Source organism: Nicotiana sylvestris, chromosome 1, assembly GCF_000393655.2.
Source record: "Nicotiana sylvestris chromosome 1, ASM39365v2, whole genome shotgun sequence".
In the NCBI taxonomy this organism is placed as follows: domain Eukaryota; kingdom Viridiplantae; phylum Streptophyta; class Magnoliopsida; order Solanales; family Solanaceae; genus Nicotiana; species Nicotiana sylvestris.
The window spans coordinates 143,740,126-143,812,214 of NC_091057.1; the positions used below are offsets into that span (position 1 = coordinate 143,740,126).

The 72,089-nt window shown below is 38.2% G+C and overlaps 3 protein-coding genes across 4 annotated transcripts; 1 reads left to right on the forward strand and 2 right to left on the reverse strand.

Moving 5' to 3' along the window:
• Positions 1-6,343: 6,343 nt before the first annotated feature.
• Positions 6,344-27,895, forward strand: LOC104231447 (uncharacterized). Its single transcript, XM_009784446.2, has 15 exons — positions 6,344-6,635; positions 6,934-7,164; positions 11,730-12,041; positions 12,513-12,620; positions 14,780-14,969; positions 15,613-15,875; positions 16,743-16,872; positions 18,265-18,335; positions 20,380-20,637; positions 20,727-20,803; positions 23,255-23,346; positions 24,025-24,107; positions 24,474-24,545; positions 26,926-27,051; positions 27,324-27,895. The coding sequence occupies exons 1-15, from the start codon at positions 6,486-6,488 to the stop codon at positions 27,360-27,362; spliced, it is 2,202 nt and encodes a 733-aa protein (XP_009782748.1). The 5' UTR covers positions 6,344-6,485; the 3' UTR covers positions 27,363-27,895.
• A 2,883-nt stretch (positions 27,896-30,778) lies between these two features.
• On the reverse strand, positions 30,779-31,919 carry LOC104231448 (uncharacterized). The gene is made up of 2 exons (XM_009784447.2): positions 31,453-31,919; positions 30,779-30,983 (listed from the first exon to the last, which is right to left on the reverse strand). Exons 1-2 carry the CDS (start codon positions 31,917-31,919, stop codon positions 30,902-30,904), a joined length of 549 nt encoding a protein of 182 aa, XP_009782749.1. The 3' UTR covers positions 30,779-30,901.
• An 898-nt stretch (positions 31,920-32,817) lies between these two features.
• On the reverse strand, positions 32,818-48,318 carry LOC104231449 (protein HASTY 1). 2 transcript variants are annotated; one of them, XM_009784448.2, is made up of 22 exons: positions 47,981-48,318; positions 45,578-45,679; positions 44,431-44,574; positions 44,229-44,309; positions 44,057-44,126; positions 43,542-43,612; positions 43,304-43,467; positions 42,939-43,010; positions 42,620-42,851; positions 39,430-39,492; positions 39,056-39,334; positions 37,973-38,086; positions 37,753-37,879; positions 37,496-37,665; positions 37,300-37,401; positions 36,538-36,641; positions 36,165-36,453; positions 35,835-36,079; positions 34,545-35,048; positions 34,145-34,439; positions 33,188-33,371; positions 32,818-33,074 (listed from the first exon to the last, which is right to left on the reverse strand). In XM_009784448.2, the coding sequence occupies exons 1-22, from the start codon at positions 48,086-48,088 to the stop codon at positions 32,995-32,997; spliced, it is 3,600 nt and encodes a 1,199-aa protein (XP_009782750.1). In that variant the 5' UTR covers positions 48,089-48,318; the 3' UTR covers positions 32,818-32,994. The 2 variants fall into 2 exon arrangements, with proteins under 2 accessions (XP_009782750.1, XP_009782751.1); XM_009784449.2 differs by lacking the exon at positions 47,981-48,318 and having other exon boundaries at positions 44,229-44,305.
• Between the last annotated feature and the right edge of the window lie 23,771 nt (positions 48,319-72,089).

Here is a 72,089-nt window from a genome sequence, read left to right on the forward strand (position 1 = left end):
AGTTGGGTTGTTTTTGAGTTGCTGACTGTATTTTTTTGTATCTCGCCTATAGTAGGCTTGGGGGAACAGTAAAATCAGGGGAAATACTGCTTGTTTTAATTTAGAATCGAGTTATCGTTTGAGATACGTGATATACTAGCATCATCTAAGTTGTACATGTATTTCTTTGTTATATGGTTGGCATGCTAGTTGTTGTAAGCTTGTTGTTGAGTTGCAATGACGACTTGAGGTATGTTAAAGCTATCCATTCTTTCCTTTTGACGTGATCCATGTGATACAACAAAATGAGCAAGCATGCAACTTTCATAAATGATTCTATTCTTAGAAGTACTAGGGTTGCCTATGTTTTTGATTCCCCATATGTCCTACTATCATCGTCTCTTCATGGGTCTCATGACTTTCCGAGAGATCTTATTGACTTAATTCATTATGCATTGCATTCATTTATACATGTATATTATCCCATGACCAGATGACGTTATATACGCATATAATATATGTATATGGGGTATGGGTAAAGGTTATGGTATTATAAACGCACCACCACCTGATCAACTGGTACACGATGATGATTTCACCCATAGAGGCCGAGATGATATGATGGGATGCCCTCAAAGGCTTGATGATGTTATGTACGCATATACCTATGCATGATATGACATTTATACGCATATTCATGACACTCTAAACGTTTCATGATTCACAGAGCTATTCAGACTTATAGGTTGAGTTCTTTACTCTATGTTTCTTTCATATCTTTTATATACTGCTTTTATGCCTTACATACTCGGTACTTTATATATACTAACATCCCTCTTGCCTGGGGATGCTGCGTTTCATGCCCGCATGTCCCGATAGATAGGTTGACAGTCCTCCTAGTAGGCTATTAGCTCAACTGAAGGTGTTGGTGCACTCCACTTGCTCTGGAGTTGCCTATTTGGTCAGTATGCTTTGGATATGTATAGATTGGTATGGCGGGGCCCTGTCCCGATCTTTATGACGTTTATATATTTTTAGAGGCTTGTAGACAGATGTCATGTATATGGATACTTGTATGACCTTGTCGGCCTATGTTTTGAGTTTACGAATGATCATGTCGGTCTTATAGGCCAGTATGTCACATGTATAAGTTTCTATATTATGTTGGGTCGTCATATGTCTAGTATTCCCTTATGTTTCATTCCAGAGATTTCATAAGGGCCCTTTTGGCCCATTTATCACGATGGTACAATAAGAAAGATATGTTACGTTTGTACTCAATTGAGTAAGGTATCGGGTGCCCATCGTGGCCCTTCAATTTGGGTCGTGACATTACTATAATTCTTTAATATTGTTTTTCTAATATTTATTCCGTAATATTTTGAGATTAAATGAAATTTTATTTATTAAATTCTTCATATTTGAATTAAGTTCTTATATTTATGATTCTCATTTTTATTGCACATTGATTTTGTATTCATTTGACATTCAAAATTATTAGTTGCATATTAATATATTTTAAATACTATTCTTCAATACTATATAAGTTTTCAAGAGTTATGTGTTCTTGCTCAAGCTGAAAAGGAAACATGATTATTTGTAGAAGTGAAATTATAACATTATAAAATTGGAACAAATTCTAAGTTGAATTATTGACTAATAATTGAGAATTTTTGTGAGACTATTTTTTCTTGATTGAGTTAATTATACACTATCAAAGTTCATGATCATCCTCAGGAACTTACACTTTTATTTATAACTCAAGCATAATTTTTAAATAAATTGGTACTCACCGATACGAGGTACACATGCACATCGTGCGTACCTTGAGACACTAAAAGCACAAAGGTCCTTAGCGAAATGTCATTCGTCTTTTTTACCCTCTAGAAATAGATTTTACAAGGGATTAAATTGTAATTTAAATTAACTTCCTAATATTTAAAATTTTCAAATCAACTTCAATTAATACTTAGCCTAATTTAAGACTGCAATGTATAATAAATCCCTCAACTTAGATTTTCTCTCTTCGCTAGGCAATATAACAAACCCTTTAAAGCTGCAAATCTCAAGCGAAGCTAAACAACAACAACAACAACAACCCAGTATAATATCACTTAGTGGGGTTTGGGGAGGGTAGTGTGTACGCAGACTTTACCCCTACCCTGAGGTAGAGAGACTATTTCCAAATAGATCCTCGTCATCCTTCCCTCCAAAAACTTCTCACCTTGCTCTTGGAGAGACTCGAACTCACAACCTCTTGGTTGGAAGTGGAGGTTGCTTACCATCTGTCATGATCCGGATTCCCCACTCTCGGGAGTCGTGATGGCGCCTACTCGTAGAAGCTAGGTAAGCCATGAACTTAGAAATCATTAACTACTTTATTTTAAAACTTCTTACCAATTAGATTAACAAGGAACTAAACAGCTAAATAATAGCGGAATATGAAATTTAGCGGAAATCTTAAATAAATATAAAACCAGAATGTTTCGAAAGTCAATACACGCCTCTACCCAGAACCTGGTGTCACAACATCCACGGACTACTAAGAGTACTAAATACAACCGTTTGAAAGAAATATAACACTGTTTGTCTCGAATACTTGAGATAACAGAATATAAATAAGATAGAGGAGACGTCGGGCCTGCGGATGCCTGCAAGACTATCTCGGTGTCTCGGTGGACTGAAGGCTGGCTCCCCTACTGCTGCTGATCAAGTGCCGCTCCAGTATCTGCACAGAGTGCAGAATGTAGTATCAGCACAACCGACCTCATGTGTTGGTAAGTGTCTGGCCTAACCCCGACGAGGTAGTGACGAGGCTAGGACTAGACTCCAGATAAACCTGTGCAGTTATAAAATATACAGCGGAAATATAAACAGGTAATAACAGTTTAAAGGGGAGGGGGAACATGCTTCGGGGAAACATATCAATTCTATCAGAAACTTAATAAAGTATGAAAGAACACTCGATGTCTACAATCAATACAATGACAATTCTATTGCAGCGCGCAACCCGACCCCTTATCGTTTAACATTGTTGCGGCGTGCAACCTGATCCACATATATAACTATTGCGGCGTGCAACCCGATCCAATATAATATCTGTTGCGGCGTGCAACCCGATCCAATATAATATATGTTGCGGCGTGCAACCCGATCCAATATAATATCTGTTGCGACGTGCAATCCGATCCACATATATAACTGTTGCGACGTGCAACCCGATCCAATATAATATCTAAAAATATTGCGGCGCGCAACCCGTTCCAAATATACAGTCATCAATAGTCATAGTTAACTGTCCTGGCAAGGGATCAACAATAGACTACACTATCCCGGCAAGGGAACAATAGACTACACTATCCCGACAAGGGAACTCAACAGTACAAGTATATACGTCCCGGCAAGGGAGAAACAACCATAACCAAACTTGTTCCAACATCTAACTATCTCAACTATAACTCGACTAGTTTCAACATCTAACTACCTCAGCTATAACTAAACTTGTTACAACACCTAACACGAAGAATCATCAACCTAAGAGTCCGTAGTATCAATTAAGAACACAATGAAAGGGAATCTCAACTCAACAATGGCCCGGTAAGGGGGCAATACAATGATCTCTTCTCTTTCTCGCTTTTACTTCACAATTTACTTCACAACTCGAGCCAATGCTCTAGAGTTTCGATTATCACTTATACTTTCACAATTTGTTATACAACTGGAGTCAACGCTCCTCAATGTTCATAGGTCACAACTCTTTCCACAACTTTACACAACAAATAGAAATCTTCACCAAGGCATGAATAATATAACGAGATTATGAAAATCATAAGATAAGACTCACGGTCATGCTTGACACCAACGCATAGATACTCGTCACCATGCCTATACATCGTACTCAACAAGAAACAAATAGCAAATAGGACACAACTCCTAATCCCTCAAGCTAAGGTTAGACCAAACACTTACCTCGATGCCTCGAACACAACTCAAGCTTCAATTATAGCTTTACCCCTTGATTCCACTGCCAATTCGCTCGTATCTGGACATAAATTACTTAATTACATCAATAAACGCTAAATGAATCAACCCCAATGCATGAAAATGAGTTTTTCCAAGTTTTATCCAAAAGTCAAAAATCGCCCCCGGGCCCACATGGTCAAAACCCGAGGTTCGAACCAAAACCCGATTACACATTCCCCTACGAACCCAAATATATGATTTGTTTTAAAATCGGACCTCAAATCGAGGTCCAAATCCCCGATTTTTGGAAAACTTAGGTTCTACCCAAACCACCCAATTTCCCCTATGAAAATCATTGATTTGAAGTTGAAATCATGTTAAAAGATGTTAATGATTGAAGAAAACTAGTTAAAAACGACTTACAGTTGATTTGGAGAAGGAAGGTTGTTTGAAAAATCGTCTCTTATGTTTTTGGTGTTTTGAAAAATGAAAAATGACTGAAAATCCCGTCTATTTATACCCCTCTCAGACCCCCTGTGCGGACCGCACAAAGCCGATCGCGGCCGCACAGCCTTCACCGCGCACCGCACAAGGTCGACCGCAGACTGCACTGGTGGGGTTCAGAGACTTGCAACTTTTGGTTTTAAGCATAAAACATCCCGGAACCTACCCGAAATAACTCCAAACCAAGCACACGTACTAACTCAACAACATAATACGAACTTATCCGTGCGATCAAATCGCCAAAATAACCTCAATAACAATGAATCAAACCTCAAAATCAAGAACTTTTTCTCAAACTTCATCAAGTATCAAATTTAGCAATTTAGGTCCGAATCACGTCAAACGACGTCCGTTTTCAACCAAACTTTACAGAAATGACTTAAACCATATATAAAACCTGTACAGGGCGCCAGAACCAAAATACGGGCCCGATACCATCATGTTCTAAGCAAATTTTATTTCAATTTTTCTTAAACAGTTTCAGAAAACAATTTCTTTTAAAAAATTTATTTCTCGGGCTTGGGACCTCGGAATTCGATTCCGGGCATACGCTCAAGTCCCATATTATCCTACGAATCCTCCGGGACCGTCAAATCACGGGTCCGGGTCCGTTTCCCCAAAACGTTGACCGAAGTCAAATTAACTCATTTTATAATCAAATTTTATCATTTTTCATAGAATTTCATATTTAAACTTTCCGGCTAAGCACTCGGACTGTGCACGCAAATCGAGGTGACTTTAAATGAGATTTTTCAAGGCCCCAGAATACGAAATTTAATTTAAAGCAAGTGATGACCTTTTGGATCATCACACCATCAGAGCAACCCCTCAAGCGAAGCTAAAGAGCCACAAAAAAACTAACACCACAAAACCTTGCCATCATCAACGCGAAGTAATACTACAAAAGTTTACTTGTTTAATTATTATTATTATTATTATTATTATTATTATTATTATTATTATCATTATCATTATCATTATTTAAATATCATTGATGATTCTTTTAGGAGGATGCTCCAAAAGTAGACACAAAGTAACAATATACAAAGCAACCGGGTTGCTCATTCAAAATATTATTGATATGAAATACTCTCACAATTGATATGTAGCTTTATTTTCTGTGCGGGTACTCAAAATTTAGAAAATTATAAAAATATACTTATTTGCTAATTTTATCCAAAACAATGAGCCAAGAATATTCAAAACATGCATGATCGTACAATGAATAATCAAATTATATTCTTACTGCATGCAAATTAAAAAAATATATTTGTTAGGAGTTAGAATATACTATGAAACAAATCATAAAATACATGGCTACATGACTGCTTGCGCCAAAATGTTCTCAAGTCCAATCGACAAAAGAAATATTCTTTTTTAATGACAAAAGACATAAATTTACTGTGACCGAACTAAAAAATTAAAAATTAAATAAATTATTTTACATGAAAGAATTGTTTTAACTTCTTATATAGGTCCACGTGACGATCATTATCCTCATTATCTAAGACCGCAAGCTATCAAAATTATTCGGCTTCAAAATCGAATCGAGACAGTGAAAATAAAGAGATGTAATACAAATACATCTTTCGAATAATTAATAATGCTATTTTTAAAGGTTTTTTCTCATTTATATATGATTAGTTTTCTGGTTTCTGTTATTGTCACAGATCTATTGTCTCTGAGTCGAGGGTCTCCCAAAAATAGCCTCTCTATTCCTCCGGATAGGGGCAAAGTATGCATACACTCTATACCCACGAGTGTAATTTCACTAAATTGATATTTTTTTAAAATTTCGTGTCTAATCAACGAAAAAATTTAAGAGTACTCCTAGTAACATACTATTGATAGCCCGGTTCCAAATAGCCTACTCCCGGTTAACCCGACATTGATTTTGAGCATCGAACCCAAAACAGCTCAAACTTCTACGCAACTGAAGAGAGGTATTACTTTTTTAGAACCGAAAGGCGAGGGTTTCACAAGCGAAAAATATTCTCAAACCCCCTTGTAGACCCATACTCACACACACACGCACTGCAATGGTGGCAAAGAAAGGAGGAAGCAAAGGAGGAGGAATGGGGGGAGCAGATGATGCTGAAGAGGAATTGGCTCGTACCCCGTTGCAGGCTATTGTTTTGGCCGATAGTTTCACCACTAAGTTCCGACCCATCACTCTTGAACGTCCCAAAGTAAGCTTCAATACGCTTACCCGCTTTTCCTTTTGTCGTTTTTATTACTATCTTAATCGGGTTAATGATAAATAGGAGTACATGTTAGACGTATTTGTCTTGTTTGTTTGTCCTATTTTATTGAGCAAGAGCTTACTTTAGGATTTTCAATCTTCAAGGAATGAAATTTCATTCCATGGAATTGTGACAGTCCTAATTGTATGAACAACATTAATTGTTAAAGCAAATTCCAAGTATATGTTTTGGCACATGTATTGTTACTAGTATTTACTACAGTTCAATGGTTTTTGCGTTACAGGTACTGCTACCATTGGTGAATGCCCCTATGATAGATTATACCTTGGCATGGCTTGAATCAGCTGGTGTGGAAGAAGTTTTTGTTTTCTGTTCTGCTCATTCTAAGCAAGTGATTGATTATTTGGATAACTCCAATTGGTTTGCCCAACCAAACTTTTCAGTCACAACGATTGAATCACACAATGCTATTAGTGCTGGAGATGCTTTGCGCTCCATCTATGAGCAACATGTGGTATGTAATGACATTTGCATATCCAGTTGCCATCCTCCCCTCAAATTAAAAACTCTGTTAATTGATTTTAACAGTTTATCGTACTTCTTGAACAGAAAACAGTACATTTTATCTTATGGTTCTCAAGTTATTTTCTTATACAGTCCATGATCTTTCTAGATCTTTCTAGGATCAAATGGAAATTAGGGATTTTGTTCCAAAAAAAAGAGGTACAGGAAAATAAGGGAAATGGTAAAAGAGAAGTTTAATCCTAACGCCTTAGACTTTATCACACAAGTGGCATCCTATTGGTCATTACTTAGAGGGTGTTTGGATTGACTTTTAAGCTCTTTTTAGCTTTTTTTCGGTGTTCGGCAAAATTAAAAAGTGCTTGAAATAAGTTAAAAAGTGCTTAAAACAAGCCAAAAGCAATAAGCTGGGCAACCTCAACTTATTGCTTTTTGGCTCAAAAGCTATTTCTGCTGAAAAATCACTTTTTTTAAGCCAATCCAAACTGACTCTTAGTTACCATATAGATGCCTTAGGGTTGGATAAATTGTTACTACTATGTTTTTGTGTTTGAGAAGTGTGGAAAATACTACTAGTTAACCTTATTGCATTTATGCGATGTGATCAAATAAGGTAGTCTTTAACTTGTTAATTTGAGTCTGAGCTTTTTATCAATTTTATTTCTAAACAATCTGAGCTTCAGTCATGTTTTCTGTCTTGATAGTGTACGTCAGCTTGGGAAACAGTGGTATTTAAGTATGTATCTTTAGATGACTTGAGCACACATTAACAACATAGAAACAGAACTAGGCATTTTATTAGTCAGAATAAATAGGATTTCATTTTAGCAGAGATGCCATACCAAAATTCTCTTGACAGGTGACATGAACAAGTATAGTTTGAAGGAATCTTGTGATGGTTCGAATGGGGCAGGAGTGTGAAAGAAAGCCTAACCTTTTTTTGAGACGTTCTTGTAGTTAGGGTCAAGAGATTCCTACTTTGAAAAGTACAAAAAGCTGCTAGTATGGGTGGAAAATCTTTTTCTATTTTATAACCGAGAAATCGTTGAGAGTGGGTGCCACATGGTTTGAAACTCGGTGGATAATAGACTCGCCCTTCTACCCTTCACCACTTAAATACCAAGCTTTTGTCTACCGCAAGGTTTGAACTCTTAACGTGCGCGTAACTGACAATCAGGTACTGCAGTCTTACCACTAAACCAAAGCCCTTGCGGTAGGTGGGTAATATTTTTAATGTTAGACAGTTACCCTATTCTAATAGGGTGAAAGATTTAGATCTGTACATGTTTTCTTTTTTGATATGTATCAGTACATGGATTTTATAGAAGTTTTGAAATTGTAACAGCTTCAGCTGTGCTGTAGTTTTGTATGTTTGCAGTACCTTCTTGGTACATTAATAATGATATTTACATTACCTTATTAAAAAAAGAATAGGGTGAAAGATTGGTAAACATTATAGTCACATTTACATTGTCAGTAGCTACCCATGCAATAGTGATTACCTCTGTCACAGAGAAGTGACAGGGATAATCTATTTTACAGCTATCTCTGGTGTTAAAGTAAAGTATTTATGTGGGAAAAGTAAAATGTGGAAGTAGTACAACAAAAATAAGTGGTTTCCTTAGTTACCCCGTGGTTCTTGGTTAACAACTAGGATAAAACTTGCACCAACAAGTTTTGGTGGAAATCAAAACCTGGTTTTTGAAAGATTAGAAAAGAATGATTGAGAGCATAGGGGAGAATACTCAAATTCTGGATGATCAATAAGCTTTCATCCAAGGTATCGGATACACGACAGTATGCTCACTAAACAAGCATGAGTAATATGCTCTTCTAGTAGTTTATGATCCATATTGTCCTTGCTCAAATATTGTAACATCTCAGTTATGTGTTCTTCTACAAAAAGATGCATGTGTTTAAGTTCCTTTAACAACTGGTCAGCTAGCTTGCTCTATTTCACCTAGAGATTTTACTCTCACTGCAATGTCACCAATTCCTCACATGTATGGGGCTCATGGTTTTGGTTCAGTGGTAAGGACGATCTGCAAGATGTGTGGATTGGGCGCACATCATGAGTTTAAACTCTATCGCTGACTGAAACCTAGTATTTAAGTGGGAGTAGGATAGAGAAGCGTGGCCATACTCCCCTGATGTTCAAACCTACGGACCAACCGGGTTGAGTCAGCTAACTCACAGGGGATTTTCTTGTTACCAAAAGCGAATTGCTCTCAATGTTTGAAATGTAATTATTATATTACTTTCTCCATCCAAACTTGAAATTGGCCAGGTCCGGGTATGCCGAGTTAACGCTATCTAAATTTCAGTATTGAATACGGATATCGATTGATAATCTTTAAATTCTATAAATCAGATTCAATGTTTTAAAAGGCGGGGGCGTGAGGCGGGGCGTTTTACCTCTGACGAGGCGAGGCGTAAGCCCTAAAGACACAGGGCGTAAGTCCCACGGATCTTTAAATTTTACTAATTTCAAGAATTTTAATATAGTATAAAATAAAAAAATATTAATAAAAATTACATTAAAATCAAAAAATTATAATAAAAAATCTATTTAAAGAATTTAAAAAATAAAATTTAACTATGAATACTATAAAAAGTATGACATATATCATAATATGCAAATTAGCTGCAATGTCGTTGCAACTCAAACAACAAAGGTAATATATTCGATGCGAAATCTTATCTGTATCTCTTAAGGAGTATTGAATTTTGAAAGAATTTTGATATTATAATTTGATATTTTTTTAAATACTCCTTTTAATTAATATGCTTTCTATTTGAAAGAGAATTTATGTAAAAACATAATTCACGATTTAAATATGATTCTCTAGCATAATTTATTTTTAAGTTTCAACAAGTTAATAAAGTGACATATAATTCACCATACCATACCATGATAACTAATTATTTGTAAATAGTTACTAGCTAATACTGGACTATTAAATTAATAAGTATTGTATCTCGTAAACGTGAAAAAAATAATATTTGGGAAAATAATTATTAAAAAAAATATGGACTATTATATAATAAAGACATAACAAAAGTTAATAAATAAATAATTTTAAATGAAAGATTTATTTAAAATTTATTATCATAGCAGTCTTAGTGGATAACGTGGAATAATTTTAATTTTAATTATGACATAAAATACTCTTAATTTACTGATTAAGAAAAAAGTAATTTTGAATAGTCAATGATTTATTAAGAAAATTTGAGGATTTGCAAGGTTCGTTACACACAATTGCATAAAGTTCTATTAGGCAAGCCCAATACGCTGGGCGTTGGGCGTGTCTGGGACGTAAGCCCCGACGGCCGAGGCGTAAGTCTCACGGAACTAAGCCCCACACATAAGCCCAGGGGCGTTTTACGAGTGCTCCGCCCCGGGGCGAGTCCCAATTCTGCCTTTTAAAACAGAGATCGAATTTCATGTTAAAGGCATTTATAAATGTTTGAGAATTTTGTAGTAAGAATTTTATTGGACTCCCCATTCCCCAAATAATTATATTGCCATTCTTTTGGGACAAAATGAGTAGCTTTTCGCTTGATGCACAAACCATTTGGAGCAAGGAACAATAGATGTGCAAATTGTAGATCAGGGACAAGAGGGGTTGCTCTGATGGTAAGCAACCTCCACTTCCAACCAAGAAGTTGTGAGTTCGAGTCTCCCCAAGAGCAAGGTGAGAAGTTTTCGGAGGGAAAGATGCCGAGGGTCTATTTGGAAACAACCTCTCTACCCCAGGGTAGGGGTAAGGTCTGCGTACACACTACCCTCCCCAGACCCCACTAAGTGGGATTATACTGGGTTGTTATTGTTGTTGTTGTTGTCTTTTGTGGCACTAGTGATTTAAAGATGGTCATGAGGCAATGAGCATATTCTCTTTAAACTCTACAGACACTTTCTCTCTAATGACTTCTATCAAAATGGGAAATAGAAAAGCAAGAGCATACTTGGTTCTTGATGTTTTTCCCTTTCTTTGGGTGGGCATATATGAAGATGTTTCTGTGAAGATAGCTGTATCAATGCTTAATCTTGAATGACTTTATCCGAACTGGACTTGGTTGGATTCCTAAATTAATCATTATGAAGTTGTGTTTTGGCAATTCATGATGCAAAAATTGTTTTCTTAGGAAATAGAGTTGTAAAATGAATCAGACAAGAGATGAAACCATGGGAGACCAGGGTTCCAAACTTAGTAAAGGCAAAAAATTTTAAGGTGATTTCTTCCAATCCATATTAGCCTTGGTGGATAGAGTTACCCGGTGCTTGTGCTGGTGGGAAGTAGTAGGTGCCTGGTAAAATAGCTGAGGTATGCACAAGTTGGTCCTAACACCACCATTATAGAAAAGAGAAGAGAATTAAATCAGGCCTTAAGCATTTGTGTGCAGTCCATGTTTGTTCTCGGAGATGAGGAAGATGTTGTGCTGTCCTCTTTGCATTCACTTTTCTCTGTTTGCTTAAATTTGTGACTTAAATATTGTTGAATTTGGAGTAATCTTTTGTCAATGTGATTAGCTAACATAAATTGTGGGATTTTGAAGATACGCGGTGATTTTATCCTCGTCAGTGGAGATACTGTGAGCAACATGTCACTCTCACAGGCACTTAAGGAACATAAGGAGAGACGAAGAAAGGATAGTAATGCTGTAATGACCATGGTGATTAAACAATCAAAGCCTTCACCTATAACTCGCCAATCTCGTCTTGGAACTGAAGAGCTGTTCATGGTAATTGATCCAGAGAGTAAGCAGCTGCTGTATTATGAAGACAGGGGAGATAATTTAAAAGGATATTTGTCTCTTGATAAGGCATTGCTTACTGATACATCCATTTCCCTTCAGAATGACAAGCAGGTTTGTTTAGTTACTCTTGTTGTATTGTTGCTAGTAAGCTGCTAGTTTCAGCAATGTTCTTGTAAAGGTGTGTTGCATGATCTGGTTTTAATTGCAATACTCAAATATTTGTGGTTTATATGCTTTTTTTGCTCAATAACAACTGGTAGAGTTTAACATAGTTTAGGTATCGCATCTGGTGAGTTTTGTTAACTTTCCTTTTTTCACTATTCTAATCTTATTTGTTATTTGCTATGTTTTTCAATGTATGGTTGCTTCTTTCCTAGTAAATGCCTTCATTAACAGATGACTAGTAAGAAAAGCCTAGTTTCTTGTAGTTAATTGCTATCTATTTTGTGGTTTTGGATTTCATTGCTTACTCCTCACATATGATGCTATTTCCTTCCATTATCTTGTTTTGGAGAAGGCTTCTAGTTATTGTCATTTCTTTCTATTTATTCTTGTGATTAATGATTGGTGCGTTGGTTGCAGGATTGTTACATTGACATCTGCTCCCCAGAAGTTTTAAGTCTTTTCACTGATAATTTTGACTATCAACATTTGCGGCGTGATTTTGTCAAGGGGTTGCTCGTCGATGATGTATGTATTTCCGTTTGTATTTTATACTACTTCTTTTGAGCAATGCTGTGCTAGTCCCAAGAAAAAAGAGAGTAAGGTCAAACCAAAAAACAATTCCAAGTGTGCATTGGAAAAACTGTTCCAAGTTCAGTTTCACCCTATAATCTTACAATTGGTTGTGAATGGTCTGTGCAGGGTGTCAATATCTTCATTTGTAAATTTTTGCTTTGTGTAACGGATGAATTAGTTATATGTCATAATTTTTGCACTTTGTTGGACTAAGTAAATAAATAAATATGTTCATTTCATAACAATTTAAACTATTAAATCAAGTGGTATATATAATCCAACATTGTATTGTATCCAATTTTGATGAACCCGTTCTCTTGCTCGTAAGCTCATGAACACTTTAGTTCATGTTTAAATTCTAAAATTGTGTTCTACGTGCGTGAGGAAGGGGGTTAGAAATCTATAATGACCCACATCTGGTGTAGAATAATACATAAGAAGGTATACAAAGGCCTTTAGCATATTCCACAATTGTTAAAGTTTAGTTGGATTCTTATGTTCTTTCACATAGTATGAGAGTACGTAGAGGTGTTGTATTCGAGTATTACCGACACCTTTCATGTGTATGGAACGATTGAAAAGAATCCGGTCCTTATGTGAGGAGACGTGTTGGAACTTATGTGAGGAGGCGTGTTGGAGACTTGACTAATAAATGAATGTGCTTCAAATAGTTTTACCTTTTGATACTACTCACAATAGCTTACTCATTTAAAGAAAGAATGTCAGTGTACCTCTTGCAATTTATGACTTAAAGAAGTGGAAACATAGTCAAGTGCATCTAATGTAGTTGGGCTCCTGAAAGTTTTAGCTTAAGACAGACTGAGTATATTTTCTTTATTTATATAGATCTCGAGCTAGAGAGAGATGAGCATGCAATAGATTCAAAGTGCATAAGAGGGAGACATTTACTAGGTCCTGAGATTTAGAAGGGATTTACAAGTTTAGAGTTTGGTGAAAATACTCTACAAACAAAACACTTCATTCACTAGCTTGGGCTCGTGGAAGTGGGGGCGAGAAATGATGGTACATTCTTAGTAAAAATCATACTACCAAAATCTTTTGGTGAGGTAGGCGTCAGGCTTCCCTCTTGTTTCAGTTTGGATGCCTAGAGTGCCTAGGAGGTGTATTTCTTCGCCTGGTTGGAAGCAGGGGGAGGGCGATCTGATAGTTGAGAATTTGAGGAGGATTATATACGTTAGTTGGTGCTTTATGTGTAGATGTTCAAGCAAAACTGTTGATGACGTATTATTGCATTGTCAAGTGGTTCGTCTATGTGGGTTGTATTACTGGTTTAGGATGTGGTTAATGGTGCCTGGTTCAGTGAAGGACATGTTACATAGCTTGAGCTTTAGAAGGAAAAGTAAATGCAGAGCATGGAAAATTGTCCCCCCTTAGCCATAATGTGGGTCTTGTGGAAGGAGAAGCATGAAATCTTTTAAGGGGATAGAAAATGATTTTATACATTCATGGAATGGCGTATTTTTCTTAGTCAGCTTTTGGTGCACCCATAGAAGTTCCTGTTTGTATGGGAGATTGTCTGTCATTTGTAGAGGATCATATTCCTGTGTAGGTTGTTCGCCTTTTAGTACACTGCTTTTATACAAGAGTTGTCCTAATTAGTTATTTACTTTATAAAAAAAATATATATCGTTCACTTGTAGAATGTCTCTGTCCCTCTCTCACAAATCACAATTGACAAAACACATTTTGGTGTTAGCGTATCTTATGTTGGACCTGGAAACATGATTTGAATGTCTTTTGGCTTGTGAACTCTGAAGTATGTTACAAATTGGAGACTCATGAATGCTCAATTTTTCCTTCTCTTCCACCTAAATTCTCCCTTCTTTTTATAAGGTCTAAATGTGTCTGATTTCTTTGTGTTGAGCAAAAGATACCTAATATGTACTATGTCATGTAATTAAAAGGCAGAAAAGAGAAATTGTGTAGTATACGCTTTCCTTCAATTGAAGCGTGGTACTATCCATCTTTCATGGTCAGCTTCTTTAGGTATTAATATATCAATTGAAATCTGTCGCCATGTTTGTGCAGGTGAGCATCTCTTCTTGCTCTGTACATCCATCTCTTTATTCTCAACTTACTTTTTCTTTCAGATTATGGGTTATAAAATCTACACCCATGAAATTCATTCAAGTTATGCGGCAAGAATTGATAACTATAGAAGTTATGACACCATTAGCAAGGACATAATTCAGAGATGGACATATCCCTTGGTGCCTGATGTCCATTTTTTTGGAAATTCTGCTACTAAATTGGAAAGGCAGGGCATGTATCGAGCACCTGGTTAGGACCGACTCCATCTTATCTTCTCGCATACTAGAACATGTTGCTATTAACTTATGATTGAGATTTTGGAAATATTGAATATCAATATTTGGTATTCTCTACTTTTTGGTAGATGGATTGTATACACGAGTTTTTTTTTTATTGAATATCAATTTCAAAGCTGTGGCTAACTTAGCTACTGAACAAGACTGATGGATGGAATTTTAAAGGACACGTAATGGCTTCAAAAAATACGGTAATCTAATGGGTTTTGCTCTTTGCAGGATTTGGCTTTTGTTGCTTTAATATCTGACGTGCTTGTCATTGAGGATTCGTGTAGCTGACCCCATTTAGTTTGAGATTTAGGTGTAGTAGTTTTTGTATAGAATCTGATGTCCTTGTAAGTTGTAGGGTTTTGCTGCTAGAAGCCTAGAACATATGCTGTATAATAGAGCAAGCTAGAATATGTGCGCTACTAGATATTATGAAGGAAACTATGTATTTTAGCTGTGTCCACTCTTTATTCCTCATTGATATTTGTTCACATGTGATAGTTTATGCTCATATCATCCTGCATGGACCTTTATGTGAAAAATGGTGCAGATGTAGATCTTCAGTTTTTGGACTCTATTGACATTGTTGTTTACCTGTCATTTCGCAGAAATTAAGCAATCCCGCTCAGCGAAAATCGGTCCCTTTACTGTAATTGGAACTGGAACCAGTATTGGGAACAACACAGAGATTTCAAACTCAGTTGTTGGGGAAGGTTGCTCAATTGGGTCAAATGTCACAATTGAAGGTTGCTATATATGGCATAACGTTACGATTGAAGATGGCTGCAAATTGAAGCACTCAATAGTTTGTGACGGTGTGACAATGAAGTCTGGAGCAGCTTTAGAGCCTGGTGTTGTCTTGTCTTTTAAGGTATTTGAAGTGCCATTAGCAAAACAAGAAAAGACGCTTCTTTTTTTCTGGATGTACTAGTGACGCCTGGTTTGATGAATTTCAATTAAGCAACTCACGCATCGTATACTTTTCCTCAAGACATTCATCTCTCAGGAGGCTGATAGTAGATTATTCATGTTAAGCTTTCTTGGCGCATCTTTCCAAACATGCAGTTTACCTTTTATATGTTTCTTGCCTTTGACTAAGATCTAGGCTAGTTCGGCTTCTTTAAATGCCTTTAATATGACATCTTACTTCATAAAAAAAGTTCTGCTTCTTTAAGCATTTATTTGTCTATAAATTGGTCAGTTTGAATGAAGCTATGGTAAATCGTATCAGGAGTTTCCAACCTTCCTCAATACTTTGGAAACTCCTCATCGTCAAAGGGATGTATAGTAAACTGAAAGCAGATCTGAAAATCAGGCTTCTATCTTATGCTAAACTGATATAACTGAGTTGTGGCGTAGAGGGTTATTCCACTTGAACATGGAAGAAGCACTTCTAACTTAAAGGGTTTAGACCGTGCAAAATCAGTATTGAGGCAGAGATCATATGTCAAATTGAAATTCTTGATTAAACATCAATGTTTCTTAATCACTCGGTTACTTTTAACTTGTTTCTGCTTACAACAATATGTTCTTTCTATTATTTTTCTCATAATTTGCCTTTGCCTCCTTGTAATGGTTTTTGGTTGTACTTAAAACTGTTGCAAACCAATGTTGCACAGTCACATACCTATTTCTCCTTGCTTTAGGCAGCACCAACATTTTTGTATTGATGATTCCAGCTTTTCGCTTTTTATACTTTGAAACCAATCAATCATAGCATATATGCTTTTGTCTTCAGGTTGTGATTGGCAGGAATTTCCTTGTACCTGCTTACTCCAAGGTATCTTTGCTTCAGCAACCTATAAAGCAAGATAGTGACGAGGAACTGGAATATGCTGACAATAGTAGTGGGATAACTGAAGTTCCATGTAACTTTTTTGACTCTTTTATATTGTATTTTGGTGCAGTGATAATAAATTTGGCTCGTAATTTCTAAATTGTATACGATACCCGGGTGGAGAGATACTGTCCTTTTTATGCTTCATTCTTGCCTCTTAGTTTACACTTTCTGATTTGCCCCGTGGACTTCCAAACAAATATGCACTTCAAACAAGAATGCACTCCTAAACTGTTACTTAGATCTGAAGTATGGTAAAGAAAGCAATTCTTGTCTATGCTTGAGAATGGTTTCCGAGTCATGCAAATAAACATCATAGACTCCTATGCCAAATTACTTGACCTAGTTTCCTTCCTAATCCCCCTAAATTTGAGATTTTCCCAGAATAGGGAAGTCCAAAATCTCCAATAGTTGTGACACTCAAATTTAGGACGTATTAGGAACAAAACTAGGTCAAGTATTTTGGCATGGAGAAATATGATTAGATGGCCACCTGAAAGGCGTCTGGCAATGTTATGAGGTTTGCGTTGGATGTTTGCAATCTAGATTAAAATTTGGAAAGACAATCAAATCAATATAGTATACATAAAACATGTTTTCCATTTATTATCATTTTTTGTTTTAAAAGTAAAGATTGGACTCATTTCGAGACTTCAAAATGAGATGAAGTGCCTCTAAACACCCTAAGGCGACCATGGAGGGCTAAATTTTTCATGGGGCTAACACCTTGATAGGTGACGTACTTTGAAAGCACCTTGATAGGTGATGTTCGTTCCATGTACACTCTAGGCTTTGATTGTCTGTCTTGTATGTCCAAATGAGTCCTGAGCACGTCTTATACCTTCGATTGTCTGTCTTGTACACACTAGAATATATATTTTTTAATTTCTTCTCAGTATTTCAGTATATACGGTGTGTTGTTTTATAATGAAGAATTTGTTAGATTATTGTTTGTAGATATTAATGTGCTTAGTTAAATCAAGTTCTGTGCATTTTGGACTCTCTCTCTCTATATACACACACACACATATGTTACGTATATTTATGATATATACATATATATTACGTATTTTCCATAATATTCATATTTTTATCTGCTAAAGATATTAAAAATAAAAAATTCGTAGGCATACCCAACTGCCTTGGGGCTAATGGCCCGCCCCTTGTAAGTAAATTTCTTTTTCTATTTTGGTTTTGGAGAAGGGAATTGAGTCAAATGTAATTCCCAGTTTTGCGGAGTCAAACTAGTTTCGTGTCTGCTAGACATTAAACTAAGAGTCTTAAGATGTGCATCTTGTGCTTGTTCATAAACGGTATCTTCTGGTGTTTTCTTAAATTGTTGTTGTTATTATTATTATAGGGGTTTTAATATTCTCTAATATAATTTATGAGTTACCAAACCCTTAAATTGAATTATACACAGCTATCTCTGGTACTTTGGATGAGTTGAAGGAGGAAGAGAGGACCGAGTTACCTGACTCGCAAGAGTATGAGGTTGGTTTCAAGGCTTGCTACTTTCCCTCGATATACGAGAGACTTTATATCGCCTTTTTTTCATTTGTCTCTATCTGTAATTTTTATTTCTTTGGTGTTACTGTTATCATGAGATTTATCTTTTTTCTTTCTGTTTGACTTTATGTTCACTCACTTACTATAACTTATTCTAGTCTACATTCTTCGTGTCAAGAGTTAAATGTCTCTGCAATTTTAGCTAATTAAATAGTAGTCATGGACACAAATACAGAGCCAATAATTTCACCATCGAGTATATGACAATCTCTGGGATTTGCTATCAATCAATCAACTGCCCAATCGCATCAATGCCAAATTAGTTGATGTCATCGGATATGTAAATCCTATGTATCCTTTCCACTGTACTTGGGCCAAATTCATTACAATGCTAAATAACTTGCTTGAATGTGAACAAGGCTTTTTTAAAAGTGGATCTTCTCAAAATTCATACTTGTTTTAACACTGGGATGCAAGTCTCTAATTTTACCAAATGCACTCCTGTAAAAAACAAGACTTGAATGTAACTATTACAACGATAACTAAGTATAATCCTACGTAGTTTCTATGGATACTTTTTTCCAATTGGTTACTTCTTAGTTAAGTTCGCAGATATAGAGCGGATGTCCTTGAAGGTTAAGTTAAGTTCGCATTGATTATGAGAAATTATTAAGTTCACATCGATAATGAGAATTTATAGGTCATTCAGGCAACTTTTCTCCATGTAATTTTAGGTCTCTCGTCCCTTGTTAGCACCTTTAGTCATCATTTTCTCGCACATATTAATCAGGCATATATAGGACATGGACTTTGTAGGCGAGCTTCTTGCACCCCTCTCGGATGTGATCAATTGTAGTCTTGTCCGGTTTGTATGCCCACACCTCCACATTAACACATGTATTTCTCCATTACTCATCTTGTAGATATGTTGGGCTTCTAGTGGCCAGTAGACACTCCCAATATAACATTGTTGATGTCACTATTGTTTTATAGAATCTGCTTTCACTTTGTCAGCATCTTCATATCTTTTCCATTTCGACCTTCTAATTAGTTTGTGTTACATCTTCATCTATCATGCCTTTCTCATGGTAGACTGTGGCCTAGATATCTGATTTGTCTGCATTTTGGAACCACAGTCCCGTCTAATCTCACATCAACTTCATTCTTCTTATGGGAGCTAAACTTGAGTGAACTTATTCTCTCATACTTTTACTTATCCTAAAATCCTTGTAACTCACTACAATGCTTCAATTGTACTTTGCTTGTATAGCAGTTCAACTAGACCTTGGAAGTTAGCTACTTTCAAGTCCGGAAGGTTCCTGCTAACCCTTATGTCTCAATGAACTCTCCCTTCTTGTAATCTCCGGATATGTCGGACTGTCATCTCTTTCTGCTTCAAGATATTGTAAATGTTCGCGAATGTGAGTCCCATTGCCACATCAGTTGTGATTTCAAAAGTTGATTCTGCTTTCATTCCCTACCCTGAAAGTTATGTTGCTGATGAAGTCTTCCCCATCCTTTTATAATATTCCTCCAAAATCCGAACCTAATTGGAAATGTGATAGTTTTACTTCAACATCTCCCTTCCACAGTTCCCTACTTTTTCGCTACCACCCCATTCCACAGAATGTGCTGCTCAATCCCTAATCTCTAAAACCATTTCCTTAACAGGGCCTTGTTGAAAAATCGGAGATCTGTCACCTCAAGGACCCCCTCCCCCTTCCAACCCAATTTATTTGGAGATGTAACGTCCTCCTAGCTGGCTAAGTGGAACTTTCTACCGTATTTTTTGAATCCCATAAAAAGTTCCAATCCAATTTATCCGTGACATTGGTGCGGGCCTGTGAAGCAACAATCTGAAGTCGTTTAGGTGTAATTCTATCTTTGAGTTGCTGTTCTTAGGTGTCCAAAATAGAAACAAATGGAAGCAGTTATTCTAACACACCTGTCTGATATCTAGTTTGAAAAGCCAAAGATATTATGATGCATTTGTTGTTGTGTTTTCTTATACTTTATCCTGATTTTCCAGGTTGGTGATGGTGGAGTAGGTTTCATATGGTTAGTCAGTGAGGGTGGGCAGGAAGAAGAATGGAGACATTCTGTTGCACCAATTCCTGTGGATAAACTTGTTGGGATCATGCAAATAACTAATGATGAAGCAGATATATCAAATGAAGATGGTGCCTTTCTTCCACCTTCCGGAGAACTGGGACCTGACTCTATCACTAATGATTCTAATGAAGATGGTGAAGACACTAGAGATGACTCTGTAATTTTTGAGAGAGAAGTAGGTTTTGATGGGACTATCTTATATTTTTGATCAGTTACGTTAAACTGTGTCGTAGATTAAGATCTCCTTTCCATTTGTCATTGCAGGTTGAAGCAACTTTTCAAAGGGCTGTAGAGGAAGAAGTAACAGAAGACCATGTAATTTTAGAAGTTAATGCATTGCGGTATGTTGACTAGAACTCAATTTATATCTTATATTCTTGAATATTGTGTCTGGAGAAAAGCTTTTTACCTTGAATTAACTTTTGCTCTTCCCTCCTGTTGGCTCCAGTTGGTGCATTATTTCATGCCATTTTTACTACAAGAATTTCCACTTACTGTATATTCTGTAGGGTGATAAGTGTGCACCCAAAAGTTCCATTTCTTGTCCTTTGGATAGTTTCTTAATTTATGCTTCTATTAACCAAAGAGGGTTGAAGTGCTAATTGGTTTAGTTTATCTTTGCAAGGTTAAAGCAGCAGCTTTCCTCTCCTCTTTCAGTGTTCTTCTTACTTAAAATCTCATCATATTTTTTTTTGAATTGGTAACTATTGTATATATTAAAAACATCAGTACATAGGTTGCACTGAAAACCAAATTTACATGGAGAGGATTAGTAGATGTTCTAATTCGAGACCTAGCAAGATCCTAGTATGTCTATGATTGTCAATGTATCTTCTATGTAAATCTGTTTGCACCAAAAACAAAAAAGAAGAATACAATTGAGTTTGATCTTCTGCACTGGATTGCTTCTATCTTCAAAACATCTAGCGTTCCTTTCCCTCCAAACTGTCCACCTGATACAAGCCGGGACAGTCCTCCATCTATCTCTACTAGTTGCTTCAGCTCCAGCTTCTTCCCAGCTATAAAGGACATCTTTAAGCCTGTATGGCATTGACCATGAAATACCCCTAAGACTAATAAAGATTTTCCATAGTTGGTCTGTAATCTTGCAATGTAGAAACAAATGTGTGACAGTTTCAGCATTTTCCCCGCACAGAAAACATCTTGAGTACAGAGAAATTCCCCTTTTTATGAGATTATCCTGGGTTAATACCGCCTTCTTTGCTAGTAGCCAAGTGAAGCAAGCTACCTTGTATGGAATCTTTGTTTTCCATATATGTTTCCAAGGCCATGAGTCCACCTGTTGATTATTATGATTCAAAATCTTATATGCATCCTTCACCCGGTATACCCCTCTGTTGTGCCTCTTCCACCAAAGTGAATCAAAACCTTCCTGTAATCCTTTAAATGCTTCCAGCTCTTTGTAAAGGTCAGCTAATCTTGTTATCTCCCTGTCATTCAACTGTCTTCTTAGAGCGATTTCCCATCCTTGATGACTCCTCATATCAGCTACTGTCTTATGCTGGTTTTGTGCTAAACCAAACATGTCGGGGTATCTTTCCTTTAAGCTTCCGTTTCCTAACCAATTATCGTTCCAGAATGATGTGTTCCTTCCGTTGTTCACTCTTATGGAGTATTTTTGTACATCTTACCATCATATTGCTTTAGAGTATTTTTGTACATCTTACCATCTTCAAGTATGTAGTTTGCTTCGTACTTTTTATGCCTACCTCCTGCGAGAAAGTGTAATGCTTCTTTGCCTTTGTCCTTTCCTTTTATTATTGTACTCCTCTACACTGTATATGCGGACTTACTGTGGTCGAATTCCCTAGTCTCGTGTTGTTTGTCTTACTCTGATTAGACCCTAGATTGCAGAGTACAATTGAAAGTATGTAAGAAGATGAATTGAGTTCTAGAAAGTATTACGTAAACATCAATACGGAAGCCTCAAGATTATACGTAGATATTGCTAAGGAAATTTGTGGCCGCCTGCCTTTATATCAACAACCTGCATTTATCTCTTGTATGTTTTCACATTTGCTACCACTCTGCACCGTCCTTATTTATTTCTGAGGGTTAGGGGTGTACATTACTCGAATTAAACTGAACCAAACCGAAAATTTTGTTTGGATTGGTTTTTTTGTTTGGTTTCGGATTGAGAAATTAAAATTTTTGATTTTTTTTTTTGGTATGCTTTTGGATTTAAGAAAATAAAAACCGGAAACGATAAATAATAAATAAAAAGAGAAAAAGAAAAGCCATTCCATTTCGATAAAAGACCCACACCCAAGATTCAATAATATACATTAATTTTATTTAACATGGAGTACCATTTGTGGGAGTTAGAGTTTGAGTGTTTTATCACTTCCAGCCTTGCTTACTTATTGAACTATTTGAACTAGGATCTGGGGAAATAGCGCCTTATTCTTCATCTTTACTAAGTAGTATTTTGATTGTGAAGCTTTCATCAAAAGTTTCACTTTTTCTTCAGGTTCTAATATTTGCAAGCAAGAATTAATCTCATTTGAACTTGGATTATGGTTTGGATTTTGTATTTCTAATATTTGCAAGCAAGAATTAATCTCATTTGTTGTTATATTTACATTTCTGAATTTATTCAGAAGTAATTCGTGAGATCATGCACTATGTGTTATTTGTCAGGAGTCTTTATTTTGGTCGAAGACTTATTTATTTCTGAGGGTAGACGGAGTAACATTTTGTCATAAGAAGAAAGTGTACACGGACTAGTGGAATTCAGATTGTTTATGCGTTCCTTCTCTGTTTCATTGCAGGTTGTCATACAATATGACATCTGCAGACTGTGCTGGTGCCTTGTTTTATTCAGTGATGAAATTGGCATTGGATGCTCCGCACGACTCACCTAGTAAGTTTTCCTTCTATTTGTGTTTCACACTACACAAGGTGGTTGTAAATTGTAATTATCTGTAGGTTGCTTTTTCTATTGCAATTTGACATTGAGTGCCGGTTTTTTGGCATTTTGTGATGAGCGGTGCTAATTTTCCTGTTTCTTTATCAAAGAGAGAAATTCCTTTCTAAAGTGTAGATTCATATTCCCTTATTCAACTTGGATATCAACACCAAATGGAGATCTGTTGCTTAATTGAAAGATCATTTAATATGCATGTCAAGTGTTGAAGCTATATGCCCTTAGAGCTATAAGCCAATTACAAATAGTGGCACTTTTCTTAAGGTAAAAAACATGGTAATGGTCTTATGGCTTCCACTTCCAGTTTCTGATATTAATTTTCTACTCTTTGCTGGTGTTCAGTTGTTTGCTATGTATGTGCATTTGCTCTATAAATATGATATGGTTTAGATACTGAATTTTAATTATTCATTTTCATCCTTCTCTTAAATCTCAGACACTAATATTTGGCAAGATATAAAGAATATAGCTAGATGCACTTTCTTTCATATTTACTTCAACCTCTTTTCTTTCTGGAAGTGGCTATATTATTTGTCTAATATTTTTCTGCTTATTTTTTCTGCTTATGTTGTATAGTTTGTGTATTCATCACATATATATGCTTTTTTTCCCCAGTTGAATTGGTCAAGAATGTTGCTACCGCAGTTAAAAAATGGAAAAAACTTCTGAAATATTACTTGCCAAGCATTGATGAAGAGGTTAGTGTATTTTATTTATACATTGCTACTCATGGCTTGTAGGTAAAGAAACTCCCCCCTCCCCCCCCCCCCAAGGAAAAAAAAAGTAAATGAAATTAATTACCAGCATGAGGATGTTACCACTCTAAAAGCAAAAAAAAAAAAAGAAGTTTCCAGCCTGAGGCATGTAGGTTGTGGAAGAGAATTAATTAAATAAATTTTGATCAAAGGTGTGTTAACATGGCACTTATCTGTTGGTTCTTTGTCTTACCGAAGAAATGTCGGTTCTTAGAAATCTTAGTAGTAATGTTTTTCCATCAGTTGTGATGTTTGGAAAGTACTTCGCATGTTCAGTTCTCGTGAATATTCTGATATTGGATCTGTCAGATTGAAGTAATATTGAAGTTTGAAGAAATGTGCTTGGAGTCTGCAAAGGAGTTTTCTCCATTATTTGTACAGGTATGTTGTTTCGCTCTAGAAGTTGCACTGTTTTTGCAGTCCATCTAGAGGATTGAATTAGTCTTTCCAGTTGTTTAGCTGTTTGATGTGCAGAGCAAAGGGTTAGATCTAGGCAACCTGTATTGCTAATTCACTAAATAATTGATATGGTTAAATACTAATTCCGTCTTGCATTTTGGAAGGCAATCAGCAATCTTGTTGTCTTAACAAGAGAAGTTGCTAGTGTTCAAGATAATCTATATGAATAATACTTATAACGAAACCCTATATGAAACTGTCACAAGTTCTGATTATACATTTGCTTCCGCTGTGCTGACATGATGTGTGATGTTCCGAAGAGCCTTATATTCCACTACTAGCTGAATGTCCTAGTTTGATTTGAACTACTACTGAGACGACAGTTGAAAATGTTGTCCAGGAGAAAGTTGAAGTTCCCTTGTTTTTGTCCCCTTGCCGACAAGGCTTTGCACCTTAGTCTCCATTAGCAATTTACTGCCTTCCACATTAAATACGAGAAACAAGGATCATTGAAGGGTAAGTGGCTCTGAAGATATGCAGTTGTTGTCGCCCCCCAAAATCTGGAGGACGGTGACGGGCACTCAGTGCGTTAGACTTACCATAAGAGCAAACCAACATTCATTTTATACTTAGACAGAGACAGTGCGTGCATCGTGATAACGGAAATGTCATAGTTTGAAACCATAAACATGTGGCTCATTTGCCTAATATCATATTGAACTTTTATACATAATCCAAATACACATGATATTATTCTGAACATAATTACATGACCCACAATGTACATGGAGCTTTTAATGACAATGATTACATAATGCATACAAATAACCAGACATGAAGACACCCACTCGTATGGTAGCGGGGCTTGCCATACAACCTGGAAGAGTCGAATGCCTACCAATCTGCTTCCTCAAATTTCCATCTGGGCCTGCAAGAGGAAAACAATAATATGGCCAAACAACCGGGTACATCCACATCGTACTTAGCATGTACCATCGACTCCCTAACTCAAGACTGGGACAAGATCTTAAAGAAAACATCACGCGAGAGATATACAAAACAAATCATATGAAAACACTTCATGAATCATAAAATATTTGAAGACCTGAACATATTTTGAAAACTACACATGTGGCCTTAGCCCTTCTTCATAACATAACATAGATTATAACTTTAATCGGGAGCATCTATGGACGTTTACATAGTACATAGTCACCATATGGGCAATATGGCATCCAAACGCGGGTAACGACTCGACTGGGAAAGCCGTCTCACCATAATACCATATGGATCGTACGTGAATCTGATCTAGGGATATCGATCGGTTAGGCCATCCCACCATACGTCGTATTGATCTGACATGAAGGTTGTGAGCAACATAAGCACCAAGCTTACACCAGCATGTGTAGTTTCCAAACTTAGGTCCCTTTTGCCCAAATACAATTTCCATGGCTTAAGGATACTACCAAAAACATTTCCAATATCATTTGACCCCTTTAGGCCTTAAACGTATTCTTTAAAATGGCCTTGATAACTGAATATATCATTCCTTTCATGAAACATCACATAACTTTGGAAAATGTCTTAGATCTTGCATGAAGACCATAACTTCAATTGAAATGTTGATATAGAAACCATATCATAAATATAAAGCATGTCTTTCAACATAAACATATTCATCGTTCATGAAAATATATTCACAAATCATTTATGAAACATAACATGTGGTGCTATTTTCATATTTCTAATAATGAGTCATGTATCTCACAAAAGCATGTAATAACATTCTTAAGATAGCATAAAACATAGTTTTCATTGAAGACATGGAGAATGGTCGGTCAGTCGCCCCCACAAGCTCACATTTACATTTGAAACGTTTTTGCATATATATATGGAGGTCATGACTTTGAGAAAGATCTCAAGAAAGGGTACATCTTGCGCTCACCTGGGAATAGGATAGGTATTAACTGTTAGGAAGTTCTGATACTTTGTTTTTTTTTTTTTTTTGGGGGGGGGGGGGGGAGGTGTGTGCTCTGAGCTGTACTAGCAATTTTAAAGCGTAATCTAGTACCAATTGCTGGTCATAGGCCTCTTCAATGAGGTGTCTTGCCCCTGGGTGAACACCCAACTGTTTGGGGCATACACTCACCTCTTACGCTCGCCAACACTTTAGGACTTTTTGTGCGTACCTTGCCCCGAGGCGCCCCAGAAATGCCTTTCAAAACAATTGCTTCATTTGTTTGGCTACGGGAAATCCCATTGATTCATTTTTGTGCATTTGTCAAGAAATGTTTCTGACCTACTTAATTATCCATTATTGAATCTAATCTAAATATTGTTACTCTATTTTATCCCTCCACAGGTTTTGCATCATCTGTACGATCAGGACATTATACAAGAAGAAGCAATACTTGACTGGGCTTCTGAAAAGGAAGAAGCAGAGGAGTCAGATAAGGTTTTTGTCAAGCAATCGGAAAAATTTATCCAGGTACGTACTTACAGCACTTAAACCTTTGCAGGTCGAAGACCTGCCTGTAGTACACAGGAACCTAGAAGATTCATTGATCTACTTACCCTATCTTGTCATTCCATCCCAACCTCTCCCCGCCCCCTGATCCCCAATGCTCAGGAAAAAAGATTTAGGAATTAGCGTAAACAATGAAAAGGGAAGAAAAGCAAAGTTCGTCTTTTTAATATTGCCTGCGTTACGGTCATGCTTGAATCATGCATGCACATTATGAATTCTAAAAATATTTGCAGTGGCTCAAAGAAGCATCTGAAGAAGAGGATGAGGACTGACACAGTAGTAGAGACCGTATATTTAAAGCTGCTCCAGCTACCTGTAGCTACCTCACAGTTTGCCCTTGGATGAACATGTTAATCACCATTCAGAAACCTGCAACAGCTGAGAATCAAACCTTAATCCCTTTGTCCGTTCCATAACCTAAATGTGTCATTTATATACATTTTTCATCACTTGTATAATCATTGACTTCGAGATAATTCATCTACAGTTGGAACTGACTTCCAATTTAGTCTGTAGTCTCTTCTGCTGCAATTGGAGAGGCAAGTTTTGTTTCAATAGAATTTTTGATCTGAGGAAACACTTCACATGTCAACTGTGTGTGGAAATGTTATATAGTGAAGGGTTACTGTTAGTTGAAGACATTGTTTCCTACTAGGTAAATGGCATTTCTATGCCATAAAACAACTCTTAGGCCTATATATTAATTTTCTCTGAAACGGCAAAACGGCTTGTATTGGAACTGTGATACCTCTTTGAGTCTTCTTGAGTATTTTATAAGAGCTTGCGTTATGTTGTTGCTGTTACATATTGTTTCCCTTTTCCTTTTTCTTTTCTGTTTATAGTTTCTTCATTTATCTTTTTCTGAAATCTTCATTACCATGCTAAACATTCCCTGGACTATTATAGTAGTTGAGTAGGAACAACTTCATTTATTTATTTTGTTGGTGTTTTCCACTGGCAGTGTCAATGTATTTTCACATAATCGGCACAATTTATTTCTGTTGAAGGTTTTTATCTTATTCAGGTTATTAATTTCAGTGGTATGTGTTGTTACTTTTAATTGCCTTTAAAGAGGAGTGATTTTGTAGAATATTTTACACTATCGATGAATAGAAGTTAAAGCATACTTTATTTATTGAGTGGGTGTGTTGGCGAACAAAAATGAGTAGTTTATATATATATATATATATATATATATATATATATATATATATATATAAGTGGGCAATAAGAAAGTGAGGTGGCACCTCTCTTAGGTTAAAATAGCACGGTCTAGCTAGTTTTCGGACTGGTCATTCAAAAATAGTTAACGTTTACCAAGTCAATGAAAAATAGCCACTATTTTACTGCAACAGAGATCGGTCCAGCATAATATACTAGAGTTCGGTGTACCTGTGTATGAACTTTCAGCATATTATGCTGGCCGATATACTTTGCTGGCTCTAGTATAATATACTGGAGCAGTGAGCACCGATGCTCTAAACTCCAGTATATTACGCCGGACCGGTATATTATACTGGAACTCCAGTATATTATGCTAGAGTATTTTTCCGGATTTTGAATAGTGTTTTCGTTCAGATTTATCTTTACATGAAAAGTGGCTAAATTTCGATTACTTTTGAAACTGTGGCTATTTTTGAATGACCACTTGTAAATCCGGTTATTTTTGAATTTCTCCCCTCTCTTAGGCCAAGAAACATATTTACATCTTTTTTCTCCTTCTTGGGGGATTTTTCATCATTCTTTCAATTTATTTTATAATAATAATAAACAACTCTTTATCTTCGTAACTTTTACTTTTAATAGTCTCAATAACTCCAATCCCTTAACACTGCTCTAGCTTTAGCAATTAAATACCATTTCCATTTATCTTTGTTGTCCTTTATTTACTTTAAAATTTAAAATTTCATTTTCATAACTCATACTCCCTTAACTTCTACTTTTAATAATATTCATAACTCTCATGCTTTTCATATTTATAACCCCCACATATTTAATTTAAAAATTAAAATACCTTATGGTACTCATCTATTTTTTCCTATATAAATTCATAACATTATTTCATGAGACTCCTACCCAAGACTACCCTTTCTATTCTTTACTTGAAATAGTAATGCTGTAATATTTACTACAACATTTGATTCATGTTTTAGTTTGGCTCGAGGAAGAAGGCTCTTGAATAATGATCGATATTGCGGGAGGGGGTGTCGACAAGAACTCGAAAAATTATACATTGATTTTGTATTTCTATTTTCTTAAGATTAAGGTCTCAAGTTGTATCTTTTCTTCTCTATTTACTTTCTCGTGTGTTCTCTTTCGCTTTATTTTCTATGAACTTTTGTTTGTCGCAAGTTTGTATTTTCGTTTGGACTCAAATTAATTACTTATGAGTTAAATTTCGTTGGAAGTCTACTAACTACTAACCAATAACAACTCATTGTGTAGAAGGGATAAATTTTAAACATTCAAATACGCCATTCATTGGATATTTCAGCAACACTTCTTATTTCTTTTAGTCAGTAAAAAGTGTTTGGGCTAAAAGTCACAGAGCAGGCGCAAGTTCTTCTTTGCTGAGCCATGGGCATGTTTGTTTCTTGTAAAATAGAAATTATTTTCTACTTGTGATTTTTATAAAATGAGTAGTAAATTGTCTTTCATTTTATTCGTATGATTGGATCATGTATTATATGTACGACAAAACCAAATAAAGTATTTGGTTTACTTTGTAACATTTGATTCTTTTTGAAGTAATGTGATAATTATCTTTCCTTTTGAAAGTTATGTTTTGATTTTCTTCTTTGAATTGCCTATTATTTGAGATAAAAACTTTTTTATTTTGCTGATAGGATAAAAATAATTGAGCAAGTATTCTGAAGTGAAGTACTCTATTCTCCTTGGAATGGAGAATTTGAGAGGGAAACTAATGAATAGAAAAGAAAAGACAAAGATGAAGGCTAAGAAGGGCCTAACGAGAAGGAATATAAAAAAGAATACGCCGCAATTTTCACATATTTCTTTTGTTTTGTTTTATTTTCTTTTCGTTATTAGTTTCTTTACTCTTATTTCATAATTCTTTTATTTGAATAGGAGAAATTTTAGCAAAGTCGATATTTTACTATCTAATTAAAAAATTATCTATTTACATGCCTCTAACATATAATTGTACTTAAAGAGTCATGTATTAACCTCTCACTTCCTCCTCATTAATTATAATATATGTAAGTGAAATTTTTTTTCTTAAAAATCCTTTCTCTTTTATTTCCTTTTATAAAAGAAAATCAGGAAAAAATACAGTTACCTAAAATTTAATTCTAATTAAAATGCTAGTATATGATTTATCAATATGTAGAATTATCTTTTATATCCATGTTAATTTAAAAAAATTATCTCTCTCATCCACTATATGTTGTTATTTTTCTTTTTTTAAAATTTAGAGATATTTCTTATAATCGCGTGAAGCGCGGAAAATTTCACTAGTTTGTATGATAAATCCGAGCCCTGCAAAGGAGAATCTATTTTTTACATCCTGCACGGACAATTCAATGACCGAATAGTTAAAGTGCAATGTGAAATGGCACAGAGCTTGAATCCATTGCTAAACCAGTTGAGTTTTCCTTACTTTTCTGTTAACTATTGTAAAAGAACATATTTCAGAAAGCATCAACTTCAGCTTTGAATGCAGATAGGAATAGGATGAGGTCGTCACTTTGTATGCCAGTTTAGTTTAAAAGAATACGTTACAGAATGACCATTTTTCATGTTTTAAGTATGTACATTATGGAATTTAATGCAAGGATTTTAAAATAATAAATCAGAGTCGAGGAGGCCCCATTGGTCCTGAACGCCCTTGTAAGCCCATTGGGCCTCTCCAACAACAGCAAAAGAAGTTAAGGCTGCACCAGTGTAAACAACACAGTTAGATAAAAATAGCACGGTATAGCCAGTTTTCGGAGTCATTCAAAAATAGTCGGCGTTTACGAAATCAATGAAAAATAGCCACTATTTTGCTGCAACAGAGACCGGTCCAGCATAATATACTGGAGTTCGGTGCACCTGTGTATGAACTCCAGCATATTATGCCGGACCGATATACTTTGCTGACTCCAGTATAATATACTTCCATCCTGCAAAAGCTGCTTAATCCAAGGAATGAGAGGATCAGATGATCTAAAATTGCTCTCGTCGCTTATGAATATGAAAGTCTTAAGTAACATTGTCTATCACTTCACTTTGTTCTAGAAATCTGATCTCGTTGGGTGGAGTGAGAGGAGAAAGAAGTAGAAAAACGCAAGTGAAATTAGATGAAAGAGAAAGCATGGTCAATGCCACTGTTTGTAGCATAATTAGCTTGAATATGCTTACCAACAGGTTAGGACAGGGTAACAACCCCCACATGCCTTGCCATGTCCAACCATTGTTGGCACTCCTGAGCCAGGTTTAGGCCTCAATTCTGGTAGCTTTCCAGGACTAGGTGCATGAGGAGGACCACCACGTCCATGGCTAAGCTGACCTTCGGTACCTCCAACAACAGGTAACTCTCCACGACTCGGTGAAGGCCCTATACCTCCAAGTTCCCCTGTCATGGCTGCAACTTCATGCATTTCTCCACCACCATGAAGTCCTTCTACGCCAAGTTGAGTCCCTTTGCCTTCATTTGTAGGTGTCCATCGGAGGATACGTGGAGCACCTCCACGTCCGCCACCCCCGAGTAGTCCTCCTGAGCCAAGTTGGGATGCAATGCCTCCACTTCCCAGTAGTCCTGCAGAGCCGAGAGGACCAAATCCAGATATAAATCCTCCATGTATTCCTCCACGTCCTCTTCCTGCCATTTTTTTTTTTTTTTAATTTTAATAGGGGAAAAGAGTAAAATCTGTTTGGTTTTATAGAAAGCAAATATAGACTAGTTATAGTTTTCCATAAGTTACACTCACTCTGCTCACCTAGGACTTAAAACTTTTGTCTGCCAATCTGTATTGCTACTAGTCAAAATGGTAAATACTGACCCCATCTTCCTTTCTTTTACGCATAAAAATTTGACAAAATTTTCTTGAAGTTTAGGTGACTAATTTCTTGGTTTACTCTCACATGTATGTTTATTACTTGGAGATGTCAATCTGCTCTTTCAGTCCTCCTCACGTTTATATTATTTGGTACAATTAGCAAGTTTGTATTCATCAAGCTATTCTTGAAAATAAATGACGAATCCGACTAAGTATTAAGACCAAAAATGGGACTAATAGGTGCAATTATTACCATTTTTGTCTTTTACGTGATCTAAAGCATATACAAGGGCATCATGAACTGCGATTTTTAAGAGCCAAAAGGAACTGTGTTGTATTTTAATACGAAAGAGAGAAGAAACAATATACTTTCACATACATTTTTCTCGCACAGAAGTAATCTAATATAGTAGTTGCGTGTGATGCTCCCTAAATATATTTCAAGATTGCCCTTTTATTTTCTTTTTAATGAATAAGTTAGAGGGTGGAAAGTTGCATTAAGGTTCATTTCGTCTTGCTACATCGTCAATGGTTGATAAGTATTTTCAGATTGAACCAACCTCAACAGGCTGGTGAAAGGGGCAATTTCCAGTTAGACTAGAAAGCAAATTTAATAATTTATGCTGAACCCAAAAAAAGAAAGGCAACATTTGTTGTTAGTATTACTGTTTCTTTTTTTTTTTTTTTTGCATATTTTGTAAAAAAGAGGTAGGAATTTGCCCTAGAGTTTACGACCAATGAGATTAAAGGACTACTTGGAAACCAATATTCTCAACCAGGGGCAGAAAAAGAATGAAAAACAACATTGAGGACCAAATCATTACAATGGGAGACATTTCGGACCTTTTTGATAATATACTCGTGATTTTTCTATACAGAAAGCGGATATGCCAAACAAACTTCCTTACACGATTCCAGCCAATCCAATAGTATCTCCTTCATCGGTCTTGGATTCAAAAGCGGGAGTTACATTTCGAGGTTTTGCTGAAGGATAAGAGTCAGAATCACCAGTTAATGAGCAGCTCAAAAACTAAATTCTTGGTTAGTATGCACAGGACAGGAGAAAAACACAAAGCATTAGATTGAAGTGCACTCACCCGAAACATTTGTGATGACATTAACGCTCTTTTGAGCAGCGAGAGCTTTTAATTTGTTTCCTGTTGCTAACAACAGGAAGCTCTTCATATGCTGTCTCTGCTCCTTGGGACTAAGAGTCTTGGTCAACGCTTCTTCAAAGGCTTGAAGATCTTGGGATGTAATGCAAGGGAGAGAAAGTAAAATCTGCAGCCGTTCAAATTTGTATGAGTTTTATCGAATAGCAGATAAAAGACGTGCATGCTTTCAGAAAGGTAAACTTCATTATGCTTGCTATTGAGGATAGAGCATAAAAACTTCACAACTAACAATGTAAGATAAGCTCAATTCCAATATATCAACAGAAAAAAAGAGAAAAGATAAGATGCAATTTTAAGAATGCCTGCAAATATATTGTTTAATGCAAGGGTGAGGCCTAGCGGTCAATGAAGTGGGTCGAGAACTATGAAGTCTCGGGTACAAATCCCAGCGGAGGCAAAAACACTAGGTGACTACTTCCCGTCAATCCAAACCTTGGAGGACAGAATGCCGGTACATGTGATGGTGAGGGTAGCAGGTACCCCGTGAAATTAGTCGAGGTGTGTGCAGTATGGTCCGGACACCACGGTTATAAAAAAGAATACATATATCTATGTAAACAGTGAGTATCTTCTGTTTCTTAATATGCCAGGGGTTAAACTTGCATGGTAATTGCCACCTTTTTGACTAATGCCATTTATCATTATTTATTTATATGAACTGTATCAAAATAATTTGTCATACCCAAAAGCTCTTGGCCTTTAAACAATATTATAGATATATATGAGGATTATTGCAAATAGATAAGCATAACCGCTGGAATTCTATTTTAAGAACATCAGACGAAAAGGAAGAAAAAAGAATTGCAATGAACATAGGTGTCAAGTGCTACAGCTAAATCTGATGCTATAAGCAACTGAAAAGAGTGGGATCCGAGTAACCTGCTGCGGTGCTGGGTGTCTATCAGCAAGATAAATGAAAATTTCGCGACAAAGACCAACTAAATCAGCACTGATGAAAGCATTTGACTCCAGAGCCAAAGCTTGTATTATAGCAGGGAACAAATCTTTACAAACAAAATCCCGAAGCTCCGCATTAGCTGTTGAAATGGCCAAGAGGATTACAGCTCCACAGAATGTAGAAACTTTAGTTACAGCTTCACCATCTGTCCATCTCAGAGCCTCTAAACTGATCTGCAAGGCTGGAAGTGCTATGCTTTTATGCATCAACACAAATCTGCACGTAAATCACAAGGTCAAGATTGAGAAGAACAGAAGAATGTAGACTAGAGGTCTACTCGTCCACAAACTAAGCAAACTTAAATTGACAACTTCCACATACCCAACCATGGAGTTAGTGGCAAATGCATCCAAGTCTTTAAGTGATGACTCATCCACTCGGTTCACATGGCCAGAATGCTCCAATGAAGGAAGTCCAGCATTGAGTGCGGATGAAGCAAAAACTGAGAGGATTGAGCACGTTTCACGAGTTAGATCTCGAAGAAGCTTTTCCTCCATTACTTCCACTTTCAAGTCTGAGCCATCAACTATGCCATGGAGATCAGGAACCTTTGCTCTACCTTCCTGTAAGAGACTAGACCATGAATAGCTAAGAGCTTGCTGAGAGTGGACAAGTAATGGGTGCAGGAGCTTTTCCAGCCATGCCTCCCACATATTGGCAGGGCAATTTTTGATCAATGGGATCAAGGTTAAATGAAGAAGCAGCCTTAAGTGCCTGAATTCCATATGTTGTATGTTCTCCATCAAGCTTAAAGCAACAGACGGAGAGTCTAAGCATTTGAACAAAGAATCCCCAATGGTTGCTGATAAGCCCAGTACATTGTACCTAAAGCCAAGAAAACTTCATTAACAAAACCAGAGCACTAAATGGAAACATGAAACTAATTCCCAAGACACAAGAGCATGGAGTAAAGGCATATATCACATGTAGAAATAGAGAGAGGCAGATCGCAGATCATAGTTTTAATAGCATACTAGAGTTTGCAGAGCATTAATGACAGATCTTATAGGCACTTTACAGACAATCAAGTGGGAAGTTAAATAGAGAAAGGAGAATTCTGGAAAACAAGACACTTCAATATATATATTCTAATTAGTACAGATACTAGTGCAGTTCAAGATGTCAATATTAATCTGCTAGCAAAAGATAATATAGCATCTACAATGTAAAATGACTAGAGATTGGCTTAAAATAATCCATACTAAGAATGCAGTGGCTTCCTAGAAAACCTAAAAAGATGTTACAAAACTTGCAAGGTAATCTTTTATTTATTTATTTATGTTCTTTTTCTTCTTTTTTTCCTGCTATTATGGAGAGGAACTGGAGATCAATCCATTTCCTGTTTCTCCCTCTCGTCTCCCTCCCTCTTTTTTTTTTGGTTGAGAAGGTAACATTTGTTGCATATATATTAATTGTATCAAAACAGGTATGGTTAACCATAATTACAAGGGGTGGTACAGGAAGATTCTTAAGTCCTTACAAGGATCCTAAAACATCAACAAAAGCTTTAAATGAGAATTGCCATGTCAACTAAGATAGAACTTCATGACAGCTTTGAAAAGATGTTATTTTCATTGTCTGTTTTAGAGATTCAGAAGAGCAGCAACATACCCACTATCTCTGATACCTTTCAGCCAGTTGCGGATATCAGCTTCATTTGGCTCAGCATAGCCTTCTCTATTCATATCTAAAGGAGATCCATCAGTAAAACTTAGAGCGCCTTTAGGCAATTTAACGTTACCTCCCCCGAAAAGACTGGCCCTTTCAACATCACTCATAGCCATTGCAGCTTTTATCTCTCCTGGTAATGCTTGATTAACAGGTGGAGACCAAAGCGAATGTATGGCACGGAGTAGCTGAAAATCAAAGACATTTACATCTTTTAACAAATCTTTACTAAGGAAATGGGTGATGCAAAACAGTTCCTAAGAACTTGCTTACTTTAAGAAGAGGAGGAAGCATCCACGAGAGGTGAGATGCCATTGGATGCAAAAAGTCAGGTGCTGGCATGGTTTGTACACTAGCATTGCCTTTCCTTAGACCACTCCGTTTAAGAGCCTTCTCAAAGAATGTAACTGTGTGGAAAATGGACCACATAAATGGTGTATCAGCACACAGTCGAATCAAACCTGTCGGATCAGAGAGATATGCATTTTGCCACTCAAGCTGTGTCCACTGTTTGCTCAATGGTTCAAGTAACCAGGCTAAAACTTCTAGCTGCTGCTGCGCCCTGCACCATTTTTGAGAACTCATAAAGGTCAAAGCCCATGATATACTAGACATACATTTGAAACCCATTAAGACCAGTAGCTACCCAGCAGCAGAAGCCATAATAAGGAATGCTTCACCCAAGAGATTGTGCTCCCCACGAAGTAGACGACCTTCCTTTTGTAAAAATGCCATAGTGTCAGCAATTCCCTGAAAAACAACAGAGAAAATGCAGTCACATTCCAAGGCAACCAAACAAGCTCATGTCCAAATGTAAAAACCAACATCTCTCACAGTCAAAACAATGACTAATACAATCATAAAGTAGTCTTGTGTAGGTAAAAACTTAGTGCAAACATAATAACTACAAAGAACCAGGAATAGAAATTCACGTGCCATTCTGTACTTCCTAGAACCTGTCCCATTATGAAAGATGAAGACTATTCCCAAAACAGTCGGATCAATTTGGAAAATAGCTAATAATACATTCAAGGCTCTCTTTTCAATTGAAATTGGTTTCCACTGTGTTGCCAGAAAACAAAACGTACACACTCCTTTTGTACCCGAGATGACAATATATCTAAAGAGTCTAAAATATTCCATATAGAAAGGCCAGATCAAGATGTGATTTGGGCTTTCAAGTGACATATTCTGCAAGGGGCATCTCTGGGAAAACTAAGATACCCTAGTCCTTTTGTCAAAAGTATGTAGCTACTCTACATATTTCTGCCCAGATCATAAAATGTCAGTGCACATGTTCGAAACTTGTTCAAGTCAAAGGCACAACACTACAGCAATTAAAGGAACTGACTTGAAAATTTGGTAAAGCAAGTGCCATGTCGAATTAATGAGAACGAGTGTAACTTACTCTCATGTGAGGCAAAATGCTCTGGTCTGCAGCTTTTGCAATCCGGATGAATGATGTGCAAATCTGCAATCTCGCATGTCGAGAAGCGCTTGTAGCAGGATCCTGCCAATTTTACTCAATAGTTGTCATGGTGGTTGTTTTGGACGGAAAATAAGATCACACTATTAAATAAATAGAATGGTATACGGTAGTTGACCTTGACAACAAAGGGTTGTGAGGTCAGAAGCTCGAACAACTTATTAATTACACTGCCAACGGCATCTGGATTATACTTCAGAAAGGGTCCTAGGGCATCTAAGTAGTGCCCGAGAACTTCTACAAGTGCTGGTTCAGTCCATTTCAAAGAAAGAAGTTGTTGAAGCAGACCTTCAGTTCACAGTAACCCGACTTCTCAGGATAAGAAGAAAGCTAAGTAAAAAAACTTCTAAAAATGAGGTGGAAATCACAGCAAACCTTCAAACATTCTGCACAATGACTGTTGAACTTCAGAATTGCTCCTCGCAGTTTCACTTGATCCATCAAACACGGCGTTTACAACATTTTCTAAAGCCAACTGCATGCTCTCAAGTACAACCAATTCCTGAATTAACGAAGGATGTGAGAGATTTGAAAAAGGAAAAATAAGGGACATTGTTAGCTATTACAAGTTCAAGACAATTGTTTGTGAACCAACCTGAGCAGGATAAGGAACAAGGAAGAGACTCTTAATAATAGTCATAATTCTCTCACAAACTTTAGCAGCAGCTACCATAGGCTTGGCGGCTGCAACAAAACGGATCAACTCCAACTGCAGTTCATGATTGAGCAAAGTAAGTAAGAGAGTGACTCAATATTATGCACATTTACCGCTGAAAGGTACAGTTACACATAGCTAGGCAAATCACGAAATATAACTAGTTCTGAAGGAGCAATTGTCAAGTAAATAGCAATTATGTGTTAGATTAACTAGAATATTAAGAAAATGAATAGAGGTTTCTTAGAGTTTTTTTTTACATGGAAAAGACTTTATCAATGGTCTGAAGCTCCATGAAGTGTTAACTAGCGAGTGATTATGGAGTCTACATGCGATTTTACAACTCTGTAGTAGGGCTAAAGTATTTTAGGCTATTGGTTTAGATTTCATCCCATCAAAGGATTGGACACAGCAATTACTTTGATAGCTACATGCATAGCTAACCATTCAATTAATATTTGTTTTTTCCAAGATCCATAAGTTGAATAATCACCGAACAAAAATAGTTGTATTGGTGATGCTTTCTCACCCAACATGATTGTTTTGCAGAAGAAAATAATCTTTCTCATAACTGATGCTTTCAAGAATATAAAACTAGTCAATTATAATTTGAAGATACTAGAAGTTGTATCCTTCATGTTAAGAGGACAAGCGCAAGTATGAAAGGAGAACGTCAACACACTTGGAGTAGATACTTCTCTCTGAATGCAATAATAATCTCTTTTCTCAACTAAAGCATTTTTAACTTCAAAAGGAAGGAAGATGGCTTCTATTCAAACATCAAGTTGTAGATATATTGTTTACCAATCATGAGCAGAATAACAATAGTCATAGTTTAAGCAATTCCTGTAAAACCTTGATGCATGGTACCTATCACTTCCTTCCCTCTTTTGAAAAGGAGAAAATCTTTAGAAACGAAAAGTGTCATTGTTCCTAATCATTTCCTGCCGTTTGCCACCAAAGTTTTAGAATCATTTGGAAACAGAAAACACCGAAAATTTGAAAGGAGCCACAGGAATATACCAGCCTCGAACGGTACTGGCTGAAATCTCCTTTGCCCTCAAAATCATCGCTCCACAACTCTAATGTCCCACCAGAAAGCGATGTTCCAGGATTAACTTTTTCCTTCTTCAGTAATCGCTGGAAAGATACATCCAATATAGAACTGCAGATTTCATCATTTACTAAAGCCAATATCTTGCTTTTCTCAGTATCATGTCCTGATCCCACTGCGGGATTGGTAGCTGAGTTCTCCACAGACCCAATAATCTTTGGCTTTGACAGCAAATCTCTCATAAGCGTCTACCAAGGGAAAAAATGTGAAAGAAGGTCATAAGAAACATAAGTTGTACAAAGATTTCATGCACATCAGTGACAAATAAACTTGGGGTACCCACCAGCCAAAATGGTAGAGATTGAAAATGAAGTGCAAGCTTCTGGTGCTTGAAAAATCCGAGAATCTGAGAAGTACTGAGAAGTTAGATTAGCAATGAATTAAAAATTTAGAAATTTGTAGAAAATAAATTAATAAAATGAGCTGTGATAAACACGCATAGTCAAGAGATGCATAAAACAAAATCATTCAAAAAAATGACATGCTACACATCCTGGATATCATTCAGACTACCAATCATACTTGAGTCTCCTTTTTAAGGTAAATAATTCTATTAAAGATGAGGAGATCTCCCATAGACAAGTGGTATACCAAAAAGTACAAGATCAACAAAAACATATAATTCTCTACTAAAGACACCCATCTTCTGTATAACTTGGAACCTCGTGGGTGCAGCAGAGGCTCATCCTCAACTGTATAAAGTCTTTCTCATTCCCTTCAAAGGCTCTAATATTTTGCTCTCCCCATACTACCCACAAGTGTGCTAGTGGAGCAATCTCCCATGCCCTGCTTCTTCTCTTCCTCTGTTAAAAGTGCAGTTAAATAGTGCCTCCTTCAAGCTCCCCAGCATTGGCAATTGTAACCCAAACCATCTCAAAAATTTCCGGCACAGACGTGTAGCTACATGACAACGTAAAAGAAGATAAACCCACCATACTTGAGTCCCCTAAGATTCCATACTTTCTTATTAAACAAAAGTTTCTGTTTTTCTTTTTATTTCCTTTTTATTTTTGGGCGGGAGAACCAAAAGAATTTTCACTTGAAAAGAAACCAATGTATGATATAGGACAAGAAGGTAACTGTTATTCATGTCAAAAGATATACATATCAAATTCTTTAGATCGCACTGTCAATGGTGAAAAATGGTAACCCTAAAGTAAACCTGCAGCCTTACACCATATCCCAATCTATCCGACTAACTTGTTGCACGAGAACCTAGCATCATTCTGCTGGAAGATAAGATGACAATGCTTCACTATCTTAAACAGACCTATAGTTCTCTATTCGACATTATTGATACCTAGCGTTCCAATCATCGAAGACGGGGAAACACTCTATGAATTCCTTCAATTGTATAAGAATAGGTTGTCCTCTCTGCTAAAAAATTCAAAGATGTTATTTTCTATGAATAATTTTTAAGAATATTATTGAAATTCCATAACAACCATAACCCCTCTTGCCTCACGAAATTACCCTCCAAGTTAACCCCACACCTAAGTGATCTCAAGCTTAAGCCCATGTTTGAACACCAGCTCGGTGGAACCAGTAGATATTTGGTTGTTTGGCAAGATAATGTATACGATTCCAAAAGCAACAACAACAACAACAACTCAGTGAAATCCCACTAGTGGGGTCTGGGGAGGGTAGTATGTGGGGAGGGTAGTATGTACGCAGACCTTACCCCTACCCGAAGGGGTAGAAAGGTTGTTTTCGAAAGACCCTCGGTTCAAGAAGACAAAAAGACAAAAGGAGACAATATCAGTATTATCACAGAAATCATAAGAAAATATAAGAAAAACAGGAACAACATAAAATCCATAAGAAAGCTGCAAAACAAAAGCGATAACTAGTAAATAGGTCTGGAAATAAAAAAAGAAACAGAAAGACACGCCATTGCCACCCGCTACCTAGACAAAACCCTACAAGACTACTCTAGCAACGGAACGAACTAGTGCAAGACCCAACTACCTCCTAACCTACAACCATAATACTCGACCTCCACATCTTCCTATCAAGTGCCATGTCCTCGGAAATCTGAAGTCTCGCCATGTCCTGCCTGATCACCCCTCCCCAATACTTCTTAGGCCGCCCTCTACCTCTTCTCATACCCTCCACAACTAGCCGCTCATACCTCCTTACCGGAGCATCTGGGCTTCTCCTCTGTATATGCTCGAACCATCTGAGTCTCGCTTCCCGCATCTTGTCATCAATGGGAGCCACACGCACCTTCTCCCGAATATCATCATTCCTAATCTTGTCCATCCTAGTGTGCCCGCACATCCACCTCAACATCCTCATTTCAGCTACTTTCATCTTCTGGATATGTGAGTTCTTAACAGGCCAACACTCAGCCCCTTACATCATGGTCGGTCTAACTACCGCTTTATAAAGCTTACCTTTGAGTATCGGTGGCACTCGCTTGTCACACAGGACACCAGATGCTAACCTCCACTTCATCCATCCTACCCCAATACGGTGTGTGGCATCCTCGTCGATCTCCCATCCTCCCTGAATAACCAACCCAAGGTACTTGAAGCTACATCTACTAGGGATGACCTGTGAGTCAAGCCTCACATCCACGCCTACTTCTCCCGACTCAACGCTTAACTTACACTCCAGGTATTCCGTCTTCGTCCTACTCAGCTTGAAACCCTTAGACTCAAGAGCATGTCTCCAAACCTCCAGCCTCTCGTTAACACCGGTACGCGACTCATCAATCAGAACTATGTCATCGGCGAATAGCATGCACCATGGCACCTCCCCTTGAATATGGTGTGTCAGCGCGTCCATCACCAGAGCGAATAAGAACGGACTGAGCGCAGAGCCTTGGTGTAACCCCATAACAACTGAAAAATGCTCAGAGTCACCTCCCACTGTCCTTACCCGAGTCTTAGCCCCATCGTACATGTCTTTAATCGCCATAATGTAGGGAACCGACACACCTTTTACCTCCAAGCATCTCCAAAGAACTTCCCTAGTAACCTTGTCATATGCTTTCTCTAAGTCAATAAACATCATGTGCAGTTCCTTCTACCTATCTCTGTACTGTTCCACCAACCGCCTAACAAGGTGTATAGCTTCTGTAGTAGAACGACCCGGCATGAACCCGAACTGGTTGTCGGATATAGACACCGACATCCTCACCCTCCACCCTCTCCCACACTTTCATAGTGTGACTAAGCAATTTGATACCCCTATAATGGTTGCAACTCTGGATATCATCTTTGTTCTTATACAGTGAAACCATCGTACTCCACCTCCACTCATCCGGCATCCTCTTTGCCTTAAAAATAACATTGAACAACCCAGTCAACCAGAAGATGATCCAGAATTGTGAAGCCAAACCAAGTTCTACCCCACCCCCCACCCGCTACCAAAAGAAAGTGAGAACAGATAAAGGAAATTGAAACTGAGGTCCCAATGAGTTCAAGTTATGTTGAAGTCAGAGTAAAATATAAGAAACAACTAATCACCTGTTGAAGGTAAAACGATAGAACTGAACTATCACCAGCTATACATTGCAAGTTGTAAGAACCCAAAGCAACCATGCTCTCACATATGTACTCAGCAAACTCAAGTTCATTGTCATCAATGACTGAACCAGAGTCAGATTTTTGCAAGAAGTCTCCAGAGACTTTCATCAAAATCTGAAAAATGTTACTCATCACAGAATCAAACTCGACAGCAGCATCAGTTGGTCTTTTCCTGGAAGTAGTTTCAGGAAATAACTTATAAATGCTTGACCTAAACATGTATGTTCACATAGTACCAGATAGCATTAGTGCAACATACCTCAGAGAAACAAGCTTGAAGAATTCGCATGCATGAAGACGGAAGTCCGGTGAGGAGAGCAAGATTCCACAGCTATTTGAAAAAGAGGAATAAATACACTATTGCCAAACTCATACTCCCTCCGTTTCAATTTATGTGAACCCATTTGACTGGGCACGGAGTTTAAGAAAAGAGAGAAGACTTTTGAACTTGTGGTGTAAAATGAAGCACATATATTTTGTGTGGCTATAAATCATTGCATAAAGGTAAATTGTTTCCAAATAGGGAAAGAGGTCATTCTTTTTGGCACAGACTAAAAAGGAAATAGGTTCACATAAATTGAAACGGAGTGAGTATTATTCACTCTGCAAGTGCGGAGAACATACCCATGTATTATTCCATGTTTTGCAAGATCTGGCAAGGGAGCCCATTCAGCATATGCATTAACAGCATTTAGAGTGGCAGTTACAGCTGCAGCATGCTGTCTTGCAACTTCTAATTGTTGTCTTCCTGCTTCAGTTAGTGCAGCTCCAAAGTGCCTTTCTAGTAACTGGTTATGGAAAAAAGAGTTAGAATGATGCAAGAATATCCCAACTGCACAAAAAGTCCCAGCCAAAGACTTACACTATACAGTAAGGGAAAAATCTCAGGCAAAGAGTCAGTAAGTCCACGTAATAATAGCCTACGGCGATCACCTGAATCAACAAAAAAGGTACCAGGTAATAAGAAAATGGATATAATTAAGATATCAAGCTTTTTTCCAGCATAAAACACACACTACGTTCAATAACATTCTACACTCCGCCTATATGACAGTCCCAAGCCAGGGTAAAGGTGAAAGGTTACCGTAGGTTATTTGTCACTGTAAAAAGAGTCAAACTATGATTAATCCTTTTAATACAATATCGATGTGCAGGATATGGAGCAGAATGGATACAGAGCATTCATATTGCCGACACTAGTTTTGCTATTGGCATGCAGCGGAAATGAGTTGAGCTACAACATCCTAAATATTGAACACCATGTCTCACCCACCTAAGCACCCCAATCAAGGAAATAACAGTACTATGTAGTCTGCCTCTTTTACTTGCAAGAACTAAGTTGCTGAATATGTATTCAGTTCACAGGATAGCACAGACCTTCTAAATCTTCGTTATGGACAGTAATATCTTCAGGAAGCCACCTTAGCATCATTGATACCAGTTCTGCCTGCAAGGAGAAAGAAAATCCAGCTGCATTAACTGAGGCAGACCTCAAATAAGTGTGAAAAAGATATGCTACAGAAACAAGCAGGAAAAAGACGAAACTTACGTGTGCAGGACCCTTGTTAGCAAGAGATACTAGAGATGGAAAAAGCTCCTGCCACAAACTTAAGCCTTCTCTCCTAACTATCTGAAACAAGTACAATTGATTGATCCTAAGAACTATATACTGACCAAAATTAAAATTTAAAGAGAGAGAGAGAGGGAGGGGAGGGAGGGAGGGAGGGAGGGAGGAAGAAACAGCAGAATACCTCGGCAACAAGAGCCGATGTCTGACTTTTCAAAGCCCATTCTTCAATGGAATTTGTAATTTCAGACATCAAATCAACAGCTACACTTGCAAAGTTCCTTCGCTCGTCAGGGTTTAACTCGTCCCATCGCAACCGCACCAAATGCTACAAAATTAATTAAAACTTGAGAACAAGGATAGAAGGAGCTCAATGTTTAAGTCCTGCAGGCAATACTTGGACATATAAATCACAGAGTGGACTTGTATGAAATTTCAACAAGAAGAGCGTAAAGGACACTTGAGTCGACATTTCCAATCCTTATATATAAGGATAAGTGGCAAGCCTTCTTTGCAGAATTCAATCACAAAAATATTGAAGCAAAGAAACTCTGCCTTTTTCTTCTAGATTTGGTGTTTGTTGTCAAGTACTTTATGCTCACTTAGGACAGGACATTATGATTTCCCCAGCAGCTAATCTTTGTCCTCTGTTCTACGGACAGGTGGGCTTAAATTTTCTGGAGAAGGATATCATGAGTATAAAGGGGGGATAGGGCATAGTGGAGCTTTAAAACCTTATTTATTCACCTCTGTATAGAAGACAAAAGCTAATTACCAGAGTCTTTTTCTCTTTCCTTGAACAATAGAAGGTTAAAAGCGTAACTTTGTAAATCTGCGTCCACTTTTGAATAAAGAGAATGAATCCCTTTAATTCATTATTGAAGAATGTTACTAATAGAAATTAAGTTCTACCTTTTTTAATCTCCAGGAAGAAAAAAAATAGACAAACACTGTGAAAAGAAAAGCTAAAAAGATTACCTGTTAAGGATTGTAGCTCAAAAATAACAATATAGAACAAGGAAAAACAAGTTAAGAGATATAGAGAGAAAGAGAGCAGGAAGAGATTTTTTTCTTCAATTGTGTGTATTTTCCTATCTATTACAAGGCCTTTATATAGGCATAAAAAGTGAAGAAAATATGTCATTGAATATGTCATTGAACATACAAAATATATCATTGAATATGTCATTAAGCATTTGAGACGAAGATCATGGAAGAAGAGTAGACATCCACCATAATGTGATATTTATCACAACATTACCCACTTTTTTGGCTGGCCTAACTAAAGATAAAAAGCTAAGAAACTAAATGCAGAGTTATCATAATGTAACCTGGAGCATCTTATAGGCTTGTAGTCGTATTTCTGAAGACCAATCTTTCCTTACTAAAATAAATGATGTGCTCGCCAAGATACGTACATCCCCTGCTTTTATCTGCAAAAGATATAGAAAGTTATCAGCAACATAAATGCTAAAATAAGGAATAAAAATAGAATTCAGCCATAATGGTGTTGTGATAGTAATAATTAGGGAGATCAATGGATGGATTAGGGAAGAGTAATCCGCTTTGAGACTATATTTGCGTACCCTAGTTAACAATGAGCTAACCAACAGCAAATAGGACTGACTTCGTGGCTCATGTCATTAGCCAATGATATTGTATTAATTGACAAAAATAGCAAAAGAGTCAACAAAAAACTATAACTTTGAGGAGCAATCTAGAGAGATAGGTTTTAGGATAAATAAAAGTACGATGGAGAATCGGGGCTACAAGATTAGCCTCCATGAGAAGAACAAAAGTGCAGTGAGATATGATGGGATTGTAGTGCCTAAATACAAAAAATGCCTCAATATTTAGATTTAGCCTTCGACAAAAAGATATTTAGATTCAATCTTCTAAGAGAATGGCATGACAGATAAAGATGTAACGCAAAATCAAAATAGGATGGTTAAAATCATAAAATGAAGGATTGCATCAAGAGCATTATGTGATAGGAAGATACCAAACAAAAAGAAAATAATGAAAATTAACTTATGTAGAATGTTTACAAGCCTAGCAATGTTATATGGAAGTGAATGTTGTCCCCTATGATCCAGCATATGGATATGAGTATTGTAGAAATGCATACATCGTGAATTAATAAAAGATTGAACAAAATCATAAATGATCATATCATACGTAGGGTGCAAGATAAGATAAGGTATAGTTGAGTAAGATGGTTCGGTCATATGGTATATAGACCTCTAAACACACCAATCAATAAGTACCATGATGATTGAATTTGCTCAAAGGATACGAGATAAACTTAAAATCATATGAATGGAAGGTATCTCAAAAGTCTTGTAACCTCTAGTAATTAATGTAGATTGACAAAACAGAGAACACGAAAGCCAATGATCCATATAGGCAATACCAGACCAATTGTGATTAAGGCTAAGTTGTTGTTATCACACTTACATTAGGCCCAAGTACAGATAAGTGAAAGAGTTAGAGAATATCTAATTTGCCTATAAACGGAAGTTGTTTACCAGTATTGGAATGAAATAAACTCGAAAATAGAGGAAGAAATATAGAGGATTTGATAAAGACAACGCTAACTAGTTTGGAATTGAGCATAGCTGATTGATTGATATTGGGAGAAAAAAGGAGACCAATAGGGGCCAATGAGAGAATCAATATATTCACCAATACAGACATACATCCTACCCAAATCTCATTTTGAGAACCATCCATCCCACAAAGTGGCCTTAGAAGTTCCATATCAATTGCTTTACAACTCTTTTTCCTCCCGGAAAACTGCAAGGTATATCTTACAATACCCAAAATGACTATTTTTAATGAAATTTCAACTGCATCAAAAGCAAACTCGTTTCTCTTGTTATCTAGTGAAATCCCATGAAATGGAACTGACTCTATCAGCAAAACTCATTTACCTATTTTAGCATGATTTGCACTTACTCATATTCAGTAACTCATAAGACTCTACAAACCCATATAATCGTTTTCAAAATATTCAAAAATGAAAAGGCCATTGGAAAAATATCATAATTCCAATATTTTGAAGCTACATAAATAAAATAATAAATATATGCAGTTGAAACACCCCAATATCAGAGGCCTACAAATAACTCGAGTAAGAAAAAGGAAAGTACAAGAAAAGTGATCAAAAACCACCCTTCCTTCCTCCCTTCCACATGAACCTAAACCCCTCAGCAGAACCCTAATACTCAAAGATCAAACTGCTGTTTCCAATACTCATATTCAAGCCTTTTTTAGATGAAGTAAATTATTAAAGCCAACCAATTTCTATCAGCAAAACTCCCTATATCGTTTAGCAGGAATTGCCTTTTCATAGTCAGTAGCTCAATAAACCAGAAGCTCACCAAAACCCTACCTTTTCTTCAAAAAAATCAATGCAATATGGTGAAACTACAACCCACAGACACATATAAACATTTAGCAAGTAAACACCCCAACTCTTTCAGAAGACTTCATACAACTCAAAAAGGGTGATCAAGAATCACAGTTTCTCCTCCCTTTAACAAAAACATCATGGCTCAAAAATCAAGATGGTAATTTTGAAAACTCAAAATCAAGATTCCATTAAAAATCAAACTTTTTAATACCCAATTCAAATGGAGCAAATAATCAATTAAAACAAACCCATTACTTTCACGAAATTCAAATACAACAAAGTAGGTTGTGGTTAAAAAAATGAACTATGAGATACTTACGGATTCTAAATAGGAATAAGCGGCTTTACGAGCATCAGGAGAAGAGTTCCAATCAAGGGCAGCCACAATAGCACGAGCTACATTGCTTGCTACGCCATTTTCCTCCATCTTTTTTAGCTGTTAATTAATGCTTCAATAGATTCTTGAAGTTATACAGTATTCAGCTTTGAAAAGGGTTTCAAAAAAACTTGAAAAAGGGTTTTCGCAAATATGTCAGTTACTTGCACTCTGCGATGGTGGACAGAGTGGGGAGAGAGGAAAGGTGCTGAGTAATTTTGGGGATTCTTTTTCTTTCTCCTTTGGTTTGAATTGTTTACTCAGGTCCTCCCATTGTTTTCTATTTTCTTCTTCTCCCCTTAATATTAAGAATCTTCTCATGATTTGCTCTTTAACTTTCTTATATATTTGAATCTAGTACTACTATTTTTTATAACGTTTAATAACTCTTTTCCTTTTTCATGTAAAATATAATAATGTTATTGACGTTTGCTTCATAATTTTATTTTTTTCATAATTAATGTAATGAATGCATTTACAATTCATATGACACAAAATGAACTTCATTTTAATTGTTAGAAATGAATAAATATTTTTAATTTATACAAAAATATTGCATATCTGTATTTTAACTTTTACATTATTAATTCCTGCATAATTGATTTACTTCTAAACCACACAAAAGTATTATGATGTACTAGCTAACGTATCGCTACAGGTTTTTATTGCAATAAATAATAAAAGAGTGTGATCTTATGCCGGCATTTAGGCTTTTTTCTTGTTTTTCAAAACTTGGTTGAGTAGCCAAACAGACACTTACAATTGCACGAGATTGTGTTAACAATCCCCAGCTTTAGAGTTATTATTCAAACAAATCTACTAGTTTAAATATATCGGATTATTGACTAAGCTTATGTAATATTACTATGACTGAGTTGAATAAAAACTACGAATTTCTAAGTCATATGATATTTTTTTTCATAAGAAGTAAATATAAATAAATACCCTCTGTGTCTCATTTTAAGAAATAAAGGAAGATGTTCTCATATAAGATAAATATATGTAAGGTACCGAAATTGCTCTTGCTAATAAATTAAATGAGTGGTGTTGAGATCCATATATTTTTTATTTATTTTTTCTATTATCTAGCTATATTTATATTTATACTATATTAAAAGCACGAATGCCTTTAACGAAATGAACTTTATTACCCTATAAAAAAAATTATATTGGATATAATTATAATTTAAATTACTTTCCTAATATTTAGGACATTTAAATCACCTAATATTTTGGTTATTAAATATTTCCTTAGTGAACTAAATAAGAAATCCTACTTTTTAGACTCTAGCTATCATAACATATTGAAAGACGTTAATCTATATGGTTTTATGAGTCCCAAAGAAATAAGAAAGGCAAGAGTTAGTGCCTAAAAAAAATCAAACTGAATTCAAATATCAACTTATCTTCACTAAATATAATATAAGATAGAGGAAGTTGTTGTATATCCTCTTTTTGTAGACGTATAATAAATGGTCTAAAAATATCTATCATTTCTTTTAATTATGAAATAAATAATTAAGTTTTTGAATTAACTAATTAGCAAATGAATCCAATTTAATTATTTCTAAATTTATCATATAAATAAAATTATTTTTCAAGTTGACAAAACCCTTACGACAAGAAGAATATTGAGCAAAATCAATTATAGGATAGTATAAAAAAGCCAAATTAATAAATTTTAACCAACTAGGATAAAGTAATAGAATATAAATGAATTGTCATTTGCATTTGGTCCAACAAAGAAACATCTCATTATATTATTTGTTATATTAAGTTATAATGTAAAATATTAACTTAATAATTATGCTTATTTTTTAAATTTTACATTGTCATTATTAATTTTTTCATTTCCAATATTTACATTTCCAATCTCTAAAAACCAAAAGATTCAATCTTCAATTTATGTTATTTAATAAATTGTCACGACCCGGATTTCCCACCATCGGGTGTCATGATGGCGCCTACTATCGGAGCTAGGCAAGCCAAATATTCAAAATACCTTTTCTGCTTTCTTTCAAACAATATAATAAACGAGAGAAAATCTAAGCGGAAGACTTTAAATCAAAAGCAACTGAAAAACAAAAGTGCGGAAGTTTAATACACATCACTACCCAAGGTCTGGTGTCACTAGCTCACGGACTATTACAGAATACTACAAACAATATCTGAAAAGGAAATACATCATGTTTGTCTGATACAAGATGAACAAACGAAAAAAACATGGAAAGGGACTTCGGCCTGCGAACGCCAGCTAAGCTACCTCGAGAGTCCCTGGACTGAAGATAGCTCCCAGAAGTCCTACTGCTGCGGTCCGTAAGCTGCTCCCTGATCTGTGCACCAAAAATGCACAGAGTGTAGCATCAGCACAACCGACCCCATGTGCTGGTAAGTGTCTGGCCTAACCCCGGCGAAGTAGTGACGAGGCTAGACAGTACTTACCACAATTAACCTGTACAGATATATATACAACAAGTGCAAGAAAACAATAACAAGATAATACAAAGTAAAGTTGGGAGGGGACATGCTATCGGGGAGTAACAGATAAAAATGAAATATCGGAAATAAGCAGAAAAGACTCCGGCTCCCATGATGTATATATATATATATATATATATATATAAGTGGGCGGCGTGCCACACGGTCCTATAATATCATATATAAGTGGACGGCGTGCCACACGATCCCATAATATCATATATATATATATATATATAAGTGGACGGCGTGCCACACGATCCCATAATATCATATATAAGTGGACGGCATGCCACACGATCCCAATTCATCTTTATCACAGTGCACAATATGTCATCGGCAACAGAGGCCAATAACCAAGTGGACGGCGTGCCACACGATCCCATAATATCATATATAAGTGGACGGCGTGCCACACGATCCCAATTCATCTTTATCACAGTGCACAATATGTCACCGGCAACAGAGGCCAATAACCAAGTGGACGGCGTGCCACACGATCCCATAATATCATATATAAGTGGACGGCGTGCCACACGATCCCACAATATAGTTCATAATATCTGACTTCATATAGTAGACCCCTTCAGGGGAGAATAACAACTCAATACCTTTAACCCGGCGAGGGTACAACTAACAGCCCAAAATATTCCGACAAGGGAGAATATATATATCAGTCTACACATCCCGGCAAGGGAATATTCACAACACATTCTCCTTTTAAATCATTCTTCCTCAATCGTTCACATTATATGAAACTTATCAAATAAACAAGGAGCTTGTGTCACATTATTCGAATTAAAAGCAATCAAGACTCACGGTCATGCTAGACTCCAGTGCATAGATAACCGTCACCATGCCTATACACCGTACTCCACATTAGCAAGTAGCAAATATCATCCTAATCATATTCCATCAAGCCAAAGTTAGAACAAACACTTACCTCAAATGCTTCAAACTCAACTCACGCTTCTAGTATAGCTTTACCTCTTGATTCCACCACCAATCCGCTCGGATCTAGTCATAAGTTACTTAATCACATTAATAATTACTAAATGAATCATCCCCAATGCATGAAAATAGATTTTTCAAGGTTTTTCCCAAAAAGGTCAAAAATACCCCCGGACCCACGTGGTCGAAACTCGAGGTTCGGACCAAAACCCGGTTACCCATTCCCCCACGAATCCAAATATATGATTTATTTTTAAATCGGACCCCAAATTGAGGTCCAACTTCTCAATTTGTAGAAAACCTAGATTCTACCCAAAACACCCAATTTTCCCCATGAAAATCTTTGATTTGAAGTTGAAATTATATTAAAAGATGTTAAGGGATAAAGAAATTAAGTTAGAAATCACTTACCAATCGTTTTGGAGAAGAAAAGTTATTTGGAAAATCGCCTCTTAGGTTTTGGGTTTTTTGAAAATTGAAAAATGACTGAGATTTCCGAACTTGTATACCTTTCTGAGGACCTGGCACGGACCACACAAAAATATGTTGCGGCCGCGCCGAGTGGGAGAAAAGTGGGGCTTCTATGAACCCTTCCAGCGCGGACCGCACTGTTTTGGTGCGCGGCCGCGCTGGCTAACCTGAAACCCTAGCCCTCATACTCAGCCACACGGACCGCACAAAAATGCATCGCGGCCGCGCGGCTCCAGCGCGGACCGCGCGGAAATGACCGCGGCTGCGCTGGTGTCTGCAACACTTGAACCTGCATTTTCTTAAGTCCAAGACCTCCCGGGCCCCATTCAAAACTCACCCGAGCCCTCGGGGCTCCAAACCAAACATGCACACAACCTTAAAAACATCTTACGGACTTACTCGTGCGATCAAATCGCCAAAATAACATCATATACATAGGATCAAGCCTCAAACACATGATTTTCTTTTCTTCAACTTTCATAACTCAAATTCTCCATTTTTAGTCCGAAACACGTCATATGACGTCCGTTTTTAGCCAAACTTTACAGATAGTGCTTAACACATATTTAAGACTTGTACCGGGCGTCGGAACCAAAATACGAGCCCGATACCTATATTTTCTAACTCCTTTTCATTTCAAATTTTCATATCAAATTTCAGAAAAAACAATTTCTTTCAAAAATTCATTTCTCGTGCTTGGGACCTCAGAATTTGATTCCGGGCACACGCCCAAGTCCCATATTTTTCTACGAACCCTCCGGGATCGTCGAATCACAGGTCCGGGTCCGTTTACCCAAAATGTTGACCGAAGTCAACATTATGCATATTAATACCAAAATTCATCAAATGTTTCACATAATTCACATATTCTAACATAAAAACTTTCCGACTACGCGCCCGAACTATGCACGCCAATCGAGGCAACTAAAAACGAGGTTTTCAAGGCCTCGGGAGCACGGAACAAGGAAGAATTACGGTGATGACCCCTTGGGTCGTCATATTCTCCACCTTTAAAACAACCGTTCGTCCTCGAACGGACAAAAGAAAGAAGTACCTGTGTCGGGAAATAAATAAGGATAACGGCTCCGCATATCGGACTCGGACTCCCAGGTCGATGCCTCAGGAGGCTGACCTCTCCACTGAACACGCACCGAAGGAAAACTCTTCGACCTCAACTGTCGAACCTGCCGGTCTAGAATAGCCACCGGCTCCTCCTCATATGACAGATCCTTGTCCAATTGGACAGTGCTGAAATCTAACACGTGCGATGGATCTCCGCGATACTTCCGGAGCATAGACACATGAAACACGGGATGCACAGCTGACAAGCTAGGTGGCAAGGCAAGTCTATAAGCCACCTCTCCCACACTATCAAGAATCTCAAATGGACCGATGAACCTAGGGCTGAGCTTGCCCTTCTTCCCAAATCTCATCACGCCCTTCATAGGCGATATAATGAGCAATAGCCGCTCACCAACCATGAAGGCAACATCTCTGAACTTGCGGTCTGCGTAACTCTTCTGTCTGGACTGAGCTATACGAAGTCTATCTTGAATAATCCTGACCTTGTCCAAGGCTTCCTGAACCAGATCCGTACCCAATAATCGAGCCTCTCCCGGCTCAAACCATCCAACTGGAGACCGACATCGCCTACCATACAACGCCTGAGCCATCTGAATACTTGACTGGTAGCTGTTGTTGTAGGCAAACTCTGCTAAAGGCAAAAACTGGTCCCACGAGCCTCCAAAATCAATGACACAGGCTCGGAGCATGTCCTCAAGAACCTGAATAGTCCTCTCGGACTGACCGTCCGTCTGGGGATGGAATGCTGTACTCAACTCAACCTGGGTGCCCAACTCTCGCTGAACCGCTCTCCAGAAATGCGAGGTAAACTGCGTACCCCGATCCGAAATGATAGATAGCGGCACCCCATGAAGGCGAACAATCTCCCTGATATAAATCTCGGCTAACCTTTCGGACGAATAGGTGGCTGCAACAGGAACAAAATGCGCTGACTTGGTCAGCCTATCAACAATGACCCAAACTGCATCAAACTTTTTCCGAGTCATCGGAAGTCCAGTAACGAAATCCATCGTAATCCTCTCCCACTTCCACTCGGGAAGTGCAATCCTCTAAGATAGACCACCAGGTCTTTGATGCTCGTACTTAACCTGCTGACAATTCAAACATCGAGTCACGTGCGTAACGATGTCTTTCTTCATCTTACACCACCAATAGTGCTGCTTCAGATCCTGATACATCTTCGCGGCGCCCGGGTGAATAGAATACCGAGAATTGTGGGCCTCCGCTAAGATCAACTCTCGAATCCCATCAACATTGGGCACACAAACTCGCCCCTACAATCTCAATACACCATCATCATCTAAGGTTACTTTCTTGGCACCTCCACGCTGCACCGTGTCTCTCAAGACACACAAATGGGGATCCTCAAACTGCCGCTCGCGGATACGCTCTAATAGTGAGGAACGAGCAACCGTGCAAGCTAACACTTTGCTAGGCTCAGAAATATCCAACCTCACAAGACGATTGGCCAAGGCCTGAACATCCAAAGCAAGCGATCTCTGGCTGACTGGAATATAAGCAAGACTACCCATGCTGGCGGACTTCCTGCTCAATGCATCGGCCACCACATTGGCCTTCCCCGGGTGGTATAAGATAGTAACATCATAATCCTTTAGCAACTCTAACCACCTCCTCTGCCTCAAATTCAACTCTTTCTGCTTGAACAGATACTGAAGACTCTTGTGATCAGTGTAAACCTCACACGTCACGCCATATAAGTAATGCCTCCAGATCTTCAGGGCATGAACAATGGCTGCCAACTCGAGATCATGAACCGGATAATTCTTCTCGTGGATCTTCAACTGCCTCGAAGCATAAGCAATGACCTTGCCTTCCTGCATCAACACTACACCAAGCCCAATACAAGACGCATCAAAATAGACCATATATGGCCCTGAACCTGTGGGCAAAACCAATACCGGTGCCGTAGTCAGAGCCGTCTTGAGCTTCTGAAAGCTCGCCTCACACTCGTCCGACCACCTGAACTGGACACCCTTCTGGGTCAATCTGGTCATAGGGGCTGCAATGGATGAAAACCCCTCCACGAACCGACGGTAGTAACCTGCTAACCCCAGGAAATTCCGAATATCCGTAGCTGAAGCTGGTCGAGGCCAGTTCTTGACTGCCTCTATCTTCTTCGGGTCTACCTGAATACCTGCTGCTGATACGACATGACCCAGGAATGCGACCGAACTCAACCAAAACTCGCACTTTGAGAACTTAGCATACAACTGACTATCCTTTAGGGTCTGAAGGACCACTCTGAGGTGCTGCTCATGCTCCTCCTGACTGCGGGAGTATATAAGAATATCGTCAATGAAGACTATCACGAACAAGTCCAAATAAGGTCTGAACACTCGGTTCATCAACTCCATGAACGCTGCTGGGGCATTAGTCAATCCAAATGACATGACCAAAAACTCATAGTGCCCATACCGAGTGCGAAATGCTGTCTTAGGGACATCAGACGCCCTAATCCTCAGCTGGTGGTAGCCAGATCTCAAATCTATCTTTGAAAACACCCTCGCACCCTGAAGCTGGTCGAATAAATCATCGATCCTCGGCAGTGGATACTTATTCTTAATTGTAACCTTGTTCAATTGCCGGTAATCGATGCACATTCTCATCGAACCATCCTTTTTCTTAACAAACAACACCGGCGCACCCCAAGGCGAAACACTGGGTCTAATGAAACCTTTCTCAACCAAGTCCTGCAGTTGTTCATTTAACTCTTTCAACTCCGGCGGGGCCATACAATATGGCGGGATAGAAATGGGCTGAGTGCACGGGGCCAAATCAATACAAAAGTCGATATCCCTGTCGGGCGGCATACCGGCAAGTCTGAAGAGAAAACCTCAGGAAACTCCCGAACAACGGGCACAAAATCAATAGAAGGGGCCTCCGCGCTAGAATCGCGAACATACGCCAAGTAGGCCAAACATCCCTTCTCGACCATACCGCGAGCTTTCACATACGAGATAACACTGTGGGTACAATGACCAGAAGTCCCTCTCCACTCTAAACGGGGTAAATCCGGTAAGGCTAAGGTCACGGTCTTGGCATGGCAATCCAAGATAGCATGGTACGGGGATAACCAATCCATCCCCAATATAACATCAAAGTCGACCATGTCCAAAAGCAACAAATCAACACGGGTCTCAAGACCCCCAAACACTACGATACAAGAACGATGAACTTGGTCGACCACAATAGAATCACCCACCGGTGTTGACACATAAACAGGAATACTCAACGAGTCACTAGGCATAACCAAATAGGGTGCAAAATAGGACGACACATATGAATACGTAGATCCGGGATCAAATAGCACAGAAGCATCCCTATCACAGACCAGAATAGTACCTGTAATCACAGCATCTGATGACTCAGCCTCTGGCCTGGCTGGCAAAGCATAACAATGGGGTTGGGGCACACCTCCCTGAATCATATCCCTGGGATGATCTGCTGCTGGTTGACCCCTACCTCTAGCGGTCTGAGCTCCACCTCTAAAACCTCTACCTCCACCTCTATGTCCTCTACCTCCACCTCTATGTCCTCTACCCTCTAGCTGGCTGGGCAGGCTGTGGGGCAACTGGTGCATGGATCATCGAGCGAGAACCCTGCTGCTGCGAGCTGCTGGAAACTCGAGGGCAATAACTGGCAATATGACTCACATCGCCGCAAGTATAACAAGCCCTCGGCTGCTGAGAATAACGAAGTGGTGGTGCACTGATAGGTGCTGATGGTGAACTGAAGAGCTGCTGGTCAGAATACTGCGGCTGAGAACCACGACCACCTGGTGTACCATGAGAAGCCTGGAGAGCTGACTGAAAGGGCCTCGAAGGATGGCCTCTACCATAAGAATCCCTACCTCCAGACGAGGTACCACTGAATCTACCAGAATGACGGGGCCTCTTATCAGACCCATGACCACCTCCCTGAGCAAGTGCCATCTCTATCCGGCGGGCACCATCTGCCGCCTCCTGAAATGAAATCTCACTACCGGCACTCATGGCCATCTGAACACGGATCGGCTGGGCCAACCCATCAATAAACCTCCGCACCCTCTCTCTATCGGTGGGGAGTATCACAATGGCATGACGAGCAAGATCAATGAACCGGGTCTCATACTGGGTGACCGTCATAGGACCTTGATGGAGACGCTCAAACTGCTTGCGAAGAGCATCTCGCTGAGTAACTGGAAGAAACTTCCCCAGAAAACCTCTGCACCCTCTCTCTATAGGTGGGGAGTATCACAATGGCATGACGAGCAATATCAATGAACCGGGTCTCATACTGGGTGATCGTCATAGGACCTTGCTGGAGACGCTCAAACTGCTTGCGAAGAGCATCTCGCTGAGTAACTGGAAGAAACTTCCCCAGAAATAACTCTGAAAACTAATCCCAGGTCAATGATGGCGACCCTGCTGGTCTGGCTAAACAAAAATCCCTCCACCAAGTCTTGGCGGATCCTGCCAGGCAAAAAGTGGCGAAGTCGACCCCATTGGTCTCTACAATGCCCATAGTCCGTAGAACCTCATGACAGCTGAATATGAAATCCTGAGCATCCTCTGAGGGAGTGCCACTACATGTAGTAGTGAAGAGCTTGGTGAAACGATCAAGCCTTCACAAAGCATCCGCGGACATAGCCGCACCATCACTGGACTGAGCCGCAATACTTGGCTGGGCTGCCACAGCTGGCTGAACTGCTAGAACCTGAGCTTGAGGAGCTACTGGCTCTGGAGTACGAGTATCGGGAGTCTGAACTCCTCCCCCAGCCTGAGATATGGCTGGAGCTGCGGGAAGAAAACCCGCTCTAGAAATGCCCTCCATAAAGCCTACCAGTCGGATCAAAGCGTCCTGAAGCACTGAGTGGCTATGAAACCCTCTGGGACCTGAGCTGGGCCCACTGGAACAGCTGGGGCCAGAACCTCCTCCTCAAAATCGACCTGAGGCTCCGTCGCTGGAAATGCTGCTCGGGGTTGAGCCCTGCCCCGGCCTCGGCCTCTGGCACGGCCTCGCCCTCAGCCCCTAATAGGGGCTGCTGCTGGGGGATCAGGCTGTTGCGCAGTAGAAGAGGAAGCACGTGTCCTCGCCATCTGCGAAAGAGCAGAGTGGAAGGACAATCAGTACTTGAGAAATAGAATCGCACGACAAGAATGAACAAGGTGATGTTTTCCTAACTCGGTAGCCTCTGCGGGATAAATATAGACGTCTCCGTACCGATCCCTCAGACTCTACTGAGCTTGTCCGTGAGTTGTGAGACCTAAGTAACCTAGAGCTCTGATACCAACTTGTCATGACCCGGATTTCCCACCATTGGGTGTCGTGATGGCGCCTACTATCGGAGCTAGGCAAGCCAAATATTCAAAACACCTTTCCTGCTTTCTTTCAAACAATATAATAAACGAGACAAAATCTAAGCAGAAGACATTAAATCTAAAGCAACTGAAAACCAAAAGTGCGGAAGTTTAATACACATCACTACCCAAGGTCTAGTGTCACTAGCTCACGGACTACTGCAGAATACTACAAACAATGTCTGAAAAAGAAATACATCATGTTTGTCTGATACAAGATAAACAAACAAAAAAAAACATGGAAAGGGACTTCGGCCTGCGAACGCCAGCTAGGCTACCTCGAGAGTCCCTGGACTGAAGATAGCTCCCAGAAGTCCTACTGCTGCGGTCCGTAAGTTGCTCCCTGATCTATGCACCAAAAATGCAAAGAGTGTAGCATCAGCACAACTGACCCCATGTGCTGGTAAGTGCCTGGCCTAACCCCGGCGATGTAGTGACGAGGCTAGACAATACTTACCACAATTAACCTGTACAGATATATATACAACAAGTGCAAGAAAACAATAACAAGATAATACAAAGTAAAGTTGGGAGGGGACATGCTATCGGGGAGTAACAGATAAAAATGAAATATCGGAAATAAGCAGAAGAGACTCCGGCTCCCATGATGTATATATATATATATATATATAAGTGGACGGCGTGCATATATATATATATATATATATAAGTGGACGGCGTGCCACGCGATCCTATAATATCATATATAAGTGGACGGCGTGCCACACGATCCCATAATATCATATATATATAAGTGGACGGCGTGCCACACGATCCCAATTCATCTTTATCACAGTGCACAATATATCATCGGCAACAGAGGCCAATAACCAAGTGGACGGCGTGCCACACGATCCCATAATATCATATATAAGTGGACGGCGTGCCACACGATCCCAATTCATCTTATCACAGTGCACAATATGTCACCGGCAACAGAGGCCAATAACCAAGTGGACGGCGTGCCACACGATCCCATAATATCATATATAAGTGGACGGCGTGCCACACGATCCCACAATATAGTTCATAATATCTGACTTCATATAGTAGACCCCTTCAGGGGAGAATAACAACTCAATACCTTTAACCCGGTAAGGGTACAGCTAACAGCCCAAAATATCCCGACAAGGGAGAATATATATATCAGTCTACACATCCCGGCAAGGGAGTATTCACAACACATTCTCCTTTTAAATCATTCTTCCTCAACCGTTCACATTATATGAAACTTATCAAATAAACAAGGAGCTTGTGTCACATTATTCGAATTAAAAGCAATCAAGACTCACGGTCATGCTAGACTCCGGTGCATAGATAACCGTCACCATGCCTATACACCGTACTCCACATTAGCAAGTAGCAAATATCATCCTAATCCTATTCCCTCAAGCCAAAGTTAGAACAAACACTTACCTCGAATGCTCCAAACTCAACTCACGCTTCTAGTATAGCTTTACCTCTTGATTCCACCACCAATCCGCTCGAATCTAGTCATAAGTTACTTAATCACATTAATAATTACTAAATGAATCATCCCCAATGCATGAAAATAGATTTTTCAAGGTTTTTCCCAAAAAGGTCAAAAATACCCCCGGACCCACGTGGTCGAAACTCGAGGTTCGGACCAAAACCCGGTTACCCATTCCCCCACGAATCCAAATATATGATTTGTTTTTATATCGGACCCCAAATTGAGGTCCAACTTCTCAATTTGTAGAAAGCCTAGATTCTACCCAAAACACCCAATTTTCCCCATGAAAATCTTTGATTTGAAGTTGAAATTATATTAAAAGAAGTTAAGGGATAAAGAAATTAAGTTAGAAATCACTTACCAATCGTTTTGGAGAAGAAAGGTTGTTTGGAAAATCACCTCTTAGGTTTTGGGTTTTTTGAAAATTGAAAAATGACTGAGATTTCCGAACTTGTATACCTTTCTGAGGACCTGGCGCGGACCGCACAAAAATGTGTTGCGGCCGCGCCGAGTGGGAGAAAAGTGGGGCTTCTATGAACCCTTCCAGCGCGGACCGCACTGTTTTGGTGCGCGGCCGCGCTGGCTAACCTGAAACCCTAGCCCTCAGACTCAGCCACGCGGACCGCACAAAAATGCATCGCGGCCGCGCGGCTCCAGCGCGGACTGCGCAGAAATGACCGCGGCCGCGCTGGTGTCTGCAACACCTGAACCTGCATTTTCTTAAGTCCAAGACCTCCCGGGCCCCATTCAAAACTCACCCGAGCCCTCGGGGCTCCAAACCAAACATGCACACAACCTTAAAAACATCTTACGGACTTACTCGTGCGATCAAATCGCCAAAATAACATCATATACATAGGATCAAGCCTCAAACACATGATTTTCTTTCTTCAACTTTCATAACTCAAATTCTCCATTTTTAGTCCGAAACACGTCATATGACGTCCGTTTTTAGCCAAACTTTACAGATAGTGCTTAACACATATTTAAGACTTGTACCGGGCGTCGAAACCAAAATACGAGCCCGATACCTATATTTTCTAACTCCTTTTCATTTCAAATTTTCATATCAAATTTCAGAAAAAACAATTTCTTTCAAAAATTCATTTCTCGGGCTTGGGACCTCAGAATTTGATTCCGGGCACACGCCCAAGTCCCATATTTTTCTACGAACCCTCCGGGACCGTCGAATCACAGGTCCGGGTCCGTTTACCCAAAATGTTGACCGAAGTCAACATTATGCATATTAATACCAAAATTCATCAAATGTTTCACATAATTCACATATTCTAACATAAAAACTTTCCGGCTACGCGCCCGAACTGCGCACGCCAATCGAGGCAACTAAAAGCGAGGTTTTCAAGGCCTCGGGAGCACGGAACAAGGAAGAATTACGGTGATGACCCCTTGGGTCGACACATAAATATTTGAAAATCATGCTAAAAGCATTTATTTATTTTCTAGTATTAGGTCATATAAACAACAATAATTTTCATAAAATTTTCCGACATAAATCCTCGTAAATTACAACAAGACATCTGAAAATTTTTGTGCGACAGAACTTCTTCATTTATTGAGCTAGCTAATTTGTGCGACCCAGCTTTAGGCCTAATTTTGGACCTAGCCCACAATTGTCAAGCCCATAACTCCTAGGCCCACACCCCTTAACCCAAAAACCCTAGACTCTGCGCCGGAAGGCTGACTTTGCATAAACAGCCACCTTTGGTCGTATTTTGATTTTTGACCCTCACGGCCTTAAAATCTTCTCCCCCGAGGCGCAGGAAGGCCGTGTTTGCAATACCGGATCATTTATTTTAATTTGAAAAAAAAACAAGAAAAAGAGTTAGTGGTCAAATGAATACCGTTCAGATTTTGGGTCAAAATTGGCATATAGAGGAAGGAACCTATCATTTTGGGGTTTGTATTTCTTTTGATTAGAGTATATGGGTCGTTTGATTTTCGAGTCTGTATTTCATCGTTAAGTTGGTTAGTTTTGTTGTTATTATGAAAATGGAAAATTCCAAAAAAAATGTTTTATTGTCGTTTACCTTTTATTTGCACGAACTACGCCTGGTCTGATTCGTGCGGGGTCACGATACGTAGGCAATCCACATAGGATTCGACCGCAACCAAAAAAAAATGAAAAATGAAAAATAGAAAAGAAGAATTGAAAAAATGGGAAAAAATGTTGTGAATAATGAAGACCGACCCAATCCATTCTAACATGTTTTATTTTGAATTGTGAAGAAAGTTGAGGTGGTCGTTTGTGGTGAGCTGGAAACACAAGATCTGAGGAAAAATGATAACTGACATCGAAGCTGTTACGAGTGCTCAAGAGACTCAGGGTCAGAGGGTTCAACAAGGGTCTACTGTGGTTGAGGAAAATAGAACACTGAAACAACAAATGACCAAAATGCGTCAAGCCTGGGCCAATGGCCAAGGACAGCCTTGTCACGAGTCACAATTTGCTACACAACAAGAACAGTACCACTATCCCGAGTATCACTTGTACTCGTTTGATCTTCCCGCAAACATCGAGAAGCCTTCCCGAAAGAGGGTACATGAAGAAATAACCCAAAGAGTGAAAAGATTAGAACAACGGTTGAAAAACACGCAAGCAATGGCAGGTCAAAAGAGCGTTGCTTTCAGAGATCTATGCATGTTCCCCGATGTCCACTTGCCGCCTGGTTTCAAGGTTCCCAAATTTGAAAGGTACAATGGACATGGAGACCCCATAGCCCACCTGAAAAGGTATTGCAACCAATTGAGAGGTGTGGGAAGAAATGAAGAATTGCTTATAGCTTATTTTGGGGAAAGCCTCACGGGTGTAGCATCTGAATGGTTTTTGGATCAAGACACATCTTGCTGGTACGTCTAGGATGACATGGCACGGGCCTTTGTCAAATAATTTCAATACAACATCGACATCACCCTAGACCACATTTCCCTTTCTAACCTAAAAAAGAAACCAACTGAAAGTTTCAGGGAATATGCCATCAAATGGAGAGAGCAGGCAGCTAGAGCTAATCCACCCATGGATGACCACGAGTTAATCACTGTCTTTCTACAGGCTCAAGAGCCGGATTATTTTCAATACATGACATCCGCAGTGGATAAATCCTTCCCGGAAGCAATCAAAATGGGAGAAATGATAGAGAACGATCTTAAGACAGGCAGAATTATAAGTCAAACAGCTCTTAAAGCTGCAGCTCAAGCTGTCCAAATTGAATCTGGTAACACGAATGAGAGGGTTGAAGAAATCATGGTGATATCAGGGTCGAGAAGAGGTCCTAGGAGAACATCTCGAAGGTATGTGTAGCCTCATCAAGTTTCCCATGACCCCTTTAAGCATTACTATCCACCTCCAAACCCCCCATACTCTGTTGATCCTTCCCAGTATGTTGCCCAGCCACCAAATCACCCAAGAAAGCGAGCACGAGTATCACAAAATCTCCACCAGCCTCCGCAAAATTTTCAATTACCTTGTAACCCACATCCAAGCCAGGGGTATAGAAGGGAACAAAAGTTGAAAGATAGTTTTACACCAATAGGAGAGTCCTATGCAAGCTTATTTGAGAAGTTAAAACAACATGACATGATTGCACCCATTCCTCCAAATCAGGTGGACCGACGTGCGAGAAGCTTTGACTCATCTAAAAGGTGTGAATATCACTCCAATGCTCTGGGGAACAATGTGGAAAATTGTCGGGATTTGAAAAGAGAAATAGAAAGGATGATTCAGGAAAATTTGATTCAAGACAGTGGCACCCAGAATATCACGCTGCATCCCTTACATGAGGAGGCACACTTGGTGGGGATGATGCCCGGTGACATGGGGTATGAGAATACTCTTGGGAACTTGTTGACTGAAGTTGAAAATACTGAAGCAGTTAGTGGTCATGGCAATATGGATGTGAACCTTAGTGGCTAAGATGTCGTGCTTGTAATTGGAAAGACGCTCCATTCCTAAGTCAGTCGGGGAGGAGCTTTGGTGGTCCATTTTGCTGTCATTACTGTTGTCAGGGTTATTTGCAGGGTTGTAATCCGGATATTGTCTTGTGATCAAACCCTCTTATCCTTTCATTTTTGTCTAGCTTGTTTAGTCGTAGTGGTTCGTTTAGTGTTGTCCATGGGTGTTTCAGGTTCATTCTAGGGTCGTACTCCAGTTTGTTTGCTTGTTTTGTTATTCGAGTTATTTCATCGTTGTCTAAAGCAAATTCCGGTCTTTTGTTACTTCCAATCATTGTTCTTCGTTTAGTTCTTTTCTATCGTTTTGTTTTGCCTTTTGCCGGTTCTAGTGACATGACATGCACGCATAATTCTCAGTCTGATCTTCAAGAGTTGCGACGCAATGAGACTATTTTGAAAACGATAGGGGCACCTGAGGAAATAAGAACAGATTTGGACATTTTGAGATTGTTTGACGCCCGAACCATGTGAAACTGGGGAAAGTAAAACATAAAAATCCCCGTAAAAGCAAGTTGGCCAAATTGACAGGGGGGAGGTCGTGGTAATAATAGTAAGAGTGTTGTCGAATGGCACATTATATCTGACAGATGTAGAAGGAAAATGTGTGGAAATGGCCGTCAATTCCGATGCGGTCAAGAGATGATGTGTATGGTTTCTTTATTCTGATTGTACTTGTTTGTATTTGGCATATTTTGAAGTTTGAAATGACGAAGACGTTTTGTTCTGCTATCTAAACACTTTACCCTTTTGTCAACCTCTTTGAGCCTTATTTGTTTTCTTTCATACCCCTCTTTCGGAATCAACGACACAATTAAAGAAATGCAAGTGCCGGAGATACGCAAATGGAAAAAGAAGGAAAAAGAAAAAAAAGGAAAAGGAAGAAAGGAAAAGGAGAAAGAAAGAAAGGAAGAAAGAAAGGAAAAGAAGAAAAAAAAAGAAAAGGGAAGAAAAGAAAAGAAAGAACGAGAAGAAAGAGAAAGAAAATGAAGAAAAGAAAGGAAAAAGAAAAAAAAGAAAAAAAAAAAGAGAGAGAAAGAAAATCGCAACAACGTAGTTTCTATAATGTGAACTACGTTTGACTTGATCCCGAAAGGGTACGTAGGCAGCCTCTCTGAGGTTCAGCCATACCAAAACAAAAATCCAAAAGTCCCCAAGCAAGACACTAGGGAAGAAATTGTGGTTGTTGTGAGAAGTTGGATTCCGAAAGTTGTAATTTTAACCCATTTTGAAATTTTTTTGAGCCTTCTATACCCTTTCTTTCTAACCCATCCAAAAGCCTATATTACGGTCCAAAGAAAGACCTTCTGATCAGTCTTTGAGAAATGCCAAGTCAAGCAGGTAAGGTAATTCATGTCAGGGGCAACACTCCGGTCCAAACAAGGAAAATGAGAATGAGAGAATCTTATTGATAAAAATCATAATTGGTATCACAAAATGATGAAAGCTCAGAGAAATAAAAAATGAGAGAGTCTTATTGGTGAAAACCTTCACGGGCACCTTGAGGCGACAGTAAGTTGAGAGAAAGAATGAAATGAGAGAGGTTTGATGGTGAAAACCCTTTGGGGCACTACAAGCCGAATAAGGAATGCGAATCAAATTGGATAAGTGGAGCAATGAAACCCAGTTTTACGGCAAAAAGGAACAAGAGATGAACATCATATTTGCTTAACAGAATAGGTCGCAGGTGCATGTCAAGGTCATTAGAGTCGGTATCCACATCCGATAGGTTTCTACGGTGTAGTTTTCTTGTTAGGAATCATCTCTTTCTATTGTCCTTTACCCTGTTCCTTTCGTTTTGTTTATTTCCCCTTTCTGAGTCCTTTGGTCGTAACAAGTGAGGAATGACTTCAAAATTTTCCACCAGCTTTCCAATTGCACAAAACGGGGTCACAAGTCAGGAAAAATAACAAGAGCACTAAGCTGGTAATAATCAACATACTTTGGGATCCTTATGAAACACAAAGTCTGGTAGATGTCGGTGCAGGAATAATGCAACAGATAGAGCATGTTGGGATTGAACGGGGAAAAAGGGTATTTCAGTGACACAGATGACGGGGAAAGTGGTTAATCAGTAAACAGGCAAGGCCTTCAAGAAGAATCAGTTGTCATAGAAAACATATGGGGTCAGATAAGAAGACTAGAAGTAATAATTGAGAGATAGTCGTCAAGAAGGGCGGAAGTTATCAGCCAAGTTTCAAAGATGGTCGGACGACGCAAAGCATGGAAAGGAGAAAAGGAAAGTCATTCCAGCGGGAGTACCACAACCAACCACCGCACTTTTAAACTGACAGAATTTTCTTTGATTTGAAACAGGGGCATGAAAATGATATTGATAGCAGAAAGATATGTTACAGGAAGATTACCAAACTGGGGTAGAGAATTTTCTGTCGTGTTGAAAGTTTTTTCGGGTACCCATCTGAAGAACATGAAGGAGGATAACACTAGTTTTTAGGAAAGCAGTTCTGAAAGAAGATAATTCAAGTTAGTGGGTAGATAAAGCAAATTTTGAAGGAAAATGGTTAAAAGAAATCTTAGTCTGATGAATTTTTCACCTAAGATAAAAATCTTAGTCCGATGAATCTTTCACCTAAGATAAAGGCAGAAGTTGGAAAAACAAAAGGAAAGCATAATTTGGAAAAGATGAAGGCAGAATTTGACGGAAAAAAAAGGAAGGCATAATTTAAAGAAGGGGAAGACAGAAGTCGGAAAAAAAAAAGAAAGGAAGGCATAATTTGGGAACAAGAAAGGAAGGCAGAATTTGAAAAGAAAGGAAGTTGGAATTTGGAAAATTAAGAAAGTCGAGATCACACAAAATGGACCTAGTCGGATGAATTATCTCCTAGAGTCACAATCTTAGTCTGTTGAATCTTTCTCCTAAGATGAAAATCTTAGTCTGATGAATTTTTCACCTAAGATAAGGATAAAAATCTTAGTCTGTTGAATCTTTCTCCTAAGATGAAAATCTTAGTCTGATGAATTTTTCACCTAAGATAAAGACAAAAATCTTAGTCTGTTGAATCTTTCTCCTAAGATGAAAGTCTTAGACTGATGAATTTTTCACCTAAGATAAAGAAATCTTAGTCTGTTGAATCTTTCACCTAAGATGAGAATCTTAGTCTGATGAATTTTTCACCTAAGATAAAGTTTCAATTTTAAGATACATTGCGGTCTCTAAATTTTTAAAAGTTGCATTTCAGTCTTATCACAATTCAAGCTTTAGTTCTTATTAGTATGTGGTAACAAACACCCAGTTTCCAAACTGGGGCAGAAAACTTTCTTTGTTTTATCTATTTTTGTGAAGTCAGGAACCCGCCTGGATAATAGAGGAATACATTCAGTTCAAGTTCAGTAATCAGGAGCCCGCCTGAATAACAGAGGTGATATAATTCAAATTTTAGCTGTCAATAAACCTTTTATCTTTTGAAGTCAGGAGCCCGCCTGAAGAACAGAGGCATACAATTCAAGTTTCGGAAGTCAGGAGCCCGCCTGTATAAAAGAGGTATTTCAAGTCAAGTTTTAATCAAATTTTTATTAACATCAAGTAACATGTACCCAGTTTCCAAACTGGGGCAGAAAGTTTTCTTGGTTCGTTTATTTTTATGAAGTCAGGAGCCCGCCTGGATAACAGAGGAATACATTCAGTTCAAGTTCAGTAGTCAGGAGCCCGCCTGAATAACAGAGGTGATACATTCAATTTCAAGTTTCGGAAGTCAGGAGTCCGCCTGGAGAATAGAGACATACAATTCAAGTTTCAGCAATCAGGAGCCCGCCTGAAGAACAGAGGTGATACAATTCAAATTTTTAGTTCTCAATTGATTTCTTTGTCTTTTTGAAGTCAGGAACCCGCCTGAAGAACAGAGGTATACAATTCAAGTTTCGGAAATCAGGAGCCCGCCTGGATAATAGAGGAATACATTTCAAATTTCAGAAGTCAGGAGTCCGCCTGGAGAATAGAGACATACAATGCAAGTTTAGGAAATCAGGAGCCTGCCTGTATAATAGAGTCAGGAGCCCGCCTGGATAATAGAGGAATACAATCAATTTCAAGTTCAGCAGTCAGGCGCCCACCTAAAAAAAAGAAGGAATTCAATTCAGAATGCAATTCAGAAGTTGATGAAGGATGTGAGCTCCTCAAGACATGGCCGAGGTCACAAGCACTACATGTCCGGTCCTGACCCAGAAGCTGTAGAAGAACGAGCTAGCACCTGCAGCTAACAAGTGTCAAGGTTCAAATCTAAAGTCTGTATGAAGAACCATTCAAGACTCAAGATCAAGCTTCAGAAGACTTATAGATAGGAATCTTGTAGCTCGTGGTCGATAGGCTTGGCTAGTCTTTTTCATCTTTTAATTTTTGATGTAATAACAGGGACCGCAGACCGGAACCTCGACGGAACGACACCTCGACCGGATCTCCACCTCGGCATACTCCGTCATCTCACTCATTTCTGAACTACACGTGGTCTGATTCCTTTATAGCCAAAGATATGTAAGCAACTCAAATGCCAGAGCTCGGTAACACTCCCTTATCTCTTAGTCTTAGTCTCTCCAAATAAGGGGCGGGTCAAAAACCTGTCTAGTCAGTCTTTGTTTGAAAACTCTGTACGTTTCCAGTCAAAGAGGGGCAGCTGTAGACATGTGATTTTTGACCCTCCCCAAGATCTTTTATATATTAGCGTAAAATATTTAATTTAGGCATAATATAGATATTTTAAGTAATTTTGACTCTTTTACTTTATTTTAGTACAAGAAAACAAAAATTACAAAAAATAAGTTCATTAATATTTTGTAGTCATTTTTAATCTAAAAATAAGTTCATTAATATTTGTAGTCATTTTTAATCTAAAAAATATATAAAAATAGTATCGTATTTTTATTTTTAATATAATATTTGGAAATACAAAAAAATAGATTTGTTTTAATGGTCAGTTTTGTTTTAATAATTATTTTAATAGTAGGACTAATTAATAAATGGACGCGTATTTTTAATCTCATTCGCGGCAAAAGAATAGAGCTTGTGCTCGAGCGACCCAGCTTTAGGCATAATTTTGGACCTAGCCCACAATTGCCAAGCCCATAACTCCTAGGCCCACACCCCTTAACCCAAAAACCCTAGACTCTACACTATAAAACAAGCTAAAAGACTAAACAAGGAAAAAAAAAGAGCTAGGAAAAAACGCAGAAGGCTGCGCAAAAAAAAAACGAACGAGGAAGAAGCTGAAAGCAGCAAAGCTGTGCGGAAAAACAACCCCACCCCCACCCGGATCGTCTTCTTCGCACCCCACCACCTCCCTGAACCCAAACGACCTTACCTCTAAGAATGACCCTCCCTGACTTCGCCGGAAAAGAGAGGGGAACGGAGAGGAAGAAGCTGAAAAAGCAGCAAAGAGCTGCGCGACCAAAAATGATCCTATCTCTAAAAACCCCTCCTGACCTCATCAAGAAAGAGGAAGGAACGAAGAAGAAGCTAAAAATGCAGCAAAGCTGCGTATGAAAGAAGACAAAGGAGAAGGGCTGAAGAAGCAGCTGACATAGCTGCGATAGACGGACCTCCTTCCCCGTCACTCCTCGACACTTCTTCTCCTCACCAGCGGCGAGCACGTTGTTACACCTCAAACAACGACCCAACCACCCAGCTCCATGCAGCCGCTCCTCATCAACTTTGTTGCCAAGCTCCATCGCTACCATAGCCGCCCCTCCCCCCGTCGATGCACATAACCATACACCCATACAGAAGCGAGAAATGGAGAGAACGAGGGCAGGAGGGAGGCAGCGAGTTTCAGTCCAAAAATCGAGTGAACGTTAGCTCCGAGCTTGAGTGCCGAGTTTCTCGGTATCGTTTTGAGGTTCCATCGAGGTCATTGTGCGAGTTGAGGTGCCGAGTCGAGATTCTAGATATGGTAAGTTGAGTGAAAATTTTGAGGTTGAGGTTTTGGATGCTCGGATCTGAGTAACAAAGAGGTGGTGGGATTGTTCGCTTTCGTGCTTGAGGTTTCCGGTTCCGATCTCTGTTTGCACCGTTGTTACTGTAATTGAGCTGGCGTCATATTTTGAGGTTCACTCTCATCTTACTCTATTAACTGATATGTCAATACTTTAGTGTGGACATTGCTTATTATTAATTCTTTGTTGAGCTTCATACTATATTGAAATGTTAAAAATGCTTCTATTTATTTGTATTAGTTCAGATATGAGATGAATGGTGTTAAATCATAGGCAGTCCATTTGCATTTAAGTGTTAAGGGGTTGTTTTTGAAAAGAAAGAGTCTCAGTTAGATGTATTAGATATAAAATCACATGCGAAGATCTTATGCTAATTGAAGCAAATTTTAGTTAGTTCCATTTTTGCTTTGGTGATTAATGCAAATTGTATATATATGGTCATGCATTGGAGAAATCGCATCTTTAAAATTGTTTGGATTGCTCCAGTCAACGGGTTGTCGTGGTTGCTAAGAGTCGATCGTGAGCATAAGTAGTTTTTTTTTTTGTTAAGTACCATCTTTTGAAATAACTCGAGGTGTGCCATTTAGTAAATTCCATGGCCCTCGCAAAGTGCGAACGCATAGTTGCTTTAGACACGCTCTTAATAAAATTACATTCTTAAACTCGGGTGCGCATTGATGTGACCCAAATCCAAATCTTGACGAAGTCGAAATGTGTTGATAACTACGGGTGCATTGATTGCGACGTGGTTCGAAATGCGTTTTCATGACGTCGCAATTCTTTAAAATAATTATAATATAAGCGGTGTAAATTAATAAAAGGCACATGAGCTAGCATGTATTAAAATCAGATAAAATCAAGTACCACAGTTAAGCGACCGTGCTAGAACCACGGAGCTCGGGAATGCCTAATACCTTCTCCCGGGTTAACAGAATTCCTTACTCGGATTTCTGGTTCGCGGACTGTTAACAGAGTCATAAATTTCCTCGGTTCGGGATTCAACCGGTGACTTGGGACACCATTAATATCCCAAGTGGCGACTCTGAATAATTAATAATTAAATCCCGTTCCGATTGTCCTTTAAATGGAAAAACTCCTTTACGCCCTTGCGGAGTGTAGATAGTGAAAAAGGAGGTGTGACACCATTACTCAAATAGCTCAAATATACCAAGATATATTCACATAGGACATCCAATCATATGTTGTACTGATATTTTGATGAAGTGAACACCACGTGGTATGCCATCTCACATTCCCTAACCCAATTTATCCCCTCCCCTCCACTTCTTCCACCACTAGCACTTCCTCCCTCTCCATATCTTATTTGAAAATGGTGCCAACAAAAGCTTAACTATATAGTGTTCAAAGATGGTCAGATTTAAGGACACCCACTAGCCTGTTGTTTTTCCATCTTCTTCTTGATCAAAACTTTTTTTCTTCCTTCCAAAAATTTAATAACCCAATTAGTTTAGTTCCGGGTAGGGGTGTCAATGGTTCGGTTAGGTCATTTATTTTGTAAATTTTGTACCATATCAATTTTTTGATTATTCATTATGTATAACCAAAATTAGACTTTTGAAAACCGTCTCAGTTATATCGGTTTCTCTTCAGTATTGATATGGTTCGGTTAATGTTCGATATTTTTTTTAATGTTGTGTAAAAGTCACTAGTAGAAGTAGAATACACTAACATACATACCTTTATAGGACTTAGTAAAACTCTCTAGATGTTTTTACATTTTAAAGGGTGATGAATTAAGAAAATTGAAAGATGGCTAGAGTATAGATCCATCAACTACTCTACAACATCGTAAAAAAAACTAAACAAATTAATATAAAGAAAATATAAATCATACCAGTGGAAATATATTAACCAAAATAGGACTGAGACTCAAGAATAAAGTTTATAGAAAATTAAATATTCAAAAAGATAAATATAAATCATACGAAAGGAAATATAAACAATATATTGTAGTTGACTACTCATAACCGCTATAATGCCTTGTGTCTTGCTAGTGAATTTGCTAGAAATAAATTATTTTCGATAGGAGTAGCATAATAGGTTTGAGAATTATGATTTTGCATTTATTACTTGTTGGCTTGTAATTATTTTCATTCCAAAACTCAAGAAAAATTTAATATTTTATTATTTTTAAACTAAAAATATAAATATATTATTCACATGTAAATTTATTCGGTACGGTTCGGTAATTTTTCGGTTTATTTTATAAAAAAAAAACATACCCTAATTATCGGTAAAGTTATAGATTTATATAAAAACCTACAGTTTTATTAAAAGAAACCTAAAAACCGGTTCAATTGTACGG

Coding starts and splice junctions, on each gene's coding strand:
- LOC104231448 (XM_009784447.2), bottom strand. CDS start 31,919: ATGGCAGGAAGAGGACGTGGAGGAATACATGGAGGATTTATATCTGGA. Junction 30,984..31,452: donor TACCCTGTCCTAACCTGTTG/GTAAGCATATTC, acceptor ACACTGGTGCAG/CCTTAACTTCTTTTGCTGTT.
- LOC104231449 (XM_009784448.2), bottom strand. CDS start 48,088: ATGGAGGAAAATGGCGTAGCAAGCAATGTAGCTCGTGCTATTGTGGCT. Junction 37,666..37,752: donor ATTGTGCAGAATGTTTGAAG/GTTTGCTGTGAT, acceptor TGTGAACTGAAG/GTCTGCTTCAACAACTTCTT. Junction 35,049..35,834: donor AAAGGTATCAGAGATAGTGG/GTATGTTGCTGC, acceptor TCTTGGCTTTAG/GTACAATGTACTGGGCTTAT.
- LOC104231447 (XM_009784446.2), top strand. CDS start 6,486: ATGGTGGCAAAGAAAGGAGGAAGCAAAGGAGGAGGAATGGGGGGAGCA. Junction 7,165..11,729: donor CCATCTATGAGCAACATGTG/GTATGTAATGAC, acceptor GGGATTTTGAAG/ATACGCGGTGATTTTATCCT. Junction 20,804..23,254: donor TTAGAAGTTAATGCATTGCG/GTATGTTGACTA, acceptor GTTTCATTGCAG/GTTGTCATACAATATGACAT.